At 35.3% G+C, this 72089-nt stretch overlaps 1 protein-coding gene, 1 long non-coding RNA gene and 1 pseudogene across 2 annotated transcripts; all 3 read right to left on the bottom strand.

Annotated features, from left to right (window-relative positions):
* Window positions 1-8142: 8142 nt before the first annotated feature.
* On the bottom strand, window positions 8143-28578 carry LOC116115379 (annotated as a pseudogene).
* Window positions 28579-30880: 2302 nt separating this feature from the next.
* LOC116115376 lies at window positions 30881-32721 on the bottom strand. Its single transcript, XR_004125657.1, has 4 exons — window positions 32587-32721; window positions 31916-31960; window positions 31488-31830; window positions 30881-30921 (listed from the first exon to the last, which is right to left on the bottom strand). It is a non-coding gene; the product is annotated as an uncharacterized LOC116115376 (long non-coding RNA).
* Window positions 32722-38376: 5655 nt separating this feature from the next.
* LOC116115380 (protein DMR6-LIKE OXYGENASE 1-like) lies at window positions 38377-39929 on the bottom strand. The gene is made up of 3 exons (XM_031401534.1): window positions 39848-39929; window positions 38782-38927; window positions 38377-38628 (listed from the first exon to the last, which is right to left on the bottom strand). The coding sequence occupies exons 1-3, from the start codon at window positions 39927-39929 to the stop codon at window positions 38377-38379; spliced, it is 480 nt and encodes a 159-aa protein (XP_031257394.1).
* Window positions 39930-72089: the final 32160 nt, after the last annotated feature.

Consider the following 72089-nt stretch of genomic DNA (forward strand, 5'->3'; position numbering starts at 1 on the left):
CATCAATGATCAGTTGTAAGATTCTGATGGTGGATGTTGACGGAGACCAAGTTTCATTATATTAATTGATGTCGACTTGAATTGTTTTTGTTTTTGTTTTTGGCTAAGATTGTTTTCTGTTTTACTCAAAACTCCCCAGCCTTATTCACATCATCGAAAATTCGGCTAGACACTCTTCGTGGGATCGACCCTTGCTTACCCTATTTATAGTTCAGTAGTTAGGTTAGGAAGGTTTTTAATCTTGGTTGCCTACGACAGCACACCACAGATGCATTGGCTCGCTTGGCCTTAGTAATTAACAATGAGAATGCCAATTCGATCCTAGTTAAGTTCCTCCCGAAACCAAGCATCCCCACTCTACAAGGCCCAGTGTTGACCACAAGTCAAAGGTACAATTAGATGAATGCAATCACCGCTTACTTAAGGAATGGCACACTGCCAGAAGACAGAACTGAAGCTGGAGCACTCCACGCGAAGGCAATTTGGTACACGCTCATCAACGATAGACTATACAAGCGAGGATTCAATATACCGTTGCTATGATGTATTGACCACAAGGATGCAAACTATGTTCTGAGGGAAATACACGAGGGAATTTGCGAAAACCATGTAAGGGGTAGATCTCTAGCTTACAAGGTGCTCCGCTAGGAATACTATTGTCCAATAGTTTATGATGATACAGGAGACTATGTCCACAGATGTGACAGATGCCAAAGATTTGTAGATATTTCGCTAGCTCCATCACAAGAATTGGCCACTCTGACAAGCCCATGGCCGTTTGTGATTTGGGGCATCGACCTATTGCCTTAGGGAAAAAGGGGCGTTAAATTCTCGGTAGTTGCCATGGATTATTTTACCAAGTGGGCAGAAGCCGAACCACTAGCAACAATAACATCAAGTAGGCTAAAGGATTTTGTCCATAAGAACATAATTTTTCGGTTTGGGGTTCCCTACACAATAAGAACCGACAATGGAAAGCAGTTCGACAGCGAAGATTTCAAGACCTTCTGTGAGCAGCTTGGCATCAAGAAGAGTTTCCCTGCCGTCAATCGGCCTCAAGCCAACGGACAAGTAGAGGTTGTGAGCAAAGTAATTAAGCACATCATAAAGAAGAAGCTCGACGACCTTAAAGGGAATAGGGCTGACGAGCTGCCAGAGGCTTTATGGTCCTACAGGACGATCGCCAGAAGCTCGATAGGCGAAACCCCATTTTCTTTATCTTATGGATGTGAGGTGATGATCATGGTTGAAGTAGGAATTAATTCGTTTCGAAAAGAAGTCTTTGATGAAGAAGCAAACAAAGACCTTCTCCGCCTAAAGCTAGACCTAATCAAAGAACATTGGCTAAATCTCAGCTAAGGCTCGCCTCGTATCAACAACGAGCCAAGCGATATTTCAATACCAAGGTCAAAAATAGAGACTTTGAAGTGGGCGATCTGGTCCTCAGAAAGGTCATCCAGGGTATTCAAAACCCAAACTTGGGGGCACTTGGGCCTAAATGGGAGGGTCCCTTCAGGATATCCGAAAAGCTCGCACCAAGATCCTTTCACCTGGAACGCCTCAACGACAAAGCAATAATACGAGCATGGAACGCCGAGCACTTGCGAAGGTATTACTAATAAGCAGAACAGGTTTCACTCGTTCTTATGTTCAGTATTCACTATAAGGCCATTCACGACCAAAACACTTTATTAATAAACGAGGTACTATTCATTATTTTCTTCAATTCATTGTTAACATCTTAAGATCGTTAGGGTTTTACTAAATCGTGACCTAAGCGATGATATTCTAAAAACTCGAAGTCAAGAGTCCAGGAAAGGCAACTTATCTCGAACAAGCCACGCCAAAATCCAACTCATTGAGGATGAAACATCCCCAAGTCGACGAAGTTAAACTTGAAATTAATTTCAAGGAAAAAACACGTCGAAGGAAATCGGCCCTAAGCCGACAACCAAAGAACTCGAAAGGGATAATAAGTCTAAGATCAAAGTTTATCGTCACATTAGATTCCCTCGCAAAAGTCGAGATTAAAAATCTCAAATCAACAAGGTTAAACTTGAAAATATCCAAGAAAAAGCACGTCGAGGAAAATCGGCCTTAAGCCAACAACAAAAGCTCGAAAAGGACAACAAATCCAAAATCGATGCTAAACGTCGCATAAATATTTTCTTGAAAAAATCTAAAAAACTCCAGAAGAAGCGAGCTACGCGCAACTTAGAGCAAATTCGGATCCCAAAGTTCGACTAGGACGAATTAAATGACTCCGCATAAATATAACAGCCATTGCTCGAAAAAGAAATGATGAAAAAATTTTCTTTCATTAATTGAAGCTTGATTACAAACAGGCAATTATAAAAAAATAAAAAAATAAAAAAAAAAAAAACAGAACAAAACAAGGAATTCTTCAGGCTGATGGAGGAGTCAGGGCTTCATGCTCGACCTGTCTAGGAAGGTCGACACCATGAGGAAGAGATGGCTTGTCAACAGGAGGATCAGTGACTTGCACTCCGAGATCGGGAACCTCATCTGGTGGTATCGTGTTCAGAGGAGTTGGATCCTCAACCTGGAGCTAGGGCTCCGCCTCCTTCGGCCTCTCCTTGGTCCTTGTCCTCTTTCTCGGACTCGTCCGAGTAAACATAAGTCTCCCCCCGGGCATCAACCCTTATCCTTTCAACTTCTTTCTTATAAGCTCAGGGAAGGAAAGAGAAGTTGATTGAAGGATGGGCTTCCCATAATTTCCTAACAAGCAAGACAGATGTCCCAGGCCCAAGCAATAATGGTCTCGTTCAGTTCATCAGCCTGAAGCCTGAGCTGCCTAGCCTTAGTTGTGGCCTCCTGGTGACCTTCCACCTCCCAGCCAAGGTCGAGCGAAGATTTTTTGGATTTGGTCTCCAAGCTTGCCACAGCTTTCTGAGTGGAGGATAGCTCAGAGTTCAGTTTGTTGTTGGCACCGCGCTACTGTGTCAAAGTCTTTGCAACCTCTGCTGCCTTAGCTTTCACCTTGGCCCAAGCAGGCTCGCTCGCTTTGAGCTTGTCAAGGAATTCCCTTTCCTTGACCTGAAAGTTCGCGACTTCCCCTTGAGCTGCTCGAGCTCAACAAGCCTGGTTTCTTTCTCCTTCTCTACAAGCTTGGCCCTAGCCATAGCATCTTCCTTCACCGTCTCTGCAGCCTGCCATTTTCGGTGGTTCACCTCTAAAGTGTCATTGCATTCCTCGTAAAGAAGTATGCTCGTCATGGCAACCTGAAAAGATGAGACAAGGAATCAACAAGAAGCAAGAATAACCTGCAAAAAAAAAAAAAAAGGGCGCGAACTATCAATACCTTCGTCGCGTAGCTGTCGGTTAAAGTCAACATCTGGGAGGGAGACGAGTCTCTAATGGCCGCAAATGTACGTGGGGTGACACATTCCCTAGCCACCATAGCCCCAACACCAATATGGTCAAGAATTTGGTCGATCAGCTCATCGATTGCGACTTAGACCGCTTCATCTGTTTCCTTATTCTTTGGCTAGGACGAGCCAGGTTTGCTTGCCCTAGAAGCAACTGCCTCGCCAGTAGGAGCAGATTTCTTCTTGGCCAAGCCTTTGACTGCTTCCTTTCGAAGGCCGCCAGCTTGCGTGGAGACCTCTTTGCTCAAGCCAATTTGCTGCCCGGGCGCTTTATTTTTTCCCAAACGTCTAGTTGGTTCAGATGCCTTCTTCGTTGGCCCCTTTCAGGGCTCCATAATGCTTTTCCCACCAACTGCCTTAGTGGCAGTCGTGGACTTCTTCGCGCTTAGGCCTCCCCCAAGCTTGCCATTAGCATGCTTTGAGTTGGCAGTTTGCACGGGCTGCTTCATCCCCGAAGCAGCCGGAGCCTTCGTAGCAGCCACGGGGGCAGCCGCTTTTTTTTTTTTTTTGGTTTTTCGACCCACATTTCTACAAGGAAAAAAGGCAAGAGAATTAGCAATCTATTTTGCGCGGGAAAGCAAGCGCGAGCAAGCAAGCAACAACTTACCTTTCTCCAAAAGTGCTAAGAAATTGGCCTCGTCCTAACAGAAGCCGTACACTTTCAGGTGAGGAAGCGTAAGAAGCTCGTTGACGTTGCGCTGATTGTCCGGAAGATCGCTAAAATGCTATAGCCTCTGCAAGCTCGCGGATAGAAGATAACTCTACTCGACGTTAACTACAAAAATAAAACAGGACGATTAGCTAGAATGGACAACTCGAGAATAATCCTCGCACGTACATAGGAAGCCCAAGCCTTATTTGCTTCCGCAACGAAGACACCGGTCTCTTGGGCTTCGGAGAAATAGAACTATGAATCCTAGTGTGGAACTTTTTTCGGAACATCAATCAGTCCATTAAAACGTACTCTCCTCGCTTTGGAAAGGTAGTACGTCTAGTCTTGCCCTTTTTTGAGCCTGTACAAGTGGACAAGCTAGCCCAATTTGGCGAACATGTACGCAATGTACATCGCGATAATGATCACGTAAGAGCTGGTCGTCAGTTGAAGAGGAACAATGTTGAATCGCCTCAGTACGTTATTGATGAAGTAATGCAAGGGAATGGATACCCCGCACCTAAGGAGAGTCTCGGAGGTAGCTACCCATCCAGGTGGGGGGTTCTTCCGAGAATAGTCCCCCGGAACCATCAAGTTAATCTGCGATGCGTAGACCGCTCTTATGCGTTCGAGATCCCTGAGGGTAATCGAGGATTTTGGTTTTCTTCGTAGCCTATGGACTGGAGACGGCAGAGATTGGGCTAGCTAAATCGAAACACGATCGAAAAAGACCGCAGCATTGGGATCCAAGCTTTGAGTGATGAATTCTTTGGAGACCTCGGAGGACACATCCCTAAGGGCTGTCGAACCTACCGACGAATCGATCATTCGATCTATTTTACGACTGCTAGACAACGACATGGTTGTAAGTTGTAACTCGACTCTGGATACCTGAAAAAAGAAGCGAACATGTGTTAGAGCTTGAACAAATTGGCGATCATCCCACACTCGCTTCTATTTCAAGCACCCGAGATAGCTCGTGCAATGCAGTGAAAATAGGCAACCAACTCGAGACCGCCGAAGACGCACCTAAAAAACCCTACTAAAACCTTAAAACATCCAATATGGCCACTACAATAGCCACCCTTGGACACAAAAATTAGAAAACAAAAGAGAATAAGGGAGAGAAGCCTTACTAGAATGGGGAAAGTGCTGACAACTCGTGAGAAAGACCACCGCGACGACGTAAGAGCAATAGCGGAAAGTAGCAAGAGAGTTAAAATAACTTTCGAAGTGACTATTCTAAGGCTTTTCGCCACCTTTTATAGTGGTTTGCATGGGAGACGAAAGAGCAAGGTTTAATCATGGCCGTCGACTTAAAGTCGATCATCACCTTTCATTTATAGAGCAATCTCAGCCCTTGGACGTGGCCACGTGTCGACCATCCACGGGGAGTGATGAACCATCAGATTGCAGTAATGATAACCGTCGCCACACGTCGCCTCAACTTCACGTGTGAACAGTTGTCGTCGCCCACGCGTGATGAAACATAACTAACAAAGGCTGTTGCATTTAATGCGACACGACCACACGGAACTTACCTTTATAACCTGACTTTTCATATTCTGAAATTTGACAAGTACCATAGGGAGTAAAGATCCAAGTGTGAGGTATGTCGGGCAAGCGTAAGGTCGACCGTAGGAGCCCGTTCGGACATGCACTCAGAGATTCACTGTTGAAGCCGAGCTTGGCATCAAATCAAGCAATAGTCTTCGAAGCCCGAAGAGAGCATCAAACACTAGGGGGCAGATGTTGTGTGTGGTTTTTTGGCCAAGCTCGGGCCAATGTGAGGATATAACTCGACCCAGAATGAGCTCGGCAACAATGATCGATCGACCCAGCATAAGTTAGTCATGGACAGTTCAAGGAATCATTCAATCAACGTCCAAATTATTTTAGATCCCAGATATTACGGGAATGACTCAATCAACAGCGATCACTTCGCAATCATAGTACCAAATTGCGAGGGTATCGAAATTACGATTCAGATCGATTGTAATCCCCTAAATTTTGCTTTTTCCTTTGTACAAATCTTGTATAAAAACCCCCTCGAACGAGGAGGAAAGGGGATTTTTTCATATAAGAATTGCATTCCAAGCTCTCACCGAAAATACAAAAAACTCAGTGGACGTAGGCTGTTAACCTTGCCAAACCACTTTAAAAATCTTTTTGTTTTTAATTCATTTCGTTCATATTCATTGCTGATTTTCACTAATCACGCATACATCGGTTTCAATCCCGACAAAGTCGATCGGATCACGCTGGTTGATACAGAATTTTGTATCAACATATGCCATTCAATAAATTAATTTTGTTTATTATATAGTAAAAACACATACAAGAAGCGCATGGGAACGACCTAATCAATGAAACAAATGAATTATAAATGTTGTCATTTGGTGAATTATTATTATTTGATAACTAACGGTTAAGAGTTAGGTTGGGATTGTTGTAGCTTTAAATTTAATCAGTTTTTTTCTAACTTTGGAAATAATCATCTTTGAATTTCAAAAGAGTGATGTTATTGGCCCCCATGTTTTATCTTTTTAGATCCCAATTGTTATTAAATTTTTAATTATAATTTTATCCCTCATTAAATTTACTAAACAGATATAAAAGAATTATACATATCTAAACATTTTTTTTTCTCTTTCAATTATTAACCCCAATTCAATAAACACTAATTTTATTTTCATACAATGGAGACAAAATAAATGCAATTGAAAGAGTTTGATCCAAAAATTTATTAGTTTGATGTATTTAATGTCTTAATTATCATTCTTACAATTTTGGAAGTAAAAAGAAAATGTATATGGATTTCATTTCTAAATATTACAATCAAAACAAAAGGCATAAAAAATATTTAAAACATATATAAAATAGTATTTTTTTATAGTAGGTGGGATTCATAAAGACACTTGCAAATGTTAAAAACATTTTAATAGGGTAAACTTAGAAGTGGGGTCTTGAAAGATAAAATACGGAGTGCCGGTAGCTCACTCTTTTCAAAATCTATAATCTTGTTTTTGGTAAATTAAATTTTAAAATTGTTCGTGTACTTATAATGACTAAATTAGACATTTTTTTTTCATTTCTTCAAGCATATAATAAATATTTAAAAATGTAATAAAATTTGTTAAATAAAATTGGTCTTGTCGAGATCAGCTCATGCGATTCTGATAAGACGGACGATGAGAAGCAACTCGCGAGTCGCGTCACTGGAATCCGACTGCCTCCATTGACATCCACGGTCAATCTACTGTTTTGTCACTAGTCATTTCAATTTTATTTATTTCATTAAAAATTGATATATTTAATAAATTAAATTTTTTATTTAAATTCTTTGTACATAAAATTATAATGCAAATGTGCGTATATCATTTTACAATGTATAATCAGCTTTGAAAATAATATAATTTTTAAAAGCTATTTACTATTTAGGTAACTTTTGAGTTTGAAATCCTTTTATAAATCCAACCAAATAATTTTTATTGTTATAACTTAAAACTTAATTGATTATTTCTAAAGCAAAAGCAAATAGCCAAATACACCCTTAGACCGTTGAAATGAAACAATTTTTCCAATATAATAAAATTTAGTGAAAACAATAGTGGAAGTGAAGTGCAGCTCCATATTATAACAAAGAAGCAACATTTTAAAATAAGAAATTACATACAAAATTAATGTACAACAAAGTCATTATTACAAGCTTTACAACAAAAAACTCAACCCGGCCATCTGCATCAGAAACTGTAACTGTACATCTTTTATTGTTACATACATCACCATCAAACTTCATCAAGATATGTAGCAGATCGACGCAATTTTTTACCACAGATTCGCCAAATTGCTTCTGTTCGATTAGCATCAAAGAAAGGGTCATAAATGATAAAAAAACCATCAACACAACTTTTTCTACCCTGATTCGCCATTTGTTCTGCTCAAATACCATCAAAGAAAGGGCCATAGATCACCATCAACACAATTTTACCCTGTTTCAACAATCAAAGAAAGGGTCATAGATCAGAGCTCAGTGATCAACACTGTCACATTCACATCTCATTCACGTTGCTTCTTCTTGGTAGGGTCAGAATCATAAACTCAGCAATATGAGTCCACACGATCAAGCGTAGCTGTTCTCCATGAAGCTGAGTTAGCTGGTTTAAGCAGCAAGCCCAGTGACGAAGAACATGTTGCTCTAACAATTGCCTCCGTTGAGCGACTCATCTTACTAACCAACATCCCAAACACCTAAACGAAGATAAAACTTTTTCTTTTTAATATATTACATTTAAATATAACATCCAACTGACAGTAAGTAAGAACGTCAAAGATTGACCTGTGTATAATACATAGCTAATATGCGCTGATCATCAGAAAGAGAGACCATGCTACTGGAGAAGTAAACTGCATTTGCCTGAATTGTAGGCCATGGTGCTTCAAAAGCCTGATTCATCAAGAATGTAACCAAGCTTTGTCATCATTTTTATAGTACTTGAAAGTGATGTAATGTTAATAATACTTAGAGAGAAGATGGCAATGCTTTGGTCCAACAGAAAATATGAAAAAGAGCAGAGCAGCAAAAAAGGATTTAGGGTTGCCAACCCAATGCAAAAGGGCTGGTTACATAGGCTTCTAAGCTGCATCGCAATCAATTAAGAAGTATACAACAAGGAGCAGTTCCCAATCAAAATCTAAATTGATCAGTAAAATTAACACCTGTATTGTTGATGCAACACAATTATCAACTCTGGAGGAAGCATGAAGCAATAACAGCCTAGAGAGATCTCTTAAAAATCCTTCATAGTCACCACTGAAAATATCCAAAGAAATATTTGCCACGATGAGGGACATGAAACCATAAAGTTTATCATAATTTGCTCATTTAAGATTCATAATGCATACCGATGGTCAGAACTAAAACCATGTAAGTTGAACAAGCCAATCAATCCTTCCATTTCCATCAAAGGGGCGATTCGTTTGAGGGTATTCTATTCATTAAACATGTCAAAATTTTGTCAAATAAGTCTCATGCAGAGAAGTAAAAGAGGGTAAGAATCACTTACTCGACAGGCCTGTCTAACACTAAGATCGTCATCATAAAGGTGCAGAATCACATGTGGGAAGGCACCATGAATCTGAGAAAAATCAGGTTGTATTAGCTAACTTGTTATATTGTCCACTGCTCCATAAATTAAACAATAAAAATCAAAAAACACATAAATTACAATGACATTTTACTTGTAAGAAAGGGGGAGAGAAGAGGGGAAGCAAAATGAAGAATAACGAATGAAATTTAGGCATGTTATGTTAACAATCTTAAAAACTTAAACATATATGAAATGTTGATTGAGAACTTATCATGTCTGTTAATTGTTTTAACTAAAAGTTGAAGCTACGAGGTAGAACCCCACAATATTATTTCAGCTCTAACATGCCCCCACTCACATGCACTTGCACATGTATTTAGCAGAGCAGCAACCATGAATTCAACCATAACTACAAATGCAACTTATGATAATTTAATTAATAGGCCAATTCCAACACAAGACTATCTGGTCATACAGGCTTTATACCACGTTAAGGAACCATTTTGACTAAAAAGCTTTAAGTTAATAGATAAAGGCTCAATAGTAGTAATCAAACCATAACAGTGCTCACAATTTTTTAAAACCATGTGAATCCAAACACAAGGCTATCTTGCTCTTTATAGCAATTGAACTAACTGAATGAGAGAATTTTTCAAGATCTAAATACAAGATCTCTAGGTGAAACATGTTTTAATACAATATTGTATAACTGTCAATCCCAACATTAAACTAGTAAGACAAGAGTCACTCAAATCCCAAAATTATAAACAAAAACACTGATGTGCTAAATGACTCCCATAGGAAAATAGGAGTAAACAAAGGACCTGTTCAAGAAATGCCTCCCGTTGTTCCCCAACGCCAAAGTTGCTTAGAATCCCAAATGCTGCAAAGGCGTTTGCTCGTATTTTCGCATTCATACACGCCTTTTCCAAATAAGAACATTAAATAATGTATTAGCTCAATTAAATGAGCACCATCAAAAAGAATACGCAGCTTTATATCCAGAACAAAGTAATCTAAAAACCTCGTATATGCTTGAATATTCAGCACTATATTCTTACTAAGCGTAGTCTTAACACCTCATTGAAGCATGAATATAAAACTTATTAATTACCGAAGTACAGACCAACTCTGAGGTCTGGAGCTGGATGCAAAGACACACAGATCATCACAGAGAAAAGGGTGTTTCATTTGTTTTATACAGATTCTGCCATGACTCTAATTAGTCAAGGAAGTAACCGTACAAAAATCAGGTTCTAATCAATCGCATGAATAATTAATCCACACTCACAATAAAATATTTCCATTTTATGTCAAATTATCATTCACATAAATGTTATATGCCTACTCTTACATATATGACTGAAAAATTTTAGAGCTATAATCAAGATTACAACATTTTCTTTCATTAACCTTACAAAAATCAGGTTGTAATCAGTCACATGAATAATGGATCCACTCTCACAATAAAATATTTCCATTTTATGTCAAATTATCATTAAGATAAGCATTATATGCCTACTCTTACATGTCTGAGTGAAAAATTGTAAAGCTATGACCAAGATTATAACATTTTCTTTGATTATGTACTTTTCCACCAGGTCTTTTGATTGGGTGACGAAATTTCTTTGGCAAGCAGTTTTCTCATTATAGAGGTGCAGTGCTGTGATTAAGCATCATAAACTGATTTTTGAAGTCAGCGCCTGTTATTAGTTAGCCAACTGCAGTATTCTTGAAAAATTATGAGTTTGCAGCTAACAGGTTGAATAATTTCACCTCAATTGTAGATGGAATTCTTGGATCCCCAAGAGCATTATCCTTTTCATCATGCATTTTTGCCTAATATATTCTATTCTGTCTTTTCATCACCTTTCAAACAACACCAACATACAAATTCCAAAAATTTCTCTATAAAAATTATATGAAACAGCAACATTTATAATATAAAAGAGGGAACTTTCTCTGTTTCTAAACTACAAATTTAAACAGATAATTTGCCATCCTGATTGCATGCATTTGGGATCATATTAATATATAGATTATAATACAATGACAACAATGTGAATGCAGAAAATCGTGTAAAGTTTTTGAGAAAAGAACATAGAATGTAAATAAACACACTTGCAGATTCCGGAGCCGCATAGAAAGATTCAGCAAAATAGGTTCCACAGCATCATTGGATGACGACTCGAGAATCTAAGATGAACAGAAAAAATGGAAACCACAGAGCAAATGAATCACCATAAGAAATAAAAAAAAAAAAACAGAGACACACAAAGGTAGAATGAATCACCATCAGCAAGCATGATACTGCAGTCAGTTGCACTGACTCATCCAAATCATCAAGCAATGCCAATATCACACCAAGAACTAGAGTAGTGTACTGATAAATATTATTGGATGGTATCTGCAACAGCAAATCAAGAAAGTTCATTTTTTAAAACAGAGAAAGCAAGTAAATACCATATATACAAATGTTCATGTAAGCCTTGAGAGAGACAAATTATGACCAGACACCCATCTCCACCAAATCAAACATAAAATTTATCTAGAAACTTCTGGTTTCCATAATGTGGTTGTATGAGCATCTGCATGCATGTGTACATTGGCAAAACATTCCTACATGAACAATCTAGCAAATCAATATTATAACTGAAAGAGAAGGAAATATAATGTGTACCAATGTTTCAATACTAATAGCTAGTATAACTAAAATATTATTACTTAGATATATAGTGCTTCCGCAGGTACTTTACCTGCACCAGTCCCCTTAAACAAAGGCATCTAACAGTTGGAGATTCATCTGATACGTATCGACAAAGGGCTTCAACCATCTCTTCCAATAGGGAATTAAATGCAGCACTGGAACATTGAGAATATTTATAATTGATATCAAAGTAAAATTCAACATATGGAACTATAACAAGAGAAAAGGGGCAAGTTCTGAGTTCACCATGAAAAAGGAGTGATAGCAAGCAGAGATCACATGTGAAAAGAAAAAAAAATCATCTGAAGATTCTGAACTACAGTAACAGACTACATGTGGCCAGTACAATAAATCAAACCAAACCAAAACTATATGGACCCATCAAAGAACGCAAAGTACCTCCAAATTGAAGAGAGAATAATTATTAATTAGCTCTAGTAACTTCAAGACAAATGCAAGTACAGAAGAACTGGTGGTCCAAAACAAGGCTAACATGACAGCCCAACCAGTATCCCATAATCAAGAAAGCCTAAGAGAAAAAATATCACACACATTGTAATAACTTGTAAACCAAAGACCCAACAATCCTGAGATATAGCATAGAGTGACCAAGTTGGATAAGGTGGGAGCGTGTTTCAGAATCCCACATTGTCAAGATGGATAAGGTGAGAGTCAATTTCAGAATCTCAAATTTCCTGGTTATATAGGGTCACTGGGACTAAGGCCTTTTGGGGGAACCCTAAACGCAAATTTGTGCAACCTAGGTCTCAAGTGGACAATATCATAAAATGTAGGAGCATGTCGATTAATATCAAAGCCAAACCTACCTCACGGCGTGGGCCAAAGAGAGCCAATAATCCGGGCTTAGTTCCGACACAAGGACGTGTTATCCTTTGTTGGAAACTATGTATATATAGGGTAAAAGGTATATATGTAATTGCTGAGTGTGTGTATATATTTTAGTTAGGTTGTACTGTTGAGATACAGGAATATAGAAAATGAAACATGGTATCAGAGCTCTTGGATGACGCGTGAACCCTTAAATCTTAAACCCATTTCCTTGTTTCTGTTTTCCAGCGACCGGCGATCTCCGGTGACGTCTTCGTCCATGGTTTCTCTCTCCGGTGACATCTGCCCTTAGCTTCTCTTTTTCCGGCAATGCCTGAATCTGTTCTTTGTCGTTCTTTGTTCCCCTGATCTCTCCGACGACCTCTGTTATCTCCAACGACCTTTGTTTCTCCTTTTCCGGCGACTGTTCTTTGTTGTTCTTTGTTCCTCTGTTATCTCCGGAGAACTCTGTTATCTCTGGCGACCTTTGTTTCTCTTTTTTCGGCGAATGTTGATTCTGTTCCAATCTCTCTTCTCTGTTGTTGTTTGGTGCAGTGAACGTGGAGTTGTTGTGAATCATTTTTGGCTATCCTTTTGTGTTGGCTTGGAGTTGTTGTGAATCCTGGTTGTTTTAGATTGGGACGCTGTTGTGTTTGCTTGGGTTGTTTGGTGTTGAGAGTGGGATTGTTGAGATTGTTGTGAATCCTGGTTGTTTGGTGTTAAGATTGTTGTGAATCTGTGGAGTTGGGAGTTATTTGCTAGACAGTATGGCAGAGGACGGTAAGAAGATGGTGATTGAAATTGTCACTTCCTCCACCAAAATTACTGATAGGAAGTTATTGGAAAAAAGGAATTATATTCAATGGAAGCGGATTATCCGACGATATGTATCCGGTATTGATATGGGAGACCATTTAATCGAGGATCCACCTGAGGAAACAGAAAGTGATAATAAAACTCGAAAAAAATGGCTCATGGAAGATGATAAGCTCTTCAATCAGATTAAGAGCACTCTCAATTCGTCTGTGGATGATGTGATTGGTCACTGTGATACAGTCAAGGAGTTATGGGAGTATCTAGAGTTCTTGTATGCTAGTAAACAAGACATGTCTCATGCCTATGAATTGTTATTGAAGATCTATCGAGCAAATATGTAAGAGAAGACGTTGTTCGAATATTATACAGAGATAAAACAAGTCTTTGAAGAAAAAAGGGCTATGTTTCATGTCCCTACTGATGTGAAGATGATGCAAGCACAACAAGAAAAAGTGGTAGTGCAATGTTTTCTGGCTGGGTTAAGACCGGAATATGAGATAGCTCATACACAACTTCTTATCGGTGAGACACTTCCCTCTCTTACGGATGACTTTGATCGACTTCTCAGAGTTAGTAAAGGGGAAGATCGAGGAGTGTCTAAGGACAAAGAAGTTTGCTCATGTTGCAACTCAAGATGGTCTCTTACCCACCCCATCATAGGTTACTATCTCTACAATAGAATAAGCTCGTCTCACTCAGAATTATTGCTTCCAATCATCCATCCCATCGACTACCACTACATTAACCCAGTTAGGTAATCCTACAGCCTGTTTGTCCACTTCTAGTAGTAATTGGGTCATTGATTCTAGTGTTACCCACCATATGACGGGCGATACAGGTATTCTCTCCTCATTTACACCTTCTCCCAATTTGTCTTCGGTTACCTTAGCTAACGGATCTATTGCACCTATTATTGGATGTGGTACTGCCCATCTCAACAAATCTATGTCTCTCTCCCCTGTCTTGTGTCTTACTCATTTTCCCTTTAATCTTTTATCTGTTAGTCAAATTACTAATGCATTCAATTGTGGTGTTTACTTTTTTCCTCCTCATTGTATATTTCAGGATCTTAGGACGAGGCAGATTATTAGTAAGGGCCGTGTATCAGGTGTCCTGTATATGCTCGATGATGTCTCCACTCCTGTCTCTCAACCTGTTGCGTTTACCAGTGATTCATCTCTACCCATATTACATGGTCGCCTTGGTCATCCTCCCCTTCCCATTTTGAAAAGGTTGTGTCCTAGTGTAGGGTCAATGTCACACCTTGAGTGTGAGGCATGTCAATTTGGAAAACACCATAGAGTGTCCTATAGTCCTATGATAAACAAAAGAGCCACAGCCCCTTTTGATATTATACACTCTGATGTTTGGGGTCCTTGCCTTGTGTTGTCTAAGTCTGGATATCGATACTTTGTTATTTTTGTGGATGATTTTTCACGTGTAACTTGGTTGTACTTTATGAAAAATCGTTCTGAATTATTCTCCATATTTTGTACCTTTTATACTGAAATACAAAATCAATTTACTTCATCTATTAAAATTCTCAGAAGTGATAATGCCAAAGAACACTTTTCTGCTCCTTTCTGTCTACTAGAGGTATTATTCATCAATCATCGTGTGTTTATACACCTCAGCAAAATGGAGTTACTAAACGCAAAAATCATCATTTATTAAAAGTCGCTCGTACTCTCCTTTTTCACATGAAAGTCTCCACAGCATTTTGGGCAAATGATATCTCAACAGCATGTCACTTGATCAATCGCATGCCTTCTTCTGTTTTGGGTGCTCAAATCCCGTTCTCCATCCTTTTTCCATCACAGCCTTTATTCTCTCTTCCTCCTAAAGTGTTTGGAAGCACGTGCTTTGTTCAAGATGTTAGACCTCATGTATCCAAATTTGAACCTAGGTCCCTCAAGTGCATATTCTTGGGTTATTCCTGATATCAAAAGGGTTATCGTTCTTTTTCTCCTGTCCTAGGTAAGTACCTTATCTCAGCTGATGTTTCCCTTTTTGAAACCACTCCATATGTTGAGTCTTCCACTTCATCTACTTCTCTTGACGCACCCTCTGATGATCTTCTTATTTACAACATTACCCATCATAGTCCTCTACCATCTCGTCCTCCTATCACCCAGATATACTCTCGCAAGATTCACCGACACCATGAGACACCTGCAGCAACATCTGATCCACTGCCTCTATCGACTGCCTCGCCCTCAGATCCGATTCCTCCTTCCTCTGACCATGATCATGATCTTCCCATTGCTCTTCGTAAAGGTAAGCGCTCTTGTACCTATCCTATCTCCTCATTTGTTTCCTATCACTCTTTGTCTTCATCTTCCAAGTCTTTTCGTGCCTCTTTAGACTCTGTGTCTGTTCCCAACTCTGATTCTGAAGCAATTACTCATGATGGGTGGCGAAGGGCTATGGAAGAAGAGATGTTGGCTCTAGAACATAATGATACATGGGTTCTAATGGATTTGCCTGAAAATAAAAAAGCTATTGGGTGCAAATGGGTTTTCATAGTGAAGGCTAATCCCGATGGGATTGTGGCTCGGTTCAAAGCTCGGTTGGTTGCTAAAGGTTATGCCCAGACGTATGGTATTGATTATTCTGAGACATTCTCCCCAGTGGCTAAAATGACCTCTGTTTGACTATTCATCTCTCTTGCAGCTTCATCTTGTTGGCCTCTTCACCAACTTGATGTGAAAAATGCTTTTTTACATGGTGATCTTCTTGAAGAGGTTTACATGGAACAACCTCTAGGGTTTGTTGCTCAAGGGGAATCAGGAAAGGTATGCAAACTGAGGAAATCTTTATATGACTTAAAGCAATCTCCACGGGCGTGGTTTGAGAGGTTTAGCGAAGTGACTCAATTTGGTTTACATAGGAGTGCTTATGATCATTCTGTCTTTTATAAGCAATGGCATCATTCTTTTGGTTGTTTATATTGATGACATTGTAATCACTGGTAGTGATGATGTTGGCATTCAGAGTTTGAAAAACTTTTTGGCTTCCAAATTTCATACAAAAGACTTAGGCACTTTAAGGTATTTTCTGGGAGTCAAGGTTTCTCGGAATAAGAAAGGGATTTTTCTCTCTCAATGCAAGTATGTGTTAGATGTGTTGACCGAAATAGGTCTAAGTGAGGCTAAGCCTTGTGACACTCCTATGGTTCCTAATGTGAGATTGAATGCTGAGGATGGAGAGATATTTGGTGATCCAGAGAGATACAGACAGATAGTTGAAAAGTTAAACTACCTTACAGTAACCCGTCTAGATATTGCTTTTTCAATGAGTGTGGTGAATCAATTTATGTCATCTCCTAGGACATCTCATTGGGATGTGGTCCTCCATATTTTGAAATATCTAAAAGGAGCCCCTAGACGTGGGATTATTTACAGTGATCATGGTCATAATAAGGTAGAAGGTTTTTCAGATGCAGATTGGGCAGGATCCTTTGTGGATAAACGGTCTGTAACTGGGTTTTGTGTTTTTGTTGGAGGAAATCTTATTCTTGGAAAAGTAAGAAGCAACCGATTGTAGCTAGGACAAGCGCAGAGTCTGAGTATCGAGCTATGGAACAAGTTACATGTGAGCTTATATGGACAAGACATCTTCTTAGAGAAATTGGGTTTGGTGACCCAGGGACCATGGACTTATGGTGTGACAACCAAGCAGTCATACATATAGCAAACAATTCAGTCTTTCACGAGAGGACTACGCATATAGAAGTGGATTGTCACTTTGTACGAGAGAAACTTGAACAAAGGTAATTGCTACTAATCATGTTAGAACAGGGGAACAACTAGCTGACATCTTCACGAAGTCTCTGGTTGGTAAAAGGGTAACCTATATTTGTAACAAGCTGGGCATGATAGATATATATGCTCCAGCTTGAGGGGGAATGTTGGAAACTATGTATATATAGGGTAAAAGGTATATATGTAATTGCTAAGTGTATGTATATATTTTAGTTAGATTGTACTGTTGAGATACAAGGAATATAGCAAATGAAACATCCTTTAATTGGGTAGATTTTTAACACTCAAGACCCAATACTCTTGACATATAACATAGAGTGGCCAAGATGGATTAGGTGAAGTGAGTTTCGAAATACCATATTACCAGTTAGAGAGTTAGACAAAAGTAAAAGATTTTTCTCATGGGTATGAGGTCTTTAGACATACTATAGAAAAATACAACTATAGTAAACTTAAATAACTCAACAAACTAAATCCTCGAGAATATCATTCTCTGGAAAGCACAGAGTTTGGATGTCTTGTTTTAGTTAGCTGGTTAAATCTAATTTTCACTGATATATAACTGATTGAAAAGGAAGGAGAGAAATAGAAACTGAAGTAGAGGAAAGAGAAAAGGACAAAAAGATTGCAAGAAGAGTAACATGAAACAAAGGAATACATGGTCAGCCTCCAACCCACCAGTCAAAAGAAACTGCATCTTCAATCTACCCAATACTTTTTTCCAAGTAACTTTGGCAAATAAAAATATAGATATGCTATTAAGACGTTCAATACATGCATGAAACATTAAAAACAAATAAGCAAATACATACAGAAAATTATCAAGAGTAGATTATTTACACAAACCTATAGCGGATAAACTCTGACAGTGCGCAGCTGCAGCTTCTCTTTGAAACCTTTGTTGACGGTTTAAGGATTGGTCAAAATTAAACAATAGTTTGAACCTGGACAGGTGACCATAAAATAACAAACATCAATGCCTCAAATAGTTTTGGCCAAACCAGCACAAGAGGACTAGGTAATAGTGCAATGACTGAACAACAAAAGAATTAACTTAACGTGCTACCTCTTTTGGCTCTTATAGAGATGCATCCAGCTACATCTCCAATAAGATTTATCCACTTCTCTTTTTCATGTTGCTCTCCACCTTCTAGCAAAATCTGCAGATTAAATTTTAAGCTAATTATCTTATTTTAAAATTCCTTAAGTATCCATTATTGCAGTGGAAAGTGGTTCACGTATATTATCATGTACCTTCCATTTCAAGGTCTCCAACACATTCACAGAAAGCTGAAATGCAGCTAACAGGGCTCTGCAGAGACAGGGCAAAAGCATTCATTTGAAGAAAGAAAAGTAAGATTTAAGGATGAAAATAAAGAAAGGAGATTTATGAGCTTAACGTTCACACAGCAAATTAGAATGTCATTCAAATAGGAATAGAATTATACAATGCATACCGTAATGGTTCATGCGACCAGAACTGCTAGACATGACAACTTCCCAGTTGGATTATAAGAGCAGCAAGAACAGGAGCATAATTTTGTTCAACAGCTTTCTTTCCAATCTTACCACCGCCTCTGTAATTTAAAATTCATATAAAATCCAGAAAAAGTAAGATCACACAAAGATAAAAATGGATGCATGTGATTGATCATAGAAACCTGCAAAGGCAGTGATAGCCAAAATTGCAGCTTGCAAAATGTCATCATCTATCTGGTATCAGCAAATGACTTGAATTTCTCCTTTCCTTATCACCCTTAAGAACAGGACTCTGATTGAGGGCAGATATAAGATGCTCCAGGAATAAATAAGAAAGAACAGATGTGGGAGAAGGCCTATGCAAGAATAAAGAAGAACATAATCATTGAACTGTTAAAATCATTTACATGACTATAGTATCCTAATCCTTAAAGGGAAAACACGAAAGAGGGAGAAAAAAGATTCCATTTTTGTAAACAACAGGACACATTCATCTTAAGGCAGCATTTTATGTCTCATGCATGAAATTTGACATTTGAAGAGACAATTTAAAGTTTCAAGTGAATCAATTCTTGGATTTACTCTTCACTGCTAATTCTAAGCGCCAGGAACTGAAGGAATCAGACTGAAAAGGAAAGAGTAAGCCATTGTACATGCCAATGAGAATATCCATTCAACTTCACTAAATTCCCCATCCCATGAAGTAGAAGATTCTCACCAATTGGTACTCTAAATAATTTATTTACAAATTCAATAAGCATCATAATTTGTAGTAGAAAAAATAAAGCATCATTCAAATACTATCAAATAGTATTACAACTCAATTATACAAATTGAGAATAAAAATATGAAACTATCCAAGATTACACAAATGGTCTTCCAATTTAATATCTAATGGGACTCACATAGAAGGCATCCTGCATGGGCCAGCACCACGTAGTCTAGTATGTCCTTTGTGACTATATCCCTTCCAGCAGTAGCCAATACTTCATTGAAAACAATTTTGAATTGGTGCTCTCTGCTAGAGAGGAAATCTGCTTATAGTTAAGGATTTAAACAAAATACAATACACAACGAAGGCAACTCCACAGTTGTATCAAGCTACAAGCAGAAATAAAAACACACACTTAAGCACCAATTATTCTAACACAATATACATATAAAGATACAGCCCCAAGAGTTTCCAACCGTAAATGTTTCTCGGTCACATGAGCTGCAGCGGAGAGCAAAGATTGAGTAGTCGTGACACAGATGAATCAGCTTTACTAATAAATTTTTAACTCCCTTCTCTCTCATATGCATTCAGCAATTTAAAGATTCAGTTCAGAACTCAAATCAAATATTTTAAGAAAAACCTTGAAACATCAGTTTCACTCAGCTCAGTCCCCTCTTTGTAACACCAATGACAGTTGAATAGCCCCTTCGCAGAACTGCTTAATCCTATCGCATATAGCTGTGGTACAATTATGCAAGGTGCCTACAAGCTTCAAGAAATCACACAAGTAACGTGAAGCTGCAATGTCTTAAAAGAAATTGTAAAATATATTTACAAAATAAACCATACCTCGTCCTTGTCAATAGAGTACAGGCAGAGGAACAATTTTGTTGAAAACCTCTGATGGATCAATAGAAGCATCCTGAATATACAGAAGGGGGAACAAAAAATTACAGGGTAAACCACTGATATAAACAGACATGAATTATGCAGTAATAAGACGATTGAAATGAACTTACACTTCTCAAGATGGCTATAACATCCTCAAGGGGGACAAAGCGCTGTAGGACAATTCTATATCCACACCAGAATTTGAACCAACAGGCCTTGGAAGTGAAAGAGAGATGCTAAAGAGTTGATCAAGAATCTACCAAATAAAAAACTGAGGGACAATAAATTTCTGAGTAAAATATTTGGAGAGCTACTAAACTTTATGTAAAAGACTTGCAAGTATTCAACCATAGGAGAATACCAACTGCCTATAAATTATACCTGAGCAGAAAGTTTTCTAACTTCAGAATTAGTGTCTGCACAACGTGGAAGTACATTATGACCCTATCTCCTAAACACAGGGCTTCACGACTGGGCAATACATATGCCGCTGAAAGATGAGCAGAAATACATGTTGTATGTAAGCAAAAGAACTAGAGATACAAGGCATACTTGGTGGAAAGCACAGAAGAGTTAATTTGTTTCAAAAACACAATTACATGGTAAGTTTGAAAAATTCCCATGCACAGTACGGTCAATCTGCTTGTTGTGCGTGCAATCCCATGGCCGCCCAGTGCACAATAGCCACTAGCACAAAGTGTCGAAACTTCAGAAGCATCTATGCACTGCAAGAGAACCCCTTCTCCTTTGATATTCCATAGGTGAAGAAACATATTGATCAAGTTGTCGCAAAATATGCAATAGTTGGTCTGCTCGACTTCTTCCATCTCTCCACTTAATGTTACACATATATAGAGAGAGAAGATGGGTCATGAAGTGCTTTTCAGTACATGATTTTACTAATGCAAGAACTTAAAATTAAAAAAAACACATGCTACCTATTTCTTTGTGGTTTTTTCTAAAGCAAACCTTGACATTACAACTAGACTAGGGGATGTAATAAGTCTTACCCCGCAAAGAAATGTAACTACCAAAGAAAATGGATATGCATGTAAAAGAATCCAGCTACGATGGCATTTCTAGTAAAACTGATATTTTGAGAATCTCATAGAATCTTGAAAAAGCATACATTAACAGACTCTAGGGACAAATGCCAAGATTGGCTCTAGTTGACGTGGGCACCACTTAATTCTTCATTATAGTTTTATCGTTTCTTATCCAAAATAAAAAATGCCAAGATTGGCTGACTTTATGTTTCATTCATGGGAAAATGCAGAGGAATCATAATTTTTTTAAAAGGTAGTTGAGGGTATAGTGATATTCAAGAGGTAACAAAACTCTTTTGGATGGAAATTAACATGAGATTTCTGATTTTTTTTAAACATGAGATGTCAATGATGTTTACAAAAGCTCAGGGGTTCCTTGAAATTTGCACTAAATATTATTTATTAATTGCTTTAGATTACTCAGGAGTACACAACTTTTAAGAGTCTACAATAAGTCAAAGGGCACAGCTAGTCACTCTCAAAGCAGATGCAGCTGATTCAAACTTGTAACACAAAGAACATGTGATGTTTCCAAGAGTAAGTCATACACAAAAGCGTAGACCTCCTAATTAAACAGACCTCGTAAGAAGAATCGCAACATAAAGAGTAATAAGGTTGTCAATAAGTGGATTGATAACTTCTATCGGGTCATTTGGTAAAGCAAAGAACCCTAAGGTGGCCTGTCAAATTTTTCAGAGCACTTCCATAAGACTGGGAACAAGCTGATTAAGGAAATAAGATACGTTGTTAAAGATAAATAATCAAAATAAAATGTACCTTCATACAATGATTTCTTGTCTCAATTGTCAGCTTTGGCTCCACAAAACCAGGTAGTACATGCACTTAGAGCAAGGGCCTGAAGAAAGACCACAATAGAAAAGGGTCAAAAGAAGTTCAGATATGATTTTCTAGGACAGGACATTGATGCTCAAAAACATAATCGTTCCAATGCAATTAACACACTGAGTGCGTAGGAGTTCAAGACTTGAATCTGCAAAATCATCATTTCATCTACTCCATCAAAGTTAATATGTAGTCGAGCAATTGGTCTCTCCTTTTCAGAGGGAAAGATGACCATTTCGCAGCATTGACAGCACAACCGCATGAAAACCATTCCAACTGTGATATTTTCTTATATCTTCACAATATTGAGTACAGAAAAAACAATAGAAACAGAACTATTTGCCAATTCACACATCTTCACAATATTGAGTAATAGAAAAAATAATAGAAACAGATTATTTGCCAATCAAGAGGTTTTATGCCATGCATTCAAATTTAAGATGATGTAAGAAACTATACAATTTCAAGTAAGGGATTTTCCCCTTCACTTCTAAAAAACATAACTATTCTTCACAGTGTTCCTCATGCTATGAGAAGCGAATCTTCCATACCAGAAGATAATACATACATTTTAAGTTTGAAAGGTGAAAGTCTTATCTTGATAAATATATTGACAGACCAAACATCAATTTCCCATTTACTCATAAGATCAAAGATGTACTTAGTCAACTACATTATTCTAATTTCTCCAACTAAGTTGATTTTGTTCCTCCGTTGTTCTGCTTTCTAGTGATGCAATGATTGAAAATTAAAAACTAACTTCACTAAAGCACAGCGTCCGCCTCTAGTGTTTGGGTCTAAAGAGAAAGGGAAGCTCCAACCCAGTCATGTGTTATCCTTTAGCTATAGGAAGAAAAACTTTGGTGGAGGAAGAGAATAAAACTAAAATTAAAGCATATATTATTTTTAATAAGAAACTCAATGTGTTAAAATGGAAAAAAACAAAATGAAGTTGCTACATGTGTCCAAGGGGACCAACTGTCCACAAGAGTACAAAAAAAAAATAAAATAAGGGGCAACCTCTGCAACCAAATATATACCAACAGGCACAAAACCCCTTCTCTATACAACCCCAACCAAGCTAACACTTCAAAACCTTCCCTACGGGATGAATGAAAAGAAGAGCACTTTTGGTTATTAAAGCATTTTATAATAATAAAAAAAAAATAGAAGCTTCCAAAGACGAGGAAGTTGTTCAACTTCACCAATTAAATTAACCACCATCAAGCACGCAAAAGGTATATGACTCTACAACATTCATTGGATTAATTAATATGATCACGAAAACTTTTTCAGCTCTTGAGCAGTGTTTTTGCCTTTCTCTTGTTACATATGCATCTAGTCAAAACTTTGACAGCCAAAACTCTGTTGCATCTCCCATAAAACATGCCACCCAATTTTCACTATTGACGTTATACAACATACTCATCCAAAAACAAGCACTTAATGGAGACGGGAAAATTAAAATCCCATGCCAACTCAAAACTAATCTGGACAATCCCCAAATTCATCTACTAGAATGACCTTACAGATATTGTCAACTTCTTCAACATGTCATTAATTTGTTTCACTGCAGGCTATAAGTGAACAATATCAGGAATAAGAAAATGAAACCACTGGTAATCATATAAATAACAATTCTCATTGCCATATGCGTAAAACACAGTATACAAAAATTCTAACAAACCATAACATGAATAACAGCAACTGTTTAAACAAACCTAGTAAATCATAGCAGTTATAACGCCTGCTTGCTGTTGGTGGCGTACATGAAGAAGCCGTGAAAGCATATTTGTCCCCTGCAGGCAAGAGAAAAACTAAACTGACTTATCTTATATGAAAAGGTCACAGAAATAATAAAACAATAAAACAGCAGTGCATGCACATTTAACTAATCCGCCAGAAAGCATCAACTAAGAACTCCCTCAGGCACTGAGGGGAATCCTATTGGCTCCAACTGGCTGAAATAACTTTTTTTTCTCTTATTTTACTTAAGACAGTTTATATACGGTGTAAAAATAACTTTCCCTTGAGCTTGAAATGCAGCTCATCAAAACTAACACAATTATACCTCAATGACAGTTAACATTGTGAAACATATCTGGTGTAGTAGTGTCCCACAAGAAAGAGACTTTTACATTTCTGGAAAACACAAATAATGAAATATGTATGTGTATACGTTTAGGAACTACTACATAGATTATTTTATTACCTTTTTACTTAAGTAAATCCTTGATATTAACCTAATCAAGATGATTCCAAGTAAAACATCTCTATTTCATATTCCTACTGATTGTAGAGGAAGAGAAAATGCCTTATAGAACAGGAAGATAAGTAAATTGTAAGTCTACTTTGGCTCAATAATCATCTTCTGTTATTGTAATTTGTAAAATGGAATCCCAGGACCCACGTGGAAGCTAAATGCCTCCTATAGTTCCATCATGAGATAACACTGCACAATGTTGTATCTGCAAAATTTAAAATAGAAAAGGATAACATCATCTAACAGAGTGTTTCTAACTCATATCAAGCAGGGATATCAGGCTCTCCTGTTTACTCGGGTCGATTTTTAATTTTCATATTTGCCAATCTCAGAAATAAAGGCTATAAAAAACCCAGTGGGAAAACCATTAGATTTAGTAGTAGTCAGAAATTAAAGAACGCTAAAAACATAATGTTAGAGAAGCCAACCCAACAGCTTAAGCAAGGTGGAAGAGCCCAACAAATATACGTAGCAAATTCCAACTCCAAACCCAACTAATATGGCACTCCCCAAATGAAAGTATATCTTTAAATAGAAAACACAAATGAAAGGTGACATACAACAAGTGCGTCAATTCTGGCTTCAATAACTGTTGATGGGGCATATCTTGCAGCATATCCATACATTAGAGCCAAAGCAGCATGTATATCATCTGATTCTTCCATTCTACTACCATCTGAGAAGATAGATAATAATCTGCAAGAGGTGAAGGCGCAAACTCTTCAGATTGACCCTCATACATTTTTGGCAAACTCACAATGAATTGCACAATAAAGCCCAATCTCAGCAAGCATCTTTCATCAACTAAAATCCAAAAAATACAATCCAAGTTTCTCTCGAATCTGCGAGAATAGCTTTTATAAAATGATCTAGAAAATTAAGTATTTGTATATACGGTACTTTGTTAATCATAAATTTTTTACATCCAAGATATTTAAAAGAACCGTTGTGTAACATCTGATAGCCAAAACAGAAAGGGAAAAAAATGCATCAAGTATGAGTTGTAAACGGTTTGAACATCAAGATTCAACCTGAAACAAAAGGAGAGGACAGACGAGGGGAAAGATCTTTCTGAAACCAAAAGAAAATAATAACACTCAAGGCATAATGTATGGGAAAACATTTTCTAAAACATTTTCAGTGATGCTGTTGGTGTAAGTGCATCATTATCATTAAAGTAAGGGCACACACCTCTGAAAAATACTTAGCCCAACATTATCCAGAATAGCTTTTAGCTTATCCAATACAGTGTCCAAGTGGGATGCTGCAACCTGGTAGCGATTCAAAGGACAAATGATAAACATTGAGAAAGAGAAGACTGCAATTATAAAAATTAAACTCTTGAGTTACCAATCCCATAGCTTTTGCCAAACCAAGCCTGTTAGTTGGAATAGCAATATTGGCTTGTTTGTACATCCAATCAATCTTATCACGAACATAAGCCCTGTCATCAACTTTCTGAAGAAGCATACCCAGGCAACTGCAAAAGAAAAGATGCAATGACAATAACAAAGAAGACTCCAATAACATAGACTTCTGAAAACAAGAATCCAAAACTTTTTCCAAAACGGTCAATAAATTGAAACCAGAAACCTATGTGAACAAAGCATCTTCAGATAAATACTAAATTTGTCAAAACTGCACACCTTGAAAGGTACTCAAGCAAATTGCATATACTAATATATAATACAAATACAACCTCTATCTTCCTCCCAATCTAGTAAAAAGAAATCTATCCACCTGCAACAGAATGGAATAGTTCCGACATTAGACCAGGTAAACGAAGCCCCATATAAAGCTTGTTTAGAAGCTAAGATGCCTTGGGCTATCCCAGAATCTTGTGATTCACTTCTCATAGACAATGTAGTTGCCTTTGGAAGAGGAAGAAAACCAAAACCTTTTTGAGATATGCCATTTCAGCTCTTTCTTAGGTGATTTGGATAAAAGAAATACCCAGATTTTTTATGACAAAAGAGCAAAAAACAGTAGCGAGTTACGGGTAAAAGTCCGTCTTTAATTGGTAAGGAGTATCAGGATTCTTCTTTTTTGTCTTGATTCATCTCAATTCGGAAGGGGTTCTAGGTTAATTGTATAGTTTGTGGTCTATTTTGTAAAGGAACAGGATGGTTACTCACTACACATAGGTGTGTAGATTTCTTAGCCCTCTCATGGCTTTTTTATAGTTTCTTATACATATAAACAAGAGCAGGATCAATAGCCCTATATTTTATACGCAACTTTTTGAGTCTTAATGCATTTGAATGATTGAGATTAAAACTACCAAATATAGTGTCTAATATGTATCAAAAAATGACGCCTTCAAACCTACTTGTATATATACAGATAACACATACAAACATCAATTCTGTCAAATTGTTGTTCTATAATTGTACCTTCTTATATGTCAAGTAGGCATTGCTACTTTATTCGTGAAAAATGAAGTTGCACAATGCATACCACATGGAGACAGAACATTCCTTATTAACTTTTAATTTTCTTCACATTTCAATTTTTATAAGTTCCCCAAAAAAAGATAGTGTCCTAGCATAAAGGTATTTGACATAAGACAAACAGATTGAAAAACAAAAGAGAGAAAAGAAATTGGAGACAAATCAAATTAGGAATGAGAGAAAATGCGAGAGAAAGGGAAGAAAATTGAAGAGACACAGGAGGGGAAACAGATAGAATCCAGGGAGAAAATCAATGTTCAATAATCCATCAAGTCTATTTCCAAAACAACATTAGGCTCTACTTATAATAGTGTTATCAAGCCCTAGCTAAAAGAACCTTGGAAATAACAAAAATCTAATTATTAAAATTATATATAACTTAAACAAGTAATAATACGACTCAGATCTCTAAAATAAAATATTCCCTCTAATAACCACTAAATTCAAATTTACTATTTTTAATCAGTGTGTCTAACAAGTATTATCAAGAAGCATCCAAGTAGTGAATGCATTTCTAATTCTACAAGTTTATCTTCAAATTTTGACATACACTTAGTCATACCAAGACGTGGTCAAGTCTTACCACCATCCAATAGAAACACAGCCCACTACTAGAAATAATCAAGCTGGTTATAACTTGACTATTGAGAGTATAGGTAAACTAGATTTACAGAAGAATAGAATCTTATTTTTTGCCATAAATCTGAATGTTGATATGATAAACAATTGTGCTCAAGAATTTCAGTCATTTTTCCAGAAAAGCATGATAATTAGATGCAAGTGACCAAATTTTGTGGGGATTTTTTAGAAACAACTTATTTCAAGAATCCTTACTGATTTAACCACCTTTCATGTGATCAAATAAATACCCTTTATTTGTCAATTAACCGAACCTACATACATGTCATGCTCAAAAGTAGCCAAGTTACTAAGATATTCAAAAGAAAAATTGCAACTCTAAAGTCACAAGAGTTATTTTCTGGTGCCCAAAAAATAATAAGCAATGATTCATCCAATGTTTCATTAATTCAAGAAAGCAAATTCAAAAAACTAATACCGGTGAAGAAGTGCCGAATGTTCATCATCAGGCGTATAAAGTACATATTGTTCAGTAAATGCATTTCCAAGAGAAATCACCCAAGCAGTGTCTTGAATTACATCCAAAGATTCTGCAAGAAACTGTCACCAGATACCAAAAAAACATCAGCATACCTATTGTTGCAAAGGCCCTTTGACTTTGTCGCTTTCTTATATATGATAACAGAAGCAAATTAAATATACAGGTGAGTTTACAGACTTTAAAGAACCTCCTCTCTCAAAATAAAAAATGATTGATATAAGCTAAAGCTTCTTACATTGATGATCATGTCATCCCAAGTCTCCTGGTATGAAGGATCCAGCTTTAGGTCTTCTGTATCACTAACATATGCCTTCATTTTTGGAATCTAGAGCTTACCATAAGCCAGACGTCGCCGGAAAACTGAATCACGCAAATGGGTTTAGGGTTTACGCGTTTCAGGCTCTGATACCATGTTACTTTCTCTATTTCTTCTTAATATCAATAGTACACCCTAACTCAAATATATACACACACTAATATAATTACAAGTATACCCTTTACCCTTTACACTGTATATATAAACATGGTTTCTAACAATTTACAAGAAACTAAGATTGTTACACTAATGCTGTAGAATATTTAAAAAAAAAATAAAAAAATAAAAAAAATCAGCTCACAAGGAGTAATGTTAAGATGAAGTATCAACGACTTGACATCAATCCATGTGAAGTAAGAATTGATTAATGTTTCTAGGTGCAAGTGAGAATGACAACTTTTGCGACACCTTTTTAGCCAGTTATATGGAGAAAATTCTCCTAGGGAATTGATAAATTTGGAGAAAATTTGCATAAAAGAAGAACAGAGAATGAGCTCGATACCTTGAAAAAACCTCCCAACCAGAACCTAAAGATAATGATACAAAAGTAATAAAATGAGATAGCGGAAGACACAGATAAAAGCATCTCTGCTCTCAAAAAGAGCATTATGTCTAATTGAAACTGAAAAAGCATAAACAATGTAGGTCAATCCATTACCTCCCACCAAGGCTACTATTCAGTGCTCTTAAAAGCCAGGGTTTAGCCCTTTGAGATTCTTTAACCCAACAGTTCTGAAACCTAAAAATGTCAAACCATCCCTTTAGTGTCATCCAGTTGAAATATGTACAATACAGTAATGTAAATACTAGCAGAAGAAAATCCAAGGAAAGCAGCAGATGAGAACTTTTCTGTCAGAGTCTCAGTCTGGTCCCAAGTATCTAACTTCTAAACATCCTTTTCAGTAATAGGTTTCTTATATCCCAGCCGCATAAGTGGAGTCATCCATCCAAAATATATGCCTAAAAGAAGGCAATGCACCAAAATGTCAGTGAATAACTATAAGCATCAGGTTATAAAAACCTTCATCTCGCATTACATAAATGGGAAAACCGAATTCTTATAATTATAAGTCAGCTAAGAAACATGATAGATAATTGTGAAACTTAAAACACCTAAAGATTAATGCTCGTTGAATTACAAATGTAGAACTAGGTGGCAATCTGTCCACACTTCCTACAATTTCACCACCTTGGTACAAAATAGTCAGATAGTCTTCAACCGATCCTATAATTATGTTTCTAAAAACAAGAAAAAGTTCAAATTCAGGAACACTTACTGGGAATCAGGATATACTGGCATTCCTCTCGGATCATACAGTTGTACTCCCTCCATAGTGCTACTCATATTCCATTATGGGGGATTCCCCTCGAAATCTGCAGCAGTTGTAGACCCGATGAGTTGCAAATTTGGAAACATAAACAACAAAGATAAGACATCCCAATAACACCTACATCACGAACAAAGACAGATAATTATATTTATTGACAAGCTTTCAAATGAATAAAGAAACAAGCTAAGTTAAAAATGTCTGCTATTCTATAAAACTTTTCAACCTCTTCTGTGTCACAGAAAGAGTTGATGATACCTAATATTTATGTGTAACCTTGAAAGACATCTTGACACACATTCTTGTAGCGGAGTTAACATTGCCACAAACCAGGTTTCCAGTGGACCACCAAGCGCTCCCAGATTTGGCTAGTCAGCCATTTACTAGACAGAAAATGAGGTCCAAGACCCTTGAAGAGTCCACTGTGTAAATCAACAAGCCGAAACTATAACATGTTAGCATGCTGATAGTTCTATTTGACTATACTTTCAGTAGTGAGTGGTTAACAAGAACGCAAAGCTGCTGTATATTGGTTTGAAAAATAAATGTCAATGATTAAGTGTCCATACCATAAAGACACACGGGACTAATTTTTGATGGGCCCTTCCACAAAACCAACTGTATACTCTCTCATCAAAAGCAGAAAATTTACTTACTCATTCTGTATTACTTAATTTTATCTACTTCTTATACATTTTTTAGATCAGGGGCCAAAAAAGGGCTTCAGTCCCTGGTGTCTTTCAAGGTCAAGGAACATGCTTTAAATAGCCTGTAAGCAGACCCCAATTTGGCGGCTTCAGTACAAAGACATTTAGAACTAGACAGTGCAACGGAGACAACGGAAAACAAGAACCAGACGTGGTGATGACCTTGTAACCTTCACAAGAGGAAAAGAAAATAAAGAGGAAACAACCTGGCAAAAGACCATGCTGATTACAAATAGAAACAGATCTGCATTGAGTAATAAAACCATAAATTTTAGTATAAGAGACATTCACTTCACCATGAAATTAGTGAATAAGTAATTCATTAATGAGGTGGAGAAAAAACTAACCTATGTAGTATTCTATCACTTGAGAACTGAGATTTAGCACCCCAGCATCCCCTATCAAAACATAAATGACTCAATCGCACATACCATTAAACTCACGGACATAAATTTGTTTCCAACCAATCATTACAACCACAGGCACCAACGAGAGCCTCAATCATCAAAGAAACCATCTGCAAGAGAAAACAATTACTTTGAATTATCTTGTAAAGGGGGCCCAAATATTGCTTGTAGCATATACGCGAATACCAACAATTAGAATTGATGTATTTTGTAACCTAGATCACATTTAGGAAACAAATTGTTCTTGCCTAACTGTCAGCCAATTAACAAAGGAAGAGCTTAATTCTGATAAGATTTAACTAGTTAATTGTGTTTTGCAATGCATAAAATTGGCATTGTCTACTACACTTGTCTTTCAACTCTTCAATGCAGGAACCGCACTGATGTCTAGCACTATTTAGCCAAAGAAAACAGTACAATGGATTCAGCTCACGTGGTGATTATGGAAAAGCATAAAAATTAAAGATAATGCAATTCATAATTTTGAACGTTCTAACTAATGTCAGTAGTAGATTGTAGACCAAAAACCATCAATTTTCAGTACATTTGATTTTGAGTGCACATGCTAAATTTGAAAGATAAAAGCCACAACAAGAAGCCAGAGAAGCTAAAAAGAAACAAAACAACACAAAAACAGAACAGAACAATAAAACAAAAAAATACAAGAAACACCCACCTCAAAGGGAGCAAGACTAGTATCTCCATCCAAGTTAAAGATAGAAATACCCATGACCAATCTTAGTAGAGGCTCAGCTGTACAATAACCAGCCAACAGTCCTAAAATATAATTGTAGTAATTCGAACTCAAAAGAAACCTTTTGGCTTTGGAACTTTTTCTAAGAAGCCATATTCGACAAATGCAAAGGCCAAAAAGAACCAAATGAGAAATGGAAATGACTAGAGAATCAACAGCACAAGTTGTGTATGCACCAAAAGCACTATCCACTGCTTTTGCCCAAAACCCATTTGCCACTGGCCTACAGTACCATTCCAATGGTTCAAAACCCATCCTTTATCACCTACAAAAAAATTCACAACTCAAGTTATACATTCATTATTTATTGTACCTTATGATTAGATTCTGAGTTTACTAGATGTACTCACTCAATTCCTACAGCAATTGCTTAACTGCTCCACACAATGGACTACCTGCAAGAATAATAAACCAAGTTCATAATTAAAACTAGAAACAAAAAAAATAAAATGATGCTACAAATTGCAGCTAAATTTGCATGATCAGAACAAAAAATAACATAAAATCCCATCTCTATTTAAACTTTTCCCAATTGCCTCATTGATTGATGAAACGAAAATGAAAGAAAATTTTATGAAAACGCGTGTGGTTGAAGTGCGTTTAAACAATAATTCCAAAAAAATCAGTTTCTGAATACAATCTTAAAAACAATATAAAATAAAAAAAGGAAAAGGAAGTCATAACCTTATCAGAAGTTAAAAGTATTGAGATAACATTTGGATTTTTGAGTTCTATATGGATTTCAAGCCAAAAGGATCATCGTTGTACACAAACTTACAGAGAAAACAGAGGAAAAGAAAGAAACTATCGATTCAAATGTTTACTATTGTCAAAACTAAAGAACCCAATTCAGCCACTCAAAGTTCTAGTTCTATCATCCTCCAAACCACGTAAAACCGAAAACCCAGAATCATTTTTCTTTCTCTATAACAATTTTTGAACAACCAACCAAGCACAACACCACAACCTACAATAAACCACAAAACAGTATAACTAACAAGGATGAGAAGAAAGAAGAAACCTCTTTAAGCTCTAGCACTCTGGTATTTCTTCAGTGTACAAGTAGAAGAAGAAGTGAAACATGAAGAAAAGTCTCAAAGTAACGTGGTTTGCATGGTCCTTGCATTTATGCTTTTATACAAATGAGAGACTCCATGCCCATGAAAATAATAATAATACAACATTACCAAAGTAGAGTGTCAATAAAAGCAATGAAACAGAGTAAACCGACAACAATCCGTGGGCCTTATATGGCGTCATGGCTTACGTGAGAGAGCACTGTACAGAGATGGGGAACGATTTGTAGTGGAATCATTGATGCAGTTTATTCATTTTTTATTTTGTTGATTGGGTTTTTGACCTCTAATACACACTTGATTCAAACTCACATGACTCATTTCTGTGGACGTTGGAACCGGGCGGGCGACTAATATATAGATTGCATATAAATATAATTCCAAACGAGTCATTGCCAAATTTTTTATTTGTTACACAGGGTTGACCCGGTAAAGAATTTTTTGGGTTATTTATTATATATTTAGGACCTTGCTGTACTTACTGATTAGATTACCGATTTTGCTATACCGACCCACTGCCCAATTATTGACTTCTCAAAATTTATCTCAATTCACCAAAAATCAGTATGTCAAATCGGTTGTTGACTCGGTAGCTTTAGCATTATTGATATATTTATGACTTATCTTGACATTCAATAAGTTTTGAATTCGTTGAGACATCCCGATCACTATATATATATATATTCAAATTTTCACTTTACAAGAGGAGAAATTTTTTGCCCCCCATCCCATAGTTACCCAAGGACCAGTTTTTAACCACTATCTAAAACCGTAACGCCATCGTTAGAATTACAAGGGGTAAAATGATTTTTTTATTCTCTCCTTCCCCATTTTGTTCCCTCTTAGTTTTTCCTTTTTCTCTTTCTCCGCCTCCATTTTCTTGATTTCTTCCTCCCATTTTGGCCCTAATAAGTATGAAAACTGACAAAACAATCCCTACAAAATAGGTTTGTCATCTTCATGTTGAAACCCTAGCACATCCAACTAGTCGTTTTAGACTGTCGTTCCATGGCGGCCTTCCAAGGTTGCGACTCGAGCTTGCCCATCGCCGGTGAGTGCCTTGTGGGGACAACCAAGGTCTTAGCTTAAAGACCTAGCAAGGCGGCACCTCTAACAGTGAGTTTCACACTATGACCCACAACTTTGACGATAATAGAACGCCGATTTGGGTTGCCTGCAAGCTACCAGAACATAGTGAACAATGGGGCTGTTACTCTATGACACATCCAAGCCTGGAATCTTAGGTCATGGATTCCTCAATTGGCATTGCTAGGGTTTCAACATGAAGATGACAAACCTAATTTGTACCTTGCAGGGACTCTTTGTTAGTCTCAATGCTTGTAGGGGCCAAACAATAATGGGGGAGAAAGAGGAAAAGAAATAAAAGCGTGATAAAAAGGAGGAAACGAGGAAATAAAAAACGTTTTGCCCTTGTGTATTTTAACAGAGCTTGGATGATGTTATTTTTCAAAACAGTTTTTCCATATTTTTTTATTTTAAAACATTAAAATTAATATATTTATAAATGAGAAGAACTTATTAAAAGAAAAAACCTATTTTGGTCATTTCACATGTCCAAAATTATTCTCCTAAATTAACAAAAACAAACATATAATAAAGTTTTATCAAAAGTTGATTATTTCAAAAGTGGTTTATAAGTGATTATGCAAAAGCTACAACAATCTCAAACTAAATGTTTTATCTCTAGGACTTTTCCGGTTTGGTCCACTTTGTGTCTATTTTCTATCCAATTTATCTTAGTTTTGAAAATAAAAACATTTTAAATAAATGAATTCATTTTTTACAAAATAAATACACCTAAAAATATAATATAACTAAATAAATTAATACTCATACAAGTAAAAATATATAGTTGTTCTAATTTCTTCTTTTTTAACATTTTTTGTTAAAGCTTTGTTGATATCAAGAAAAGTTAGTTAAAAATACACCAAAGCCATGGTCAATGAAAAAGGTTAACTATGGAAAATCATTAAATATATATATTTTTTAAATAAAATAAGTTTCATATACACTTTTAGGATTTTGTTAAAATTTTCTAAAGTTGCATGGACTTTTATTAAAAAAATAAATAAAAGGTGTTTATTATTATTTGTTTTGGTGAACTTGTCTTTATTGGAAGGATATGTGGCTGAAAATGCTCAAAGCTAGCAGACAGGAAACGAAAACCACAGCTGCCTTATTGATGTCTTAAGTTGTTCTTTTATAAGCCTTATAATTTTATAAATCATTTGGATGTGATAAGCTTTATGCCCAATATCAATGAAATTACTATATGCAATTATTCTCAAATGACCACAAATTTATTTTATAATCTAGTAAAAAAGAAAAAGAAAGAGTAGTTATTAAGATTGCAAAAAAAGAAAAATATGTAAATAAATGAGACAACTAAAGGTAATAAGAGGAAAAATTATGTAAATAAATGAGACAACTAAAGGTAAAAAGGGCATATTAGATAATAAAATTATATAAGAATAATACTTTGGGTACTAATGGATGAGTACTAATATGTGTACTAACTAAAGCATAGTACCCGTACTATGCGCATAGTACGGGTACTATGCTTTAGTTAGTACACATATTAGTACTCATCCATTAGTACCCATAGACGTTTTAATTAAATTTTACATGAAGATTAAAAAAAAAAAAAGACCCATTAGATGATTTTTTATTTTATTTTATATATTTGACATTATTTCATAAATGATAGAAAATACTTAATATAATTTGTTTCAATAACATTATACGATAAAGGAATTGAGGTGGACTTGGATCTTTGGATCACGTTAATTGGGTGACGTCACTGCTGACTTGGGCAATAATTGTATAAAAGAATATACCAACCTTATCTCCTTATAAAGTTATAAGAATATTAAAGTATGAAGAGAAAATTTCCCTTAAGTACCATAAATTTTGGAATTTAACATTACCATCCCAATATTAGTAATCCACAAACAACTTTATTAGATGACGGGTATATAGGTAATTTATAATTAGAGTAATACTATATATATAACATTTCTCATACAGTATTATATGACAAAATATGATTAACTAATTTTAAATTAAAATTAAACTTTCACCCAATTATCTTTTACTACATAATGTTGTATATGTAATATTATTCTTATAGTTAAAATGATAAGAATGCTTTCGGGATTGTTGTAGCTTAAGAAAACAAATTTTAAAATTGGTATGGGTAGCTTTTAAAAATCTAATTATTCTATAATCTGCTTTAAATTTTTTAATATAATACATTTCCTTATTAAAATCTTAAAAAGACAATTTTATCCCTCTATTTTTTGTTTTTATCATAAATCTAATTTCTATTCTTAGAAAAACCTAATATCTCCTTTAATCCTCATCCACCATTGTTGATCAATTAACCGTCAATCCATTGCCAAAAAATAAAATTCCACTGACTTCATTTAGTCATTGCTCAAGAGTGTTCACCTGAAGACCAACCTGAAGGTAGTATGGTTTATTTCCTTGACCCCATCCCGCCTCGCTCCGAAAGAGCTGGGCAATCCTCAAAAGAGTCGAGGATTGGCACAGGACTGGGCCAAAAATAGTTCCTCGGCCCAGGGAGTGGAGTTTGGCTTCACCCCGCCCTGACCTGCGGGGACCCACTTCCTCCCCCCCCAAAAAAAACACACACACACACACACACATATATAAACATAATATCATTTCATTTAAAAAATTTAATATAAGATCTTTTCTATTCAATCTTATCAATATTCAATAAATCTTGTTAATCTTATATTAGTTTGAATAGTTGAAAATTAATCAATAAAGCAAACTAAACAAATTAATTAGAAAAAGGAAGAGGAACTTTGCACAAGAGCAACTTAAAATCATTGTAAATTAAAATTACCAATTAATTAGAAGAAGAAAGACGAACTTTACACAATAAATTGTATCACATAAGTCTAATATCTAATTTTAGACAATAATATTTTCTAAATTGTAATATCTAATTTTATACACATAAGTCTTACTACATATCCAACAAGTTACTAATGTTATATCTAACAAGTCCTACTATATACTGTATTATAATTGATCATGGATTATATCTAACAAGTCTTACTATATATTATAAATAATTTGTGACATTTCATATAAATAATAATTTGTAATTAATTTGTCTAGTAATAACAAGTTTTCTTTTGCTACTAAAATTGACTTCTTAATCTTTATCAATATAATAGATTCTCTTCTAATTAGATAGTGTTAGAGGATTTTAATTACCTTTTGTAATGAATTTCTAATAAAGAAATTAGAAGTATATTTAAAAAGGTACTTTGATGATCAGCCCAGAAAAAAAGATCTAATCTCTTCAGAATTGTAAATATTCGATAATTGATTTATGTTGTAAAATTATCTATAATCCAATGATTTATAATGTAATGAAGTATGCATGTGTGAACCAGGAAAAGTCCGAACTCTTTGCCGGCCTTCAATATTTGATGAATCGTATCACTTCGATTATCACCAACTGCTTTACTTAAATCAACCACCGGAATGGCATTACATACAAGAACAATGGACTTTCCAGGTCTCATTTCTGGTGGGATACATAATCCTCTGATAAGGATGGATTTTTATACTATATTGAAACGAGCTTATCCATTTGCTACAATGTAGATGACTGAATGATCTTCTAATTAATTATTGAAGCAGTGATTTTATTTCGAAGATAATGTGGACTTATATAATAATTATTAGTACAAAAATGAAGTGAAATAATGGCTGTGGAATTGCTTGGAAACTTAGCCATTCACAATCAACTCATACATAAACGAGCTGTATATTACTTTCCCATAGGTTATGCATTTACTAATAATAGAGTTTACTTAGTAAGTTTGTTTATTAGAAACATTGGCAGTCACAAAATTATTTGGCTAAATTTTTTAACAAAACCGTGAGGGTGAGTTTGGTGACTGACTGGTGAACGGCATAATATTTGTAAACCGAAATAAAATAAAAAATGGAAATGATTGAGAAAGAAATGCTTCCTCCACCAAGTCAAGTTGACTTTTGAGAGTCAAAAAGCATTTAAAGGATGACATGGTTGTCAGATGTGTTTTTGCAATACTTCAAAATACTAGCTGACATCAAGAAGATAATTGATGTAATTGCTTACAACAGCTTGAATATGACATATGATTAGCTTTTCATAGCATAATTTTAAAACAAGTTCGGCCTTACCTCAGTTGTTTGTTCTACACGTTAACAACTGCACCTGATATGACCTAGGCTTGGATCATGCTCAACTAGAAGGGTGTCCTTTTTTTTTTTTTTTAATTAATTTGTCAATTTTAATGAGTTATCATTATTTTATTATAAAAATTGAATTAAATATCCTTTATAATTTTTAAAATGGATACAAGATATAGTAACAAGGTGTTCTTACAAGATAAAACAGATTAAATGCAATTTCAAGAGTAATTCCAGATTTTTGTCACAAAATCTTGTGCAGACAACCCTTAAGGGGCTGAGGAAAAACTGTAAAGTAAATTAATAAAAATTATTCTTGCCGACAATCTGATTTACAAGAAAGCAATCTGAGAAAGTAACATTGCCGACAGAATAAATTTGTTTTGGTGAACATAAACTATTTCCGATGTATATAGAGAGCACCACCATTGGTGATCATACAAATGCCTTACGTGTATCTTTAATATTCTTACAAAAACAAATTGAACTGCTGGTTAATCAGTTGTAGAGCTTTTAAACTGGTGGAGAGCTTCAGCATCAGCAGCTTTGGATAAAAATTCATTTTGGAAGTCTTTAAATTTGAGGGCTCTGTAGATCGGGGGATTAGAAGCATTAAGCAGAGATTTTGAAGGTTCTATAAGAGTTTCACTTGATGGATACATAAAGACAGAGATAGTTGTCCTAGCATGACTTGAATTTGCCACTACTCGATGATCAGCGCCTTTAAGTTTGTCATTGCTGACTATCTACACCTCGGAATATATATCATGTAAAATTTGTCAAAGTGAGCAGCATGCATTAAAAAGATAAACCAACCAATGATAACGTTGTCTAGCTACGAATCCAAACCTTGCTTTTGCATGATTTCATGTAAAAGGGAATAATAATTATTTGTATACCTGCAACACATAGCCTATGTTAACCACAAATGCATGAGGAAGAAGTTCAACTCCAATCCATTCGCTATCCTTGAAGGCTTGAAGACCATGAACATCCCCTTGAAGAAGAATAGTGATGACGGTAGGATCACGGTGCTTAGGTATTCCTAAAGTTAAGGTTGGGTCAAAGTTAAGAAAACAACTTTTAAAATTGGTAGGGGTAGCTTTTAAAAATCTAATTATTCTATAATCTGCTTTAAATTTTTTAATATAATTCATTTCCTTATTAAAATCTTGAAAAGATAATTTTATCCCTCTAGTTTTTGTTTTTATCATAAATCTGATTTCTATTCTTAGAAAAACCTAATATCTCCTTTAATTCTCATCCACCATTGTTGATCAATTAACCGTCAATCCATTGCCAAAAAATAAAATTCCACTGACTTCATTTAGTCATTGCTCAAGAGTGTTCACCAGAAGACCAACCTAAAGGTAGTATGGTTCATTTCCTTGACCCCATCCAGCCCCGCTCCGAACGAGCTGGGCAATCCTCGAAAGAGTCGAGGATTGGCACGGGGCTAGGCCCAAAATAGTGTTAAGATGATTTTAATTACCTTTTGTAATGAATTTCTAATAAAGAAATTAGAAGTATATTTAAAAAAGGTACTTCGATGATCAGCCCAGAAAAAAAGATATAATCTCTTCAGAATTGTAAATATTCGATAATTAATTTCTGTTGTAAAATTATCTATAATCCAATGATTTATAATGTAATGAAGTAACGTATAAAATAATAATATTAATAACAATAATAATGATAATAATAATGAAGATGAAAAATGGTGTTACATTTTTAAGTCCAAAAAGTAAGTTGATATAAATTAATCTGTCTAATCATAATATGCTTTCACATTAGTCTCTACATAAATTATCTAAAAAAAAAGTATTCAAAATCGGGAAAAAAAGTATTAAAAAAATGTTTGACCTCGTTGACCCTACAAAGATCCCGGTGACCATGGTGGGACTAGGGGGTTAATGACTTAATGTAGGAATTCTTACATGAATTCTATTCAATTATAACAATTACTCCCAAGATCTGCATATTGATTATAGAATACTGAATTTCTACCATAGCGTTTGAATTTCTTGAATTCCTTGCAAGTAACCATAAACGCTCCAAAATGACAACTTCCAAAGGGGGTTCAGTTTACAATCACATTTTAGGAAGGGAACCTAGCCAATTTATATTAATTTATTGGGCCCTCCCATTAAAGGTCCAATAAACTCTAAAGTCCATTATAGGCTCAAGCCCACACTTGTCGTCAACCCAAATCATATAAAATGAAGTGTTTTAGGAAAATTTTGGAATGATCATATACGTCCATCAGGATATCTAATTAGACTATACATTTACCTGGTTTTATCAAACCAAATCATAATTAATGTTAGCCCACGATTAGGAATTTTCTAACATTCTCCCACTTGGGCAACATTAATTATTTCATTTTATTTTTTGGCAAAGAAAACAATTTTGACTTTCGGGTAAAAAAACTTTTAAACTTTAAAGTGGCCACTGTTTGAAGAAAACAAAATAGTCCATAGATAACAATTCGACCAACAATCTAGTCAATATGATTATCAATAATGAACCAAGGCAATCTTTACATCTTAATTAATCGACATAAGATCAATCCATGATTACAATTATCAATAATATGGGAGTGTGGCATGAAATAGCACCCAACAAGATGATCATAAACATTTGCTAAGTCCTCTTTATGATTTCTTTATAACCTTTATGCTTTAAAGAAAAACTAGAGAAATCTCGTAGCTTCCAATGAAGCCTGTATGTTTCAAGATGAATGAGGCAAAAGATCAACCAACTCCCATGAGCATATCACGCAAACTAGAAACCGATGAGGGAAGTAAAAGTGTTGATTCTATGCTTTATAGAAGCATGATAGGTGCTTTATTTTATTTAACTGTATCTAGGCCAGACATATTGTTTAGTGTATGCATGTGTGCACATTTCCAATCATGTCCTAAGGAATCTTATTTGAATGTCATCAAAAGAATTCTTAGGTACTTAGAAGGAACTCCATATATTGGTTTATGGTATCCTAAAGGATCATCTTTTAGTCTTATAGAATATTCGGATGCCGATTTTGGAGGATGTAAGATAGATAGAACGAGCACTAGTGGAACATGTCAATTCTTAGAAAGCATGCTAGTTTCATGGCTGTCAGAGAAACAAAATTTAGTTGCTACTGTTAGCATAGGTGCCCCTAAGCCAATCATATTGTTATATGTTGACTTTGTGGATCATGATTAGTCAATCTATGAAAGACATTGTTTATATTATGTAAAACATATTTCATATGTATGTATTAATATATGCCCTTAGAGTGGTTGAACCGTGATGAGGGAATCAAGCAGTGATAAGTCTTCATTGTGAGATCCCTATGATCACTTATGGTAGCTAGTCTATAAATGTCCGTAGCTAGAGTATTATTCTGACCTAGGGCATACATAATACGGTGAGACTATCATAACATTGAATGACACTACTAGAAGGTAATGATTGATCTCACATGTTAAGGTTGTTTGGTGCAACTTGGTGCGATACATGGTGCTTGTTATTCACAAGTTCACTAGACTGACCCATTAGAGGATTACATATAGATGGTAACATCAACGTCCATGGAATACATCCTCTAATAGATGGTGGTGCATGTGGTCCTTAGACTTAAGATCACTGGAGCATCTTGTGTACCTACTGGTATAGTTTGACACTAACCAAATTTAATCCTAAGAGGGTTATTAGTACGGGAGTGATTGGCTACATCGAGAAGTACATCATGACTATGGTGGATTGATAAAGGATTTATCACTTCTGTGTATAGGAGATATTATCTTGGTGAGATTCCAGTTAAGGACAACGACCTTACAATCTATGGCCACAGTGGAATCGAGTTGAAGCTCGATTCGTCGATTGGTCAGATAATCGAATCTAAACATTTCAATGTGGTTTATACTTGTAGTTGACATTACTTCTATGCTTCAAACCTTGATAAGATAATAGATGATGAAAAGATTTGATTGCACGGTAATCATACTGTTGATAAGTAGTGAATACGCTAAATTCGAATCTGTTGGGTGGCCAAGATGCCTTACTAGGGTTTAATCTTGGTCTAGGTGTAATGAGATGATTGATTGGGTGTCGATCGCAATATTACACACTATTGGCATGATGAGAAGCCTTCATGTCACACACATAAAAGGCAATCTAAAGAAAATAATATGTGAGGGGCATTTTTGTCATTTGTTGAGGAAGGGGCATTTTGGTAAATCTTATGGAGCAATTAACTTTGTTAGAAAGGTTGTTGTTGGAATCCAATCCCGTATTAGATTTAATATGTAATATTCATTATTTATTTAAATATGTATATTGTCGTATATATATTGTAAATAAATAAATCGTCAATATTGAAATGTATATATCGATGTATATATGTTTTAAATATTGAAAGAACGTTATTAAATGATAAAAATAATAACAATATTCGGGATATGATTTTGTTCCAAAATCATGTACAATTATTATATAATTAGTGGAAGGCTATAATGGTAATATACCCTTCAAGGGATTTTAGAGCAACCCTATAAAAGGGCACTTTTCCCTAAAATCTAATAACTCTCCCATTTCATTCTCTCTTGGCCGTGTAAGTAAAGGTTCATTGAGAGAATTTTTTCTCTCAGCCCTTTTACTCACTCATCTTCTTTAGACTACACAAATCATCTAGTAAATCATTTATGTTGAATCTTGCCTTTGTGTGGATATCGTCAGTTCAATCCTACACTTGGATTGTGAGCGTTTTCATCCAAATTGAAAAAGAGGTGGACCCTCCAAACGTTGGTAAGATTTTGAATCTTTCATGGGTCTTGATTGATTTAAAGCATGTGAACATCATTATACTCATATATGGATTTTGGGGCTTATAGGGTTTTAATCGGTAAGTTTTTGTTTTCCGCTACCTTTATCTTTGATTAAATCCTAACAGCTACTTCAACCACGAAAACTGAGTATGTGTCAGTGGCTAGTTGTTGTGCACAACTTCTTTGGATGAAGCAACAATTTGAAGATTTTGGTTGGAAAATGCATAATATTCCTATTCATTATGATAATACAAGTGCTATGAATTTGTCTAAAAATCCTGTACGTCATTCTAGAACAAAGCATATGAACATTAGACATCATTTCCTATGTGATCATGTTAGCAAAGGTGATATTGTGCTTGAATTTGTTGATACTAATCACCAATTGGCCGACATCTTCACTAAGCCTCTTGATAAAGAAAGACTCTACACCATTCGAAGAGAGCTTGGAATGATAAATGCAAACCAGGTATGATTCATCATCCTGTGCAATTATCTTATATGTGAAATTGGTTGAGATGATATGTTTTATGTGCATGTTGAGAATATGTTTAAGTTGATTGTGATAACATGCTTTGTGTGATTGTCTTAGCATATGTCAAAAATGCAAATACTCTTACATGAGCCCATTAATGATTTGATTCAGCGGATTGCAAAGATAAAAAGGTTGGGATTATGAGTTAGGGACTCAAAAATCTGCTTTTGCAACAACCCGTATAGAGAAATCTATACATGCTTCTCCCAAGGGGACCAATAAGGTATATTAGATGATGGACATAAGAATCACTAAGTGGTAAGTCTTCTCACGAAGATGGAGAACACATTCAGTTCATATGTAAGATTAAAATTGTATTTTTAACAGATGAATGACAAATTGTTGACAAATGAGTGTTTGAATGGTTGGATGAGTGTTTTGAATGAAGAAAAGTCAAAATGATACAATCTTGTAGTTGATATCAAACTTCACACTTTTTCTCATATATGGAAACTCCCTAAGTGATTAGAATGTCAAAAACATTGTTTGTTGATGATGTTTTGATTAATGTACAATTAGAGTCAAATATTTTTTCAAACTGTTTGTTTTGGAACGAACATGCATATCTGTGGAATGATCATGTGCGTTGAGTGTTTTTAAATTAGATTTTGAAAACCAATGCACGTCCGTGCTGGCTATCGCGAACGACCTTGCATCATGTAACGTTGCCCTAACTCTAATGTAAAACATTAGTGGAACAATCGTGCTCGATTGTCGCACTACCATGCCTCGTGTTTTCTATATAAAGGTTGGTTCATTTTTGCATTGACGCCAAAATCATTTTCAAAAATTCTCTAAACTCAAAAATTCTTTTCACTAAAACTCACGCCAAATCACTTCCAAACACATTATAATACCATAAATCACCCAAACACTATGCCTAGAATAAAGAACATTGCTAGTTGAAGCCGAAGACCGAGATTAGGAGATTTGCATGGGCCTTATGGCCTTGAGTTCAAGAATCCAATCCAGAGAATCGAGTTCGAGCGCATTAACGAAAGGGGTATGCATCTTGGTCGAACTTCTGATTGGTCTACTATTAGTTCTCTAGGAATTGATGGTAAATTGTTAGAATTGATTGATAAATTGAAATGGAGAAGATTGATCAACTTAAGGACGATTGGTAATAAACAACTTAGCAATGAATTTCATAGTAGTCTTGAAGTTGATAATGGTTATCAAATGGGTTTTAGGCTGAAAAACATTGATCATGTTATTTATGTTAATACATTGGCTGAAATGTGATGGTGAAAGATTAGTGGATCCACCTAAAGGTTGGTCCTACCAAATTGCTTAGGATACCGTAGGAGGAATAGGAACTTATGATCCTCATAGATCGAGATCAACAAAGCTGAAAACTCTAGAGATGATACTTCTTCATGGATTCAACTCTTATTCCTTCAATGCAAGGAAAAGGTTGAATGGTCAAGTTACGACCAAATATTTATTGCTAATGGAAGGAGCAATAAATGGGAAAAAGTTAGTTCTGCCATTATTTGATAAGAAGCTTGAAGAGATTCAAAAGGACTGGAGAGATTCCTTTGGTATTATTGTTACCTTTGCTGTAGTTGTCTAAATTTTCCAATCATGGAAATGGATTCTAACCAGAAGATAGCCTTTGATGACTTTAACTTATTCTCTGACAATTCACTTCAGAGGATGGGTTTGATAAGAGCAAGAGTTGATGGATCGTGGGTTTTAATCCCTCCTGAACAAGAGGATGGAGATGAAGATGCAAATAAATCACCTAGTGGAGTTGAAGCAACAAATCGAAAAAGGGCAAAAGTTGAAATTGGATCAAGTTCAATGCCTCCCAGTTTAGCGAATGAAGTGTTTGACAAAGTTTCATCCTATTTTGATGCAAAATTTGACAGGCGTAGCACTATTTTAGATCACTTTCTTCTCCTGAGCAATCAAATTTGGGTATTTGCAAGCAACCTCCAAAGCCTCTAAGTTGATTTATCACCTGTTACTCAATCTCCTCCACCATCATCACCTCCAAACCATTAGACTGCATTTTTTTTTTTTTTATGTTAATTTTTTTAAACTGTTTTTTAGAGTCTTTTATTTATTTTTGTTGCACAATGGGAAACATTGGTGTCCTTTGGGACACTTACTTTTGTTTTGTATTTAATCTTATATTTATGCAAATGTATGTTTCTTTACTCAATTCTTTTAATCCTTACTTTAATGTTTAATGCCTTCTTTGATTGATGACAAAAAAGGGTGAGAGAAATGATGAAAAAATGTGTTGTGTTGAAGTGTATATGAAATGTGCATATTGAAGTTTGTTGTTTGTGAATATAAGAAGTGTGTATTATGTTTATGTTGTGTTTATTGAAGTGTTTTATACTTGAGAATATGCTTGGTGAAAGGGGGAGCATTTGCGCTCAATCTTGTGTCTAGAAAAAAGCATATTCAGAAGGAGAGTTCTTAGTTTAAGGGGGAGCTCTACTCAAGTTTTGGTTTATGAAATATGCATGTTGAACATGTAAGGTAAATATATGTTATTATGCTTGTTTGGAACTCAATTTTTGTTTAGTTTTGTCATCAATCAAAGAAGGAGAGATTGTTGACCTCTCATATGTTTTGATGTGCCAAAACTATCCAAAAAGTTAATTGAACACTAACCATAACATGCTAAGGTATGACTCAGGCCATAACCTAACCAAACCAAAACAGGTCTAATAGGTGGTTCAATTGTGCATAAGAAAATTTTTGCTTAGGTATGACCATGCGTGATCGAGACACGATCATTCCTTAAGAGAAAGTTGTCATAGAATATCGCACGACATCGTTCCTCTTGGTTGTTAGACACTCTGCCAATTTGAGTGGCACTCACACGACCAGATTGCATTCGCACGACCATCCTGCATGACCATGTGAGCAAGTTCAAAAGTCAAGATAATTCAAATTCACGACACTTCATGCTCTTGACTTAATCTCAAAGGTCAAAGTCAAAACTCAAAGTTCAAAATTGGAACGATCGTTCTTTGTGGTGGAATGACCGTTCGTATCTGAAGAAGTTTTGCATGACATTGTTCCAAGAGGTCGTTCATTCCTCTGGAAATTCAAGAAGATTTGCAAGAGCATCTGGATGTGATCGTTCCACGTGGTGGAATGGCCGTGCAGTGGTCTTGCAAGATCATACGGTGTAGTGGAATGGCCGTGTAGTGGTCTTGCACAATCATATGGTGTGGGGGAATGGCCATGCAGTGGTCTTGCACGATCATACGATGTGGTGGAATGATCGTTCTAGTGAACCTAGATTTGAAAAATATGACTGTTGTGTCAGAAATGATCGTTCGCGATTATGGAACGACCGTTCCTCTGGTTTCTGCAAACTTTATCAAAACTTCATTAAATGCTGCAATGGCTAATTCTTTCTGGGTTATAAAAGTTCAACTCTCCTAGGTTATTTAGAAGTGAAGAGATAAAAAAAACATTCTAATATAATCCATGGAGCTCAAGATCCAAATCAATACTCTCTCTTATACTTATCTTGTAAACCTTTGAAAGATCATTTCTTCTTATTGTGTATAAGCCTACTTTGTAGAGGCAATCAGTCACAAACAACTTTGAATCTTTCCTTATTGATGAAATCTTGTAAAACTAGGTGCAATCCTGTAAATCTATGCATGTGAGGTGAAAATCCTTGTGAAAACTATTGTATGGGCGAAATACGATTCTAGTGAAACTTCAAGGAGGTTGCTTTGAAGAAGTGGATGTAGGAGGCTTGTGGATATAGCTTCGAACTACTATAAATTGCTGAGCATTTCTCTCTCTCATCTTTTTATTATATTGCATTGTTGTTGGTTGAACATCATTTATTAATGCATTTGTTCTTACATTCATTATTCATAGTTATTGTTTCTAAGTTGAATGCATTTATTGCTCTCTTCAAAGCATATTGTTCATAGTAATATCGTCATCATTCTTGAGTTGTTGAGTTTAGTCATTGAACATTGTCTTGATAAATTTTATTCTGCAAATATTTTTATTGATTCCTATTCACCCCCTCTAGGAATATTTAGCCATACTTAGGATTTAACATATATATATATATATATATATATTAGACCTGGCAAAATGGGTCTAGACCCGCGGGTCAACCTATATCCGAGTAAAAATATAGGGTATGAATCTAGTGTTTTGGACCCGTGCTTGGCCCAACCCGTATTTCATGGGGGTTAGATGGGTAAACCCAGGGTACCCATTTATTATCAATAATACTATGTGCACTAACCATTTTATATTTATTTAAGAAATAACATATAATATTGAAAATTTGAAATTTCCCCCCCAAAAAAAAAATTCAAATTTTTAATATTAGTACTTGGATTAGTACAAATTGGTTAGTGTACATAACATTACTCATTTATTATTTAAAAAAAAAAAAAAAAACTAAATTGAAAGTTTGAAAATTGAAATCCCTAATCCTAAAAGACTCACACTCATCTCAACTCTCCTCCCTCCTGGGCTCCAACATAGACGCAACTCTCCTCTTTTCCATGATCACCGTCACCGTCACCGTCGCCATCTCCTCTCTCACATCGTCACATCATCGCTAACCGTCCTCCCTTCCACACAGACGCAACTCTCCTCTCTCACATCGTCACCTTTGCTATCGACATCTCCTCTCTCACACTACCTGAGCAATGTTTCCCTCTTTGGTCTTTTGTTGATTATTCTTGTTTCCCTTTATGGAGGTTGGTTTACTTTGATGATTTTTGGGGTGTTTTGATGCTTGATTACTAGTTGACTCGTTTTGTTTCCCTCTTTGATGATTTTTGGGGTTGCTTTTTTGCTTAGTGTAGTGGTATACTGGTATGATGATAACAACTATAATATGAATGGATTAGATAGACATTACGAGTTCCATAGCAACAAAACAATAAACGGTTGGTGGGCAACTTGAATATCTTGAAATATATGTTGTTTTTTATTATTGTACTGAAGTTTTTGCCTTGTAAAATTCTATTTGTTTTATGGTTTCAATGGATCTTGATAGAAAGCAGCGCTTGTTCGTCAGCTTGCTCTAGTGCTATTCTTCGGCTTGCTCTATGGCTGTTCTATTTGTTTTTCTTCTTTAATTTTTTCTTTTGCTCTAGTACAAGTATTGGTATAATTCAGTTCAAGTTGAACACGTTTGTTGAGACATGACTTTGCCAATGACCCACTAGAAGGTATTTTTATTTATTAAAAATGGAGGGCAGAATCAGGATGTGTCATAGTTTTAGATGAAGTTGTGTATTTATTTTGTATATTGTAATGCATTGTTGAAGGAAGGTGCAGATGAAGATGAATTGATTGGAAACAATGTTCACATGTTTACTGTTACGTGTGGTTCACTGTCACTTATTTTAAACACTCCTTTTTAGTTAACAAAAATTACCAAAACCCAATTCTACATAATAAAAGAACTTGAAAGCTATTATAATTACATAAAGAAATTATAATTAATACAGTATTCCAATATTTTATATATAACAAGGACCTGTCCAATCAAATGATATGTTGGGTGTTTCCCAGAAACATGACAACATATAAAAAATAATGTAAAAAATTGTGGTTGTTAACAGCAAAAATTGAAAATCTCAAGAATTTTGAGGGTGTAACTGTAAAAATTGAAAATTGGAGAGAGAAAAAATGGGCACCCACAGGTCTACTCGTATCCGCATAGGGTAGAATTTGGGTCCAATATTTTAAACCCGTATAACTCGACCTGTTTTTGACCTGACCACAACTTGGCCCACCCACCCGTTTTACCAGGTCTAATATATATATATATATGTGGAAATTTATTAATAATTAATTTTTCGTACATATATGGAACTAATACATATCTTAAAACATATATTAGTTTAATTGTAAATGCATTTTGATATCTATATTTGCAATATATCTTTTTAGGGAAGTTATGCCCCTTAACCAAAAAAACAAAAAAAAAAAAAAAAAAAAAAAAAAAAAAATTTCCAAATCAATCACATTGGTATGCCTCTATGTAAAATTGTCCAAGGGGGTGGCTTGCCTAGTGCATGACTGCTTGAAAGACAAGGCCCATGACCCAAAAAGCCCAAATCCCTTCTACACGTACAAGTTATATTGTAACTTACATGGAGTTGCATGGAAGCTTCACTGCAATGCCAACCATATTGCCAAACTAATGTGCCAACTTATGGCCAACAAGGGGAATAAGCATATGAAAGGCCATTCACCTCACTTATAAATCATTCACCACAATCTGGTAAAGATTCTCAATACATAGATTTTATTGCTTTTTCTCTACATTTTCTCTCTGCTCTTTGTAATTTAAGATTTTTGCTTGAGTTTAGGCTAAGCTAGAACTCACCCATCACGTAAATTTGTTACTAGTGCCGCACGGGGTTTTCAATTAAACCAACTTGTGACACTAGGCTATAGCTCGGGGAAATTTAAAAAAAATATATTTTTCAATATGATTATTCAATAGATTTATCTAAATTCATAACCTATTGAGACTATTCAATGTGATTTATCTTGTAGAGATGCAATTGATTTCATTATTTTATTTAGACCATCTCATTTAGCAGTTCATTATTTGCTTTCATAAAATTAATATCTGTCAATGAGGTTATATAGGGTCTGTTTGGTAGATTATTTGAAAAATAATATTCTGAAAAACTATTTTAAGTTGAGTTGAGTTAGATTAAATCGAATATGATAGTATTCTGAAAATGTGTATGGTGTAATATCTTAAAATTATATCAGAGTTGGATAAAAATGCTGAATAGTTGTTTGGTGCATTTTTGAAAAATATTTTCTGAAAATATTTAGGCCATGTTTGGTTCATTTTTTTTATCCATATTCCCAATCCTATTCTCCAAATATTGTTTGGCACATTATTCCAGAAATATTACTATATTTTTTAATTATTTTAGACCCCTTAAGCTTATTAATTTCATTAAATACCCCCAAAAAAAAGTTTAAAAATTAACAAAAACACCCCCATCAACCCATACTTGCCAGATTTCGGCAACCACCATCGGTGGTAGCCGGAATCTGTACAACGACCTACCTGCCGACTAGAAATGGCCGGAAGTTCACCGATCTGGCCTTTTCCGGCCAGATTCACCACGGATCTAGCCGTCAGCGACGGCCAAAGAAATGGCCGTCGTTGACGGTCAACGACAGTCAAATCTTGGCCATCGTTGACCAAAAATGACGGCCATATCTTTGGCCGTCGCTGACGGCCAAAGATGGACTTCTTTTGACATTTTCTAGCGGTCGACGGCAACATTTGGCCGTAGATTGGCCTTTTCTGGCCAGATCCGTGGTGGATCTGGTCGGAAAAGGCCATAGCGATGCGTTACGACACAGATCCGACTGGTCTATGTCGTAACGAAATTTTTTGGCCAGATTCCTTCGGTGGTGGCCGGAATCTGGCATTGCAGGTGGTGTGGGTGTTTTGTCATTTTATATATTAGGGTCTTTAATTAAATTAGCAAACCAAAGGGCTTTTTCATAAATTTTTAAAGTTTACCTCGTAATACTCCCCTATTCTACTACTTAATATTATTCCCAAAATCCTATCCAAAATAATGAACCAAACGTACCCCAGATTTTTTTAATCCCCTACATTTGTTAATTTACTAAACACCCACCACAATAAAATTTTAAAAATTAACTAAAAACTATGAGAGATTTGTATAGAAATTTATGTAATTTTTGGAATGTCAAGTGAAATTTTGTTATTTAATCAAACCTATGAGAGATTTGTTATTAACTCTTTGATCAATCTTATAAGAAATGTGAGTTTTAAAAGTAAATTATATACAAGATTCATAACATATATCCATTCACTTATTATCAATGGAATATCATATTGATTACCTTTAACAAAACATTACTTTTACTATCATTGATTTATTTAATGGATAACAAATCACAGTAGCTCTCCATAAATAACATTAACATTTACTTTTGTTGAGGATATGATCTGTTATTTGTATGCCTTTAGGGATCATATGCTATATTCTAAGGGGGCGTTTGGCTCAGGAATGTTAGATTACTGGGAATATTGAATTACTGGAAAGATAGATTACCTTGAAAGATTACTGGGAATCTTTAGAAAAATATGTTTGGTTAGTTGGTGGGTATGTTATATTAATATGTTTGGTTATGGGGAATAAACTGGTGGGTATGCTATTTAAATTACTAAATTGTCCCCCTTTTAAATATTAATATAAAATTATTTTTATTATTAATTTTTGAATAATTCTTTTAACCCCCAATATTTCAGATTTAGCTTAAAACACCCCCCGCTTATATATAAAAACTTTAATTTATGACGAAATACCCCCACTCGCTGACCACGCGAACCACCGCGGTGTGCCCGTGAGTACGTCACGTGCCAAGAGGCTCCCTATGGCTCGTTGGCCATATTGAGTGGCGAAAACGGCCATATCGAAGCCTCCCGGAGCCTCCCACAGAATTCCAGTGTATTTAGGGACTCCGCAATTTTTGTCGGTGGGGGCGTGTGGTTGACCGCGTCGCGCGTGTGGGTGGGCTGGGTGGCTGTGGTGTTGGTGGCAGTGGTGGTCTGTAAATTATTTTAAATATAAGGGCATTATTGTCCAAAATTTTATATTAAACAAGGGTAAAATTGAAATAGGATATTAATGTAAATTGTTTTTAAAGTAGGGGTATTACTGTCCAAAATTTTTATTAATAAGGGATAAAATTGTAACAAAAAAAGATAACCGGTAATCTCAGAAAACCTAAGAAATGGAGGTAATCAGATTACCTCTTATATTACCAATAATAACCACTATTGGTATTGAAGATTACTGGTATCTTAATTACTGACAACCAAACGTGGTAATCAGTAATAAGATGACATTACCCTAGTAATGCCAAACCCCAACCAAACGGCCCCTAAAGTGGTCATTCGCCTGTCGGGAATGGTTGATGGACCGTCAGGAGAAGGTTGCCTCTGCCTTGGTCGACCCTGGGGTCGACACTGGGAGGAAATGATTGCGTCACATTAAATTACCTGGTAAGGAATGTAAACAAATTAAAAAAAATAACAGAATAAGTTAATGCGGTAAACTCTTTAAATTTCGTGTATTAATACACATACTTCTATAATTTCAAAAAAATATCACAAAACCATTGCATTAGATATTTTCGTTATTAGCTATGCTTAATAACTGATTTCCTATGATTTGTAAATTTCAGTAATAGTCATTGCTTATGAAAATGTACTTGAATAAAGAAGATGATCATTACATTAATGTAATTAAAACAAATCCTTGTGTTAAACCAAATAGTAATTAAGATATGTATCTAGTGCCTACAGGTATATATATTATAGAAGAGAAAGTATTAGTCCCTTAGATTTCTCTCTGAGCAAGAGTACCAGTGGAATAAGAAAAGAGCGATAATGAAGAGAAAGAAACAAATAGAAACAAGAAATACTGATATTGTGTGCCATGTCTCCCCTCTTCTTTATTTAATAATAATTAGAATGTTGTCTATATATAAAAAAATAAGGTTGAATTCCGTATGCTTTAACAAATCTAAGTACAATTACATAAGCGGATTGAGTGATTCTTCCGTTGGTAGATATTGATAACTATCATGGGGAGACATGGACTTGTGGAAATTTATAGAATGACTTAATTACTACTTCAATTGGAGATTGTGAGGCTGGTACGTAACGCTTGAAACGTTTTAGCAATTATATATTCATTACAGAAACTGCGCAGTAAATTACCTTCTATTTAAGAAAATACTTGTACTACCTAAGGTTTGAAAAATATCATAAAATCTTTGTTTAATGTTTAGATAATTACGAGTATATTGAGATTTAACCCTTAATAATTGGAACAAAACTAGATTCTCTTTTGTTATTTAACGAACATTAATGACACAAAAGCAATAATATGATTGTAAGTGACTTTTGCTAGTGTGATTTCTACTATTTGTTTTGATTTCTTTATATCTCGATCATATTGAAGCCGTTGGATTCCTAAAGGTGTGTTTTATTGTAATTTTTTTTTTATTTTATCTTTTGGTGTAATTTTTTGTTTTACATTATTTTTTTTCCCTACAAAATTATGTTATATCAAATGAGAACATAATATGAAATAATTGTATTACTTTTGCATATATAGTTAAGAAAGTTAGATTTATATCTCTCTCTCTCTCTTTTTTTTTTTTTTTTTTTTTTTTTTTTTTTTTTTTTTTTTTTTTTTCAAAAATAAAGAGGATCAAGAGATCAAGTAAATTTAGGATATCTTTTGAGGCTCAAGGAAAATATTTCAATATTGATACTTAAATAACCTTTTTTTTCCTGCGGGTTTGCAATAGTGACACAAAGAAATTTTTGCCTTTTTTTTTTTCTAATTTTAAAAGTAAGTGTAACCCTCTAATTAACAGTAAAAAACTAAATATCTTTTTTTTTTTCAAACCAGGATAAACTCTTATATGTTCCCAAGACATCACAAAAGCAAATAAGTTCTTAATCACATGTAACAGAAGTCTAACAATATATTAAATTATTATCTCCCTATTAACTTCCTATCACAGGTTGAATTCAACTTTTATTCTATTTATTATTATATTTTCCACCCACTAAATCAATTATTGAGAAGGAGTTAAATTGGAGAACAATTAAAAAAACAAAAGACTAGAAACAGAACAATAAATTAAAATATGATCTCCACTTAGAACTACTTGTACGGGCTAAACCCAACAGTTTTCCATTATTCAAAAGATGAAAAAAGTTGAATTTAAACTTATTATGTGTGGAAGGTTTAACAATTAAAATTTAAATCACACGTGAAAGAAATTTAGGGCTAAATTGCTTCCCTTTCCAATTCCAGTTTTTTTCTTAGAAAATAAAGAGTGTTCATCGACTAATCAATTTGTGTCACTACAAGGTTTGGTTCTTTTTTTTTTTTTTTTTTTTTTTTGGTGCAGAGTATTTGTTGTCACAAAAGGGTATTGCACCCACTAAATCAATTATTTCCCAGGTTTAATCCAACTCCCACTATTCTATTATTTATTTATTTTGGCACCCACTAAATCTATTATTTGAGAATGAGTAAATTAGAAAACAATTAAAGAAGACTAAAAATAGAACAATAAATTAAAATATGATCCCCACTTAGAATTTGGTTTATGAGTTGAAGCCAACAATTTCCCATTATTCTAAAGATGGAAAAAGTTGAATTTAGACTTATTATGGGTAGGGCTGAAAAAAAAAAAAAATCGAAAACCGAACCAAAAAATCAGTTTTTCAGATTAATCGGTTTTCAAAAATAACTAAATTGAATTTTCAGTTTGATTAATGGTTTAAGGACAATATTAAACTGGTTAACCTAAAAAAAAAAAATATATATCTCTATTTTTTTCCCCCACTTTTTCTTGGTATTGGGTATGCAGAATTGCAGACTGCAGTCTGCTTCTCAGCACATTTTCTTAGGTTTGCTTCTCCACTCAATTTTTTTTTTTCGTCTTCTTCTACTACTTTCTCTTTCTTTTCAGTTTTTCTTCACCAATTTCCTTTTTCTTTTTGGTCTTCTTCTCTTCCTCTCCTTCACCAATTTCCTTTTTCTTTTTCTTCTTCTTCTCTTCCTCTCCTTCTCCACTTTTCCTTTTCTTTTTCGTCTATTTCTCCTTTCTCCTTTCACTTTTCTATTTCTTTTTCTTTTTCGTCTTCTCCATTTCTTCTCTTTCACTACTTTTCTGTTTGGATTTGTATAAGAGGCGAGAAGAGAATGCCGTGATTGGAGCCTTCTTCTTCTTCGATGGTTTGGTAGATTTTTAGCTTTAGGGTTTGTTTGGAAGCTCTGCGTCTGCGTTTTTGTTTATGAGATGTCTCAATGAGACTAAGTGAGACTAATTCTGTGCGTCCCTTTAGGTGTTGGTTTGTGTAAGCGTTGGATTCTGATTTGGGGTATTTGAAATCATGACTGTGAGGCGCCCATTTGATGCCTCGCTATTCTAAATAGTCCAATTTCAAATTTTATTAAAATCAGTTTATAAACCGGTTAATTGATAATCGAATCGAATCGAATTATCGATTCGGTTAATAATCAGTTCAAAAGATAATTTAGTTCGGTTTCAGTTTGGATTATTCTCTGAACCGAAAAACCGGTTCAGTTTGAAAAGCGTGTAATCCAGTTTGGTTAACCGGATTTCCCCACCCCTAATTATGGGTGGAAGATTTAACAATTAAATTTAAATTACATGTGAAAGAAATTTAGGGCTAAATTGTTTCCTTTTTCAATTCTAGTCTTTTCTTGGAAAATATAATCCTTGTTCACTAATCAATTTGTGTCACTACAAGAAATAAGATTTTTGTGACAGAGCATTTATTGCCAAAAAAAAGTTTTTTGTGACAAGTTTGTAACACATTTCAACCTGTTACGAAAAAGTGGTGTTGCAAAAAGTTTGTGACAGCTTTGTAACATGTATAAAAACATTTGAAATGGCAAATAATCACAAATAATCTTTTGTTACAGCAAATGTCCTAATACAAATAATCGTTTTCGTGATAACTTTTTATTATCATAAAAACAAATAATGAATATCACAAGAAACGTCAATTCCTTGATACAAATAATTATCATTTTTTATTTAAATCAATTCAAAACCTATTTTCATATTACAATAACATTTTAATAATTTAAAATAACTTCTTATAATATTCAATACAGTATAATTTAATATCATCGTAAATACTTTATAATCACATACAAGATAATGAATCATTTTATATTATCCAAAATATTATTCAACATAATTCGAAATCATGTAATTGTTTACAAAAACATTAAAGCATTTTCAAACTTAAAACTAAATGTCAACATTCAGTTTATATTATCAACAAGAATCTAAACTCGTTAACACGAATATGAAGTATCATGGGCTTGCTCAAACATAATGCACACACAACATTGTGTACTTACTCAAACTCAAAGCACTATCGGCCTATATAAAAAAAACATTACAAAATTAGTAAATAATTTCATAAATAGCATTAGTAAGTAACAATTTAAAGAGAAGTCGAATATTGAAGAAATAAGCATCAAAACTTTATTTAAAAAAAAAAAAAACCTTCTATTAAATATTTAATTATTCAATTATATTTTTGGTTGAACTAAGTAGTTATTAGATTATTTATTTAATTTATCATTAATAATATAAAACTTGGTCTTTCTCTCTCTCCACTTAGAGGCAATCTTTGTGTGAGTTATGATCAAATTACATAGAAAAAACATTTAATTCTGGATCTAAGGAAAGAAATTATAAACTTCATCTAACTTTGTTGAACTCAAATTAGTTCCTTAATTTCATTAGTGCTTTTCTATATAATAGACTTCTAACTCAATAAAGATGTATAGATTATAATTTTAATTTCTTTCCTTAATTCTAGATTTAATTTTTTTTTTTTTTTTTAATGTAACTTACTTACAAGGTACACAAATAAGTAGAGAGACAATTTGGAGAGAAAAGACAAAAGAAAAATAAGGAAGAGAGAAAATAAATCAAATGATAAAATAATGATAAAGGAATATGAGTGGTTTTTTCACCCACGAGGTTTGAGGTAAGTGACACTTGTATCCATGTTGCCCATTTTGCTTCCATCATTAATATTCATTCACGACGATACAAAATTAGATGTACTTGTCACTTTTTGAAACATGTGAGTCCAAGAAGAGTTACCTCAAACTTTATCGGTGAAAACGTAACCCTAGTTAGTAAAAACGCGTATTATACGCGAATTATACGGACAGCCGTATAATTCGCGTATAAAACGCGCGTATCCGAATTTTGTAAAATCTGCCGTATAATTCGCGTATAATAAGGTGTAACGTATAATTCGCGTATAATTCGCGAATTATTCGCGAATTTTTGAAAAAAAAAAAAACATAATCTCACACCCCCAAAACGACGTCGTTTTGGTGGGTTTATACAAAAAATTAAAATAGATCTGGTTCACTGGTTCAGTCGTTCTTCTTCAATTCTTCGGCAGTTCAGCAGCAATTCTTCTTCTTCCTCAGTTCTTCTTCAGCTTTTCTTCCTCACAAATTTCCACAAGCAATCAATCAACTCCCACAATCAACACACAACAATCAACTCCATCAAATAATCAATTTCCACAACCTTCGTCTCTTTTGTATAGACATAAGTTTATACTTTATACAAGAGAGCCGAAGTTTAACTTTTAAGAAGAAAGTGAAGACTGAAGAGAAGGTGGAACAAAGAAAGAGAAAGAAGAGAAGAAACTTACAGAAGAAAGAGAGAAGAAAGTTTTGCAAAGAACGAGAAAATGAAAGAGAAGAGAAAGGAGAGAGAAAATTTAATAAAATATATACTTTTAAGTTTTAACTTTTACTTGATTCATTTGTAATTTTTGTAAACTGACTGTAGGGTGTATTTGTAATTTTTATAAATAATTGATTTTATTATGATTGTGTTTGAGTTGGAGACTATAATTTGAATATCAGTTATATTTATATATTGTGTATTTGTGTTATTGGTTAATTGAATACTTTGTATTTGAAATATTATATTGATTTTAACCAGGTAGTCCATAAAAATGTTAAAACTAAGATTGATATTGCCGTATTTTTCAAAACGTATTATTGATAATACACCGTATTAAACCCGTATATACCCGTATCGTATTTTTTCCGTATCCGAATTTTATGGCCGAATTTTTATAAACGTATTTTTCACCGTTTGCCGTATTATACCCGTAAAATTCCCGTACCGTTTTTTTGCCGTACCCGTATTTACTAACTAGGAACGTAACTATCCCATATTTATAGAAATCATTTGGGGGTCCTTCGAGGTTTGGTTAAATCCAGTTAAACCCCATATGGCCAAATTTTTTACACTAAAAAGACACATTCAAGAATCTATCTTTGTGCATATATGTTAATCTATGTTAACTTGTATTCAAGTTTAATTGATTCATTGTTATAGACAATTGCCTTGTATCAAAATTTTCTTAAGGGTGTGTTTGGTTTGTGGCATTTTACATTACTTCAATAATGTCATCTTATATTATTTACACTATTATATTTGGTTGTCAAGTAATATAAGATTATGATAATCCTCCAAAATTAATAGTAATTACTGTTGGTTATATAGGTGATAATCTAAATACTACCATTTTCTTAGGTATTCTAAGATTACTTGGTAATCTTAATTTTATTACAATTTTACCCCTAACTATTAAAATTTTTAGACAATAGTGCCTTTATCTTGAAAACAATTTACAAGAATATTCATGGATTATTTTATCCTTATACACAATATTTTAGGACCCTTGTATTTCCACCGAATTACCCAAGACAGATGGTTGGATTTGGCCACCACCGCCGGATGCCATGGCTGTGGCCGGAATTGCATACTGTCGACCACATCCAGCATCGGCTGTGGCCGGCACTGACTTGGGTGGGTGGGGGTATTTTTGTTAAAATTTAAACTTTTATTATGGTTGGGGTGTTTTAGCAAAATCTTTAATCTAGGGAGTTAAAAAAATAGTTCAAATAATAATAATAATATTACTATTATTATTATTATTATATTATAAAAGGAGCGTAATTAAGTAATTTATATAATATACCCACTAATTTATTCCTTCAAACCAAACATATCAATATTATAACATATATACCACCAATTTATTCCAATCTAACTAAACACATTTAATATAACATTTCCAGTAATCTTCAAGGTAATCTATCTCCCCATTAATATAATATTCTTACTCCCAATACCACAACAATCCTTGAACCAAATGTACCCTAGGCCTAATGTGGAACAAACATAGTTTTCCAAGTCATTGTAGTTACTTTTCTTTCTATCGACATCCACCTTGGCTTGGAAAATACAATTGACTTTTGTGTTTGCAACAATATTGCAGAACCATGGTTTGTCTTTTCTTTAAAACAAGAGAAATCATGACCTTGAAAAAAAACGTAAAATTTGGAAAATTAATGAGGAATTATTCAGTTATTCAAACATAAGACTCCAATAAATGTTTATTAGAAGCAAATCTAAGGGGTTAATACTTAATACTCTCTCTCTCTCTCTCTCTCTCATATATATATATAATATATACTATATATATATATATATATATATATATAGAGAGAGAGAGAGAGAGAGAGAGAGAGAGTATTAGCCCCTTAGATTTCTCTCCACAAGCTATCGGTGGAATAAAGAGAAGGGCGATACTAAGAGGAAGAAATAAATAAGTAAACACGAAGTACTATATTTCTTGCCATATCTACTCTTCTCCTTTATTTATAATAACTTAGAGATGGTATTGCCTATATATAAAAATGTAGGCATGAATTGTTATGCTTTACAAAATCTAAGTACTATTGCACTAAGTGGATTGAGTTTGTTCTTCCGTTGTTAGAGATTGACACCATTGACCATGACTTTTGACTTGGAATATGAACTATTAATTTCTATCCACATCCACCTTGACTTGAAAAATACAATTGACTTTTGTGTTTGCAATAGTATTGCAAACCATGGATTGTCTTTCCTTTAAACAAGAAACCATGACTTGAAAAAAAAAAGTAAAATTTGAAAATCAATGAGGAATTATTCATTTATTCAAACATAAGACTCCAATAAACGTTTATTAGAAGCCATATCAAAATAAACTGAAAATAACACATATTCATTATGTTTTCAACACAGTCAACAATATTTTTTGAAATGTTGAGGTAAAGTTACCACTTCCATTAAGAATAACAATAACATCGTAGGTCAAGCTAGAAACTTTGGGATGAAATAATTTCTTTGTGGAAATTTCTCTAACCTTAGACTCTATTTTATTTCAAAAATTTACTTACCAAAAAAAAAAAAAAAAAAAAAAAAATATCAATGAAATTTTTGTGGAAAATATAGTTTCAAGAAAACTATAATGTGGTTTTTTTGGTGACCGAGGGTGTCTGGGTTAGTTTACGCGCATGTCAACTAATCATTCGGGACCCTAAAGTTGATAGTGGTAAGTCCTCCTCGTAGCCACCCCTATTAGCAATCCAAGTGAATCGAATTTAAGACCTCTTGAGTAAACACACCTAAAGTCCTAGTTGACCGCTAGGCCACTCAGCAGTGTTTAGGAAAGAGCTTTTAAAGTTGGAAACTTAAGAGAATGATTTTGTTAAAATTACTCATAAAAGAATCAACGTTCATTGTATTTTTTAGTTATTATGATACATCTCAATATTAAGTGAAAGATATATATAAAATCTGGTATATTTCTTTCATAACTCATTTGTTATAAAATTGATCTAATGTATGTCTTTAGACTCTTGATTTAGGTGTGTTGGTGCTTTATGTCACAATCTAATGTTTAAGAACTAATTCCTAGCAAAATATGCAAAAAATTAATTATTAATAAATAAATAAATATATATATATTTTTATTCATAATTAATTTTTGTACATCTATGGAACTAATATATATTTAAAACATATATTGTTCAATTGTAAATGCATTTTGGTATCTATATTTTGCAATATATTCTTTTAGAGAAATTATAAATCTTAACCCAAAAAAAAAAAAAAAAAACTAACCAAATCAATTCAATTGGAACGCTTCCACTAAAATTGTCCAAGGGGTGGCTTACCTAGCAATAGAGCAGGGTCTTTTTTTTTTTTTTTTTTTTTTTTTTTTTTTTTTTTTTTTTCAATATGATTTATCTATTTCATAACCTATTGTGACTATTCAATATGATTTACCTTGTGTAGATGCATTTCATGTCATTATTTTATTTAGGCCGTCTCATTTAGCAGTTCATATTTGCTTTCATAACTTAATATCTCAGTAAGTTAATAGGCTGTTTTGGTAGATTTGAAAAATAGTTCTGAAAAACTATTTTAAGTTGAGTTGAGTTGGATTAAATCAAATATGATAGGATTCTGAGATTGTGTTTGTGTAATATCTCAAAAATTATTCACAGTTGGATAAAAATGTTAAATAGTTTATTTGGTACATTTTGAAAAATTTTTTTTAGAACATTTAGAGTATTTTCAACCCCTTATATTTGTTAATTTAGCTAAACGCCCCCACAATAGAACTTTAAATATTAACTAAAAACTATGAGAGATTTGTATAGAAATTTTAGTATTTTTGGAATATCTAGGGAAATTTTATTATTAAATCAAACCTATGAGAGATTTGTTATTAACTCTTTGATCAATCTTATAAAAATTTGAGTTGTAAAAGTAAATTATATACAGATTCATAAAATATCCATTTACTTATTATCAATGGAGTATCATATTGATTACTTTTAACAACATTACTCTTACTATCATTGATTTATTTAATGGATAACAAGCTCTCCATAAATAACATTACCATTTACTTTTGTTGAGGAAATGATCTGTTGTCTGTATGCCTCTAGGGATCACATGCTATATTTCTAAAGGGGTCATTCCTGTTGGGAATGGTGATGGCATGGTTATCAAATCGTGTACGTAATCGTGTATCGAAACACTATTTTTTGAATCGTGTATCGCGTATCGTATCGTATCGTAAGATACCCTTTTTCAAAAAAATTAATAAAATATCAAAAATTTTTAAAAATTAATATAATCCCCAAGATTAATTAAAGAATTTTGTGGTATTATTGACTTTAAATTACGGTATTACATAATCAAATTAATCACAAAATTCCAAGTCAATGTCAATATCTATATCTCCACTTATATTATTATTATCATATAAATATGGCAATACATATTCCTCTTCACTTTCTCCATGCAAAATAGTAAATTTGACAGGTTTTAGTGAATTGGGTTGGGTGACCCGGTTTCAACCCGAATTTTTTTTTGGACCTTTGGTCCAAATTTAAGTCGTATCGATTTATTCGATATTTTAAGGATACGAATAGATACGTACATCTCGTAGGATACATATCAACGTATCGAATGGTTTAGGATACACTCTCTGATACGTATCGTTGACGACCTGTATCAAATCGTACGTAGATACGTATCGGGTATCGTAGGATACTAACAACCATGGTTGATGGACCGTCAGGAGAACGTTTTGCCTCTGCCTTGGTCGACCCTGGGGTCGACACTGGGAGTAAATGATTGCGTCACATTTAAATTACCTGTAAGGCATGTAACAATTAAAAAAAATAACAGAATATTTAATGCGGTAAACTCTTGAAATTTCGGTTATTAATACACATACTTCTTATAATTTCAGAATATTAAAAAAACCTTGTCATTAGAATATTTTCGTTATTAGCTAGCTCTTAATAACTTGATTTTATTAATTTGTAAAATTTCAGTAATTGTCATTGTCTTGCGAAAATTGACTTGAATAGAATTATCATTATTTACATTAATTGTAATTAAAACAAACACTTTGTTAAAAGCATAATAATTAAGATATGTATGGTAGATGCAAAAAATCTACCGTCATGAAATAGGGTGTGATCCCGTGGTTGAGGTCACTGACAATCCGTTAGACCTGCCCATGAAAGGGCAAGCGCGAAGCTTCCGGAAAACACCGAGGTGGTGTTTGCCGTAGCACTCCGACGCTCAGTCAGCAAGGCTGAAAAGATTTAATAAGAATTAAGGAGAAGAAGAATTACCAGGAGTCTTGTCGGAGGCTAGGACTACGGCGGAGGTGTCGGGTTCTTGGGAGCAAGAACTTAGAGCAAATAGATGGTTTTGAGTGGTGTAGATTGACTGTGAGAGATTGCATCCATAATGAGAGGGCAAGCCTCTATTTTTATAGTGAACCTAAGGGGTTGGAATCCTAATAGGACATTGAGTCCTCTTTTGGGAGATAATCCCTATCATAAAAGAGATATGATTTCTTAACCTTATCAGATTAAGTTTAATAGTTTCAATAAGAATTGGAATCTTAGTAGGACACTACGCCATTTTGGGAGATAATCCCTATCATGAAAGAGATATGATTTCTTGACCTTATCAGATCAAGTTTATAGTTTAAATAAAGGTGGAATCTTAAGGATACTAAGTCCTATTTGGGAGATAATCCCTATCATGAAAGAGATATGATTTCTTGACCTTATCAGATCAAGTGTAATAGTTTGAGTAAGATTGAAATCTTAGTAGAAGAGGAATAGAATGATTCTGATTTCCTATTTATACTCTGTTGCAGGCTAATGGGCTGAAACCCAGTTTAGCTTAACTTAGGATAGCCCAACTCATGAGTGGGTAGGTCCAAGGTGATTTTAAGCATGGGCCTAATCGGGATTGGGTTGAGCCCTTGGGCCGTGACATGTTTATTTCGTTATTGGGCCCCGTAAGCCCAAGACGATTTTTGGCCCTGACAGTTACCCCACTCTCTATTTAAGAGTATTTAGCTTAGAGAGTAGATTAAATCGAATAAGTGCAGATTGAGCGGGATTATTGATCGTTGTGTGGATTTGGGTCGATGACTTGTTGATTTGAGGTACAAGAACCCTTCAACCAGTCTGGCTGACTGGATGTGTAGCTTTATGGACCGGGCAGGGCCAATCGAAGGTGCAAATCCGTGGATCGAGCAGGGTCGATCCGAAGGTGTAAATCTGTGGATCGAGCAGGCTCATCCGAAGGTGTAAATCCATAGAAGGTGTAAATCCGTGGATCGAGCAGGGTCGATCCGAAGGTGTAATTCCGTGGATCGAGCAAGGTCGATCCGAAGTGTAAATCTGTGGATCGAGCAGCTCAATCCGAAGGTGTAAATCCATAGAAGGTGTAAATCGTGGATCGAGCAGGTCGATCCGAAGGTGTAAATCCGTGGATCGAGCAGGGTCGATCCGAAGGTGTAATCTGTGGATCGGGCAAGGCCGATCCGAAGGTGTACGACGTTTATCAGGCAGGTTGATTTGAAGGTGTCCATACGTTTATCGGCGTGGCCGATTTGAAGGTGTCCTACGTTTTCGGGCAGCCTTTGAAGGTGTCCGTACGTTTATCGGGCCGGCCGATTTGAAGGTGTCCGTACGTTTATCGGGCGGGCCGATTTGAAGTGTCCGTACGTTTATCGGGCATCCGATTGAAGGTGTTGTACGTTTATCGGGCAGCCGATTTGAAGGTGTCCGTACCTTCATCGGCAAGGCCGATTTGAAGGTGTCCGTACGTTTATTCAGGCAGGGCCGATTTGAAGTGTCCTACGTTCATCGGGCAGGCCGATTTGAAGGTGTCCGTACGTTTTATCGGGCAGGCCGATTTGAAGGTGTCCGTACTTTCATCGGGCAAGGCTGATTTGAAGGTGTCCGTACTTTATCGGCAGGCCGATTTGAAGGTGTCCGTACTTTATCGCAGGGCCGATTTGAAGGTGTCCGTACATTCTCGGGCAAGGCCGATTTGAAGGTGTCCGTACGTTCATCGGCAAGGCCGATTTAAGGTGTCCGTACGTTTTATCGGCATGGCCGATTTGAAGGTGTCCGTACGTTCATCGGGCAAGGCCGATTTAAGGTGTTCCGTTTTAATCGAGAAGGGCCGATTTGAAGGTGTCCGTACGTTTATCGGGCAGGCCGATTTGAAGGTGTATGCCAAGTAGAGCTTGTATGGAGCTTGCGGTCAAGTCCGCGTGACCGACTTGTAGTTGAAACCTTTTGATTGAAGCTGGAGCAGGTGACTTGCATGACATGCATGTTTTAAGCAAATTGTCAATTGAGAGTTAATATCCATGATGTTTATTTGTTATGGACTGAATAAAGAGTGAGCTAAATGGAAAATGCGCCGCATGTATTTAAGTAAGGGCGGAATAGAAAAGATTTAACCAAGAGTGGTAGATAAAAGAGAATGACACATACCTTCCCCTTCAAGTGCTGCCACTCAAGCTTGCTGGATCGAGTAGGGTAGGATAAACGAGGTTGGAGCTTTATTGCTTTTAATGCTTATGCGTGTGCCTCGGCAGCTACTACTTTGCTTGTGGTCCGCACCGTTGCTGTTGTTTTATTAGCTGTTGCTTCTGCTACCTCTGGCGCTGGTGCGTTTGTTTGAGCTGTTCGGAGGTGAAAAATTTTCTTATCGTGATGAGATTTTCGGGTTAACGATGCCAGTCAGGGGGAGTTTTGTGTCTCCTCTCATGTTGCAAGTCGTCGTTGGCAGATGATTGTCAGGGCCCCAGGTGGCGCCAAACGGTAGATGCAAAAAATCTACCGTCATGAAAATAGGGTGGGATCCCGTGAGGTTGAGGTCACTGACATCCGTTAGACCTGCACACATGAAAGGGCAAGCGTGAAGCTTCTAAAACACCGAGGTGTGTTTGCCGTAGGCACTCCGACGCTCAGTCAGCAAGGCTGAAGAGTTTAATAAGAATTAAGGAGAAGAAGAATTACCAGGATCTTGTCGGAGGCTAGGACTACCGGAGGCGTTGGTTCTTGGGAGCAAGAACTTAGGAGCAAATAGATGGTTTGAGTGGTGTAGATTGACTGTGAGAGATTGCATCCATGAGAGGGCAAGCCTCTATTTTTATAGTGAACCTAAGGGGTTGGAATCCTAATAGGACTTTGAGTCCTCTTTTGGGAGATAATCCCTATCATAAAAGAGTATGATTTCTTAACCTTATCAGATTAACTTTAATAGTTTAAATAAGAATTGGAATCTTAGTAGGACACTAGCCCTATTTTGGAGATAATCCCTATCATGAAAGAGATATGATTTCTTGACCTTATCGATCAAGTTTAATAGTTTAATAAGAGTTGGAATCTTAGTAGGATACTAAGTCCTATTTTGGGAGATAATCCCTATCATGAAGAGATATGATTTCTTGACCTTATCAGATCAAGTTTAATAGTTTGAGTAAGATTTGAAATCTTAGTAGAAGGGAAATAGAATGAGATTGATTTCCTATTTATACTCTGTTGTAGGCTAATGGCTGAAACCCAGTTTAGCTTAACTTATGGGATAGCCAACTCATAAGAGTGGGTAGTCACAAGGTGTTTTTAGCGTGGGCCCAATCGGATTGGGTTGGCTTGGGCCGTGACATGTTTATTTCGTTATTGGGCCCCGTCAAGCCCAAGACGATTTTTGCCCTAACAGTATCCTAAAGCTATATATATTATTATAATATATATATATATATAATATAATATTAATGAATCATGTGGCGTTAGGATACATATCTTAATTATTATTTGTTGATTATCATTAATTTACATTAATTGTATAAAAACAAACCCTTTCTAAAACAGATAATAATTAAGATAGTATCATAACGATATATATATTATATAATATATTATATATATATATATTATATATAGAGAGAGAGAGAGAGAAAGCGGAGAGAGAGAGAGAGGAGATTATTAACCCCTTAGATCCTCCCAACAAGAACTACCGATGGAGTAAAGAGAAAGGCAATACTGAAGAGGAAGAACACATAAGTAACAACGAAGTACTAATATTCCTTGCCATATCTGCTCTTCTCCTTTTATTTATAAAACTTAGAGATGGTATTGCTATATATAAAAATGTAGGCTTAATTTTGTTATGCTTTACAAAATCTAAGTACTATTGCACAAAGTGGATTGAGTTGATTCTTCCGTTGTTAGAGATTGACACCATTGACCATGACTTCTGACTTGGAAAAATGAACTATTAATTTCTATCCACGTCCACCTTGACTTGGAAAATACAATTGACTTTTGTGTTTGCATAGTATTGCAAAACTTGATGTCTTTTCTTTAAAACAGGGAAACCATGACCTCGAAAAAAAAGTAAAATTTGGAAAATTAATGAGGATTATTCATTATTTCAAACATAAGACTAATAACATTTATTAGTAGCAAATCCATTAAAAATAAACTGAAAATAATTCGTATCCATTATGTTTTTCAACTCAGTCAACAATATTTTTTGAAATGTTGAGGTAATTTACCACTTTCATTAAGAATTAACATAACATCGTTGGTCAAGTTAGAAACATTTGGGATGAAACAAATTTCTTTGTGGAATTGCTCTACACTTAGACTCTATTTTATTTCAAAAAACTTTACTTACCAAAAAAAAAAAATGTTGGTGGAATTTTTGGTGGAAGATATTAGTTTTAAGAAGGCTATAATGCGGTTTTTTTTTTTTTTTTTTTTTTTTTTTTTGTGACCAGGAGTGTTTGGGTCATTGCCATACTTTAACTAATCCTTTAGGTGCTAAAGTTGATAGCCAAGTAAATCCCCTCAGTAACCACCATTGTTTTAAAAACCGGACCGGAGAGCAACCGCTTTGACGGTCGGGTCACTGTTCAACCGTCCACCGTTAAACCGTCGGTTGGACCGTGATGTCATCACGCATCATGATTATACATTAAACAGCAAGGCTAGCTTCTAGATCTTCAAGTTTTTCTCTTCTCTTGTTGTATATTATAGTATTTCTCTCTTCAAAAATATTTTAAGAAGTAATTCCCACCTAAAATAGTGACTGATATGTATAGTATGTATATAATTTCCATTTTTTTCCTCTCATTCATTTAGTATATACTACTATTATAAATTTAATACAGTACTAACATTATAAATACTATAGCTAACTTAAAAGGTTATAAGATCGTTAAGTTATAATTGAACAAATGAAACGTTTACATATGATTAGGTTTCCAGACTTCCAATCTAAAAAAATTACACCATCTGTCTGAAACTTGAAAAACATGTACTAACATGCACTAAGCAATGAAAAGTGATGAGGTGCTCATGTAAAACCAGCTGCTTTTTCTATCTTAGAAAAAGATCAATCTCCTAACAATTAATTGTTCATAAAGGATCTCTTTCCTATTCGGCACATGTCATCTTCAACCCAACTAATCACCTTACACATGAATTAATTAGTAAAAATAAGTAGAGATTTTGCGATTACAGTCAAACTCAAAAGTTCCATATCCAGCCACAGCCAAGCCTACACAAATACTACGATTACAGTCAAAAATTGCATATCCAGCCACAACCAAGCCTATACAGAATACTACAATTACAGTCAAAAGTTTTATGAAGACAAATGACTAAAGCCATGCCGCATTGATTATTGCTCCAGATTAAGTTTGCATCATTATAAAAAGTTTTTACTGCATTTACCAAATGCTTATCCAAAACCACAAGCTATGAATCACGAAATTATCCATACACAGACACAACCAAGAACCACTCACAACAATGGTCTCACTCTCTTCATCTCCTTCCCCATTTCTGTGATTCTGTCCTCTTCTAAAACCTTAAAACCCTCTCAAAAAGTCAACATTTGATCGAAGAATGGCTACCTGGATCGAGGAAGTTGTCGTCAACAATGGAGCTGTCGCCGTCGATTTCCAGCGAGGAACGGAGCTTTCGTCGTCGATTCTGGCGAGGAGAAGACTCGTCTCGATTTCAGAGAGCTTAGATGCGATTTGGGTGGGTTTCAAGATAAATTTTCGCAGAGAACAGACAACACACACAGACAAAGCTGATAAATTTTCGCAGAGAAGAGAACTGAGAAGATCTGAGAAAATTTCGTAAGAAACTGAAAAATTTTCATAAGAAGCTTGAGAAAATTTTCGTAAGAAGCTGAGAGGTGAAAGAGAAGAACTGAATGCGATGGAAGGGGTTGTTGCGTATTAGGGATTTTTAGATTTGGACGGTTTATCCCGGTCCGGTTGGACCGGCGTTTCGCTGCAAAATCCGTTTTTTCAAACGGTTTAAAACGGTTTATTGTTTTATAACATTTTACCATTGAACCGAACTGGACACATGGCCAGTTCACGGTCCAACCGGTTGGACCGGCCGTCCGGTCCGCTTTTAAAACAATGTTAACCACCCCTATTAGAAACCCAGTTGATCAAACTCAGGATCTCTTGAGTAATATACCCAAGAGTCTCAGTTGATCGTTGTCCACTCAATAGTGGTTAGGAAAGGGCATTTTAAGTTGGAAACTTAAGAATGTTTTGTTAAGATTACTCATAAAAGGATCAACGTCGACTGTATTGTTTTAGCTATCAGACACATCATCAATATTAAGTGAAAGATATATATATTAAAATTTGGTATATTTCTTTTCATACCTCATTTGTTATAAAATTGATCTAATGTTTGTCTTTAGACTCTTGATTTAGGTGTGTGGGTGGCTTTATGTCACAAATCTAATGTTTAAGAACTATTTCCTACAAAAAATTTCAAGGAGTTATATTCTTCTTCTAAATTCCTTTAAAAATTAATATTATTAATCAATAATAATAAAAAAGAAAGACAGAAGTAGAAAAGTAAATCATAATTTGGGTATAAATTATTAAGGCTTGACAATTTTAGAGGAAACTGAACAAACAAAGAATATTGAAAAAATTTGTTAGATTCCACACCATGTTGGAATCCTTACTAAGATTTGGTTATTGTTGTGCGTAATAAATCCAGAGCCTGGGGAAAGCATTGCAATCCCAACTCGGTTGCTGCGCCAAAAATCAAACAAAACAACCATTCGAGGCAAGTGCCAGCTCGCAGCCAGTGTTGGCAAACTTCAACATTTGCTGCAACACCTAACAAGCCTGTTAAACTGCATGATCACCACGTGCAATACATGCAACTGCATCGTTAAACCGATGACTACCTTTCGACAACTGTAACTGAGATTAAACGTAATAATGTCCTAACACCTTCGATTGCCCAAACTTTTCAGGGTTGACAGTAATCATTCTACTGACGTATCCCCACTAACAATTGCCATTGCAACCTATAATACCAAGTTAAAATCCTAGAAAAGAAAAAAGAGGGGGGTGGAGAACATATAGATAAAGAGAGTAGTTTCGACATCTTATGTTAATCAAATCCTTTGTAATCGCTCGCTTTACACGAACCATTTTAAAAAGCTTGCCTCTTTATTTGATGCTATCTATCAATATCGCCTTTGCCTTCGATCCTCACTGTCATACGCGCTCGTCCTCCTTGATTCTCTGGAATCGTGCACCCATCTGCTCGGTTCCTTCCAAGGTCAACTGAGTATTCTGGTTGGCGCGTGTTTACGTCTCAACGTCCAATTGATATGAAAATTCACATCAATATTTTGGCATAGAAGGAGGGCCCTCGTGGGATTTTGGTCCATTCCAATGCAACCCAAGACGTTACCACCGGATCAGCCACTATGTCCTATTAAAAATTGCGCGACAAACAAGAACCAACAGGAGTTAGCCTGGCACCAATCAAGCAAACACCTTCGAGATGGAAGGCCCAGGGAAAAACCAAGAAGTTGCCAAAACCTTCCGTCGGTCATTTCGCTCCCTTTGGAGAAAACCACTAGCACGCGGATACACTTGACCTAGAAAATTCACAAATCTTAGAAATGTTCTAGAAAATTACTCACCGCATCGTGAATCTCTATGGAGATGACAGACTGAGGAGGGAGGCAACAGACAACGCTCCAGACTTGTGAAACTTCAATTCGCCAACTCCCAGTTGGAAGCGTAGGACTGTCGAGGATATTCTGGCACAGTAGGAGGATCATAGCAAAATCACCCCTAGACAGGAGGTCATCGGACTAGAGTGTCTGAAACAATGTTGGGGAAAGCAGCCAAAGGTAAGAAAGCCAACCACCAAGAGCTCGCCTATTCTCGATAGACGACCAGTCAAGTCCAACATGATGACATAATTACTCGAGCGCGTTTCCAGCGAATTGGTTCAATCGCATCCCACAACATCACGACATTCAAGATTAGTGTGTCAGCTCAAACTGCTGTCGTAATAGATCATAGGAGTCTACTCTGCCATCCTTATTATTCGAGCAACCGTTGATTATCATCATGCGCGAGCACCACCTGTAAGGGAAACCAACAGAGCCTTGATCCCGATCTCCGTGGACACCTCAATGTGCAAAAGCCTGATCTCCGCTAGTCGCTCAATTAGAATAAGGGATCAAATAACCCCTAGGTAACCCTTAGGTTAATGTACAATTGATGACATGTAATGAATGCTTGTGACTTGTGAATTCGGTAAGTCGAACAGCACAAGCCTCCAACTCTTCCTTTCCAAAGGAGATGCAATTAGCACCCTGCCTCCTAGGTGCAAGACCCCGACATCAAGTTCAGTGGGGAACGCATATGTCCTTGATAAACCTATTCCAGTTGTGCCTGTAGTTGATGCTACATGAAGCAAAGAGACACATATTAGAGATATCTTGATGATGCTGACAATGTGCAGTGCATAGTGTTAGCATCTGTGACATCTGATCTGCAAGAGCAACATGAACACTTAGATGTGCAATCTATAATTATGACTCACAAGAGCTCTACTGGATCGTGCTAGCACGAAAGATATGAGCTCTCTAAGGCACTATTCAGATGCAGTTTGGTTGAGCGAAACAAAGTTGGCCCGCATGTAATCAGATGATTGGTTACATCAAAAGCTTGAGACTTTGAGTTTAGCATTGGGCGGTGATTGTCAGTAGATCGCGTTTTGCAATTTTTGCCCGATTTCTCTCATAGTTCATATTGAACTTTAATATGAATAGTATGGAAGACCCTCTCTGATCTCTTTACATGCTCGATAGAGTTAGTCAGACATGAAAGATCCAAACTAGCGATGCTAGTAGTTGCTGCCTCTGGGAACCGTAAAGGTAAAGGTAAGGCAGTTTTAAGCCCAATCTAACCCAAGCCTAAGGATGGACTAAAGCCTACTGGAGGCGTCAGCAAGGATAGGAAGATGGTTTGCTTCCACTATGGCAAGCCTGGCAATTAGAAGAAACATTGCAAGGCCTTCCTAGTAAGAAAGAAAAAGATTACACCTTCTTCAGTATGTTTATTGTGAGGTAAATTTACTCCTGTAACATCTAGGGTCATTGCCCCTAAATGTGTTTCTCACATTTGTAACAATGTCAGACTATTTAGAGCAGAGAGCTCAGCCGAGGGGAGGTA

This window comes from Pistacia vera, unplaced genomic scaffold (genome assembly GCF_008641045.1).
Source record: "Pistacia vera cultivar Batoury unplaced genomic scaffold, PisVer_v2 Contig738, whole genome shotgun sequence".
Lineage (NCBI taxonomy): Eukaryota > Viridiplantae > Streptophyta > Magnoliopsida > Sapindales > Anacardiaceae > Pistacia > Pistacia vera.

Coding starts and splice junctions, on each gene's coding strand:
- LOC116115380 (XM_031401534.1), bottom strand. CDS start 39,929: ATGGTTACTTGCAAGGAATTCAAGAAATTCAAACGCTATGGTAGAAAT. Junction 38,928..39,847: donor TCAATATGCAGATCTTGGGA/GTAATTGTTATA, acceptor CCTTAACTTTAG/GAATACCTAAGCACCGTGAT. Junction 38,629..38,781: donor ACATAGGCTATGTGTTGCAG/GTATACAAATAA, acceptor TCCGAGGTGTAG/ATAGTCAGCAATGACAAACT.